The sequence below is a fragment of the Rhododendron vialii genome, chromosome 5a (assembly GCF_030253575.1).
Source record: "Rhododendron vialii isolate Sample 1 chromosome 5a, ASM3025357v1".
Lineage (NCBI taxonomy): Eukaryota > Viridiplantae > Streptophyta > Magnoliopsida > Ericales > Ericaceae > Rhododendron > Rhododendron vialii.
Genome location: NC_080561.1, coordinates 27,548,285 through 27,606,891, shown reverse-complemented (window position 1 = coordinate 27,606,891; position 58,607 = coordinate 27,548,285). Strand labels below are relative to the sequence as shown.

At 42.4% G+C, this 58,607-nt stretch overlaps 5 protein-coding genes across 10 annotated transcripts; 3 read left to right on the top strand and 2 right to left on the bottom strand.

Annotated features, from left to right (window-relative positions):
- Positions 1–4,875: 4,875 nt before the first annotated feature.
- Positions 4,876–9,933, top strand: LOC131326752 (uncharacterized). 2 transcript variants are annotated; one of them, XM_058359619.1, is made up of 8 exons: positions 4,876–5,304; positions 6,220–6,286; positions 7,042–7,081; positions 7,172–7,304; positions 7,411–7,478; positions 8,208–8,288; positions 9,077–9,138; positions 9,229–9,933. In XM_058359619.1, the coding sequence occupies exons 1-8, from the start codon at positions 4,984–4,986 to the stop codon at positions 9,327–9,329; spliced, it is 873 nt and encodes a 290-aa protein (XP_058215602.1). In that variant the 5' UTR covers positions 4,876–4,983; the 3' UTR covers positions 9,330–9,933. The 2 variants fall into 2 exon arrangements, with proteins under 2 accessions (XP_058215602.1, XP_058215604.1); XM_058359621.1 differs by having other exon boundaries at positions 7,407–7,478.
- Positions 9,358–14,946, bottom strand: LOC131326751 (putative disease resistance protein At1g50180). 3 transcript variants are annotated; one of them, XM_058359617.1, is made up of 3 exons: positions 12,047–14,946; positions 11,354–11,810; positions 9,358–9,489 (listed from the first exon to the last, which is right to left on the bottom strand). In XM_058359617.1, exon 1 carries the CDS (start codon positions 14,796–14,798, stop codon positions 13,356–13,358), a length of 1,443 nt encoding a protein of 480 aa, XP_058215600.1. In that variant the 5' UTR covers positions 14,799–14,946; the 3' UTR covers positions 9,358–9,489; positions 11,354–11,810; positions 12,047–13,355. The 3 variants fall into 3 exon arrangements, with proteins under 3 accessions (XP_058215600.1, XP_058215601.1, XP_058215599.1); XM_058359618.1 differs by lacking the exon at positions 9,358–9,489 and adding an exon at positions 10,279–10,990 and having other exon boundaries at positions 11,354–11,791; positions 12,043–14,946; XM_058359616.1 differs by lacking the exon at positions 9,358–9,489 and adding an exon at positions 10,279–10,990.
- Positions 14,947–22,011: 7,065 nt separating this feature from the next.
- On the bottom strand, positions 22,012–22,832 carry LOC131327763 (uncharacterized). The gene is made up of 2 exons (XM_058360897.1): positions 22,758–22,832; positions 22,012–22,659 (listed from the first exon to the last, which is right to left on the bottom strand). The coding sequence occupies exons 1-2, from the start codon at positions 22,830–22,832 to the stop codon at positions 22,012–22,014; spliced, it is 723 nt and encodes a 240-aa protein (XP_058216880.1).
- A 1,199-nt stretch (positions 22,833–24,031) lies between these two features.
- On the top strand, positions 24,032–54,011 carry LOC131326954 (uncharacterized). Of its 3 annotated transcripts, XM_058359876.1 has the most exons (8): positions 24,032–24,116; positions 24,204–24,309; positions 25,040–25,134; positions 26,278–26,405; positions 46,981–47,745; positions 48,297–48,401; positions 49,033–49,145; positions 51,743–54,011. In XM_058359876.1, exons 5-8 carry the CDS (start codon positions 47,551–47,553, stop codon positions 51,774–51,776), a joined length of 447 nt encoding a protein of 148 aa, XP_058215859.1. In that variant the 5' UTR covers positions 24,032–24,116; positions 24,204–24,309; positions 25,040–25,134; positions 26,278–26,405; positions 46,981–47,550; the 3' UTR covers positions 51,777–54,011. The 3 variants fall into 3 exon arrangements, 2 of the variants coding, with proteins under 2 accessions (XP_058215859.1, XP_058215860.1); XM_058359877.1 differs by lacking the exons at positions 24,032–24,116; positions 24,204–24,309; positions 25,040–25,134 and having other exon boundaries at positions 25,152–26,405; XR_009200138.1 differs by lacking the exons at positions 25,040–25,134; positions 26,278–26,405; positions 46,981–47,745; positions 49,033–49,145; positions 51,743–54,011 and having other exon boundaries at positions 24,032–24,107; positions 48,297–48,540.
- A 3-nt stretch (positions 54,012–54,014) lies between these two features.
- On the top strand, positions 54,015–54,993 carry LOC131326953 (uncharacterized). The gene is made up of 2 exons (XM_058359875.1): positions 54,015–54,522; positions 54,653–54,993. The coding sequence occupies exons 1-2, from the start codon at positions 54,231–54,233 to the stop codon at positions 54,982–54,984; spliced, it is 624 nt and encodes a 207-aa protein (XP_058215858.1). The 5' UTR covers positions 54,015–54,230; the 3' UTR covers positions 54,985–54,993.
- Positions 54,994–58,607: the final 3,614 nt, after the last annotated feature.

The window sequence follows — 58,607 nt, the reverse complement described above, 5'->3', positions numbered from 1 at the left end:
ACGAAAAAAATTCAAATATGAACAAAAATAAAAAAGCCTAAAAATCCCATAAACAAGCCTGCATGAAAAAATTGAATATGAACAAAAACTAAAAAGCCTAAAAATCCCACAAACAAACCCACAATTTTTTTTTCGTGCGGGCTTGTTTGTGGGATTTTTTAGGCTTTTTGGTTTTTGTTCATATTTGAATTTTTTTCGTATTTGCTAGTTTTGCGTTCAATTTTTGTGGATTATTGATTTGTCTCAACGAGAGGAATCAAAAGAGTATAAAATTATTACTTTTACCCAAAATATTGAATTTCTCAAAATATTTGGTAAAAGTCTTAATTTTTTACTTTTTTCAATTCCTCTTATCGAGACGAACCAATAATTCACAAAAACTTGACATAAAATTAATAAATATGAATCCTTTTACATAAGGACAAAATCTCAAAGTGTAACGAGCACAAAGTATAGAGATGTTTGTATTTTATATTTTATAAAATAAGAGAGGTAAAGAGTCTGGTGAAGGTAGTATAGGTATTGCAAAAAGTATAGTACAATGACATCACCTTCTCCATCCATTCTCTAATGGGCAGATAACGGCGGGGGGTCCCTTGGTATTGTCAGGTAAAGGAGGGGAGGGCAGTGTCATTTCAGAAACCTCAGGGAAGATTTCTGTTCGTGTTAGAAACCTCAGGGGAGGTCAGTGAAATTTGCCCTTATTCAACGGACAGCTATATAAGTATAACAGCATTTGAGCTTCCTGCATGCACGGTTCGTTTCTTTGGATCTAACGGGCCGCAGGAAGGTACTCCTAATTTCTTGTGAATTTTTTAATCTCGGTACGGATGGATTGTCTTTGTTTGGACCAGAAAGAAAATATAGTCAAGATGCACTTAAGTTTATTCCTGACCCTTAAATCCACCAAAAAAAAATAAAAATAAAATATAACCCTCCACTGAAATTACGAAAATGTCTACCACAACACCCAATGTGCACACACAAATTCACAACACAGTCGCATGGGAGTGCGGGGCAGTCTAACTCGGTAAGGACATGTGGTCCAGCTAAAACAACATTTTCGAGCCTCCGCCAAAATATTTATGCAAAATTTTAGGTTGAGTTTGGACCGTCTAACATTTTCAAAAAAGAAAAGAAAAAAGGACTATCTAACTGATTAAAGAAGGAAGTTGATATATGCGCTCCATTTTTTATTGATGGCGCTCTACTTTGTTCATAAAGTTAACTTCACTTTAAAATTGGAGCACCATCAGTAAAAAATGGAGCGCGAAAATCAGTTTCTATTAAAGAAAGATTGAACTATGTTAATTTACTTTCTTTTTGGTTGATTTATTTTTTATTGTTATTGGGTTTTGTGTGGTTTTTAGTCAAAATACAGGAATTTGAATTTCTTCCGAGGAGAGAAATAAAGTAAAAAATATGAACCGGATTTGAAAAAAGTTCTAAAACAAAAACTCAAAAAATGTCCCATTTGCACTTATTCGTTAGCGAACTTGATATCTATTCTTTACTTTTGATCAATATTTTTAGTTATTCAATTGTTCAAAAAAAAAAAAATCCAAAATATTTGACTTAAAGCTAACAAGAGAAGACAAAACATTCTCAAAATTTTTAAATAGGTTAAACCAAATTACCTCTTATTTTATGATCTCGGATTGGCAATTACTAAATTTTTTATCTACTCGCTTTTTGACATCCTAGATTAAAGTGGTATTTTGAGAATGGGTCCCGAATATTTGGGAAAATTGCTGCAAATTTGCACTTAATTAACCTAAGTGCACCTCCAACCCTGCTCTTTACTTTACCTAGCAAAAAGTACAAATTTTATTTTGCCTATTCACTTTTTCATCAATGGATTTCAACCCTACTCTCTATCTTAACTATCTATTCAAACAAACGAAACCAATGATAATAAAATCTTTATTGTACACTTAACCAATGCCTAGCAAAGACAAATCAATTTCATATATAAACAGTCAAAAAAAATTAAATGCTCCAATTTTCAATTCATTTAAACAGGTGCGAAAATTTTATTTTTTTGACTATTTTATCCTAGAGGGTCATAATTAATTATTGTCTATAAGGCTTTCATAATTAAGTATATGCACTTTACTTTGGGATCCTGTAAAGTAAAAACTTGATTATGAGAGCCCTAGAGACAAAAATTGATTATGACTCTTTAGGATAAATTGATCGTAAAAATAAGATCTTCGCACGGGTTCAAACGGATTGAAAATTGAAGCACTTTAATTTTTTAACCATGTTTTTTGATATATAAACCATCTCAAAAAAATTAAGTACTTCAATTTTTAACCTGTTTGAACCAGTGAGATGCTGTGTTTGGTTTGGTTTTTAAAATTATTTTTGAAAAATTGTAGAGGTAATAAGTGGAGAGAGATAGAGAGAGAAATGTTGAAAGTGGGAAGAATCTAGGGAGAATTTTTTGAAAAATTTATAATTAATTTTTATTTTTAAAACTCTTATAATCAAATTTCTCCTCGAGTCCCAAATAAAAGTCTAGCAGTAGCATTTGTTGAGTTGTACTTGATTCTCTACAAGTGCCGTGCGGGAGTGGCATGAGGCATTTTGCCTCTTGGTTTGCCGTGTGGGTTGGAAACCACAAGTACAAGAGTAGCTCAGTAATTATGCTAACAATAGGCATTTGCCGTGTTAGTAAGAGATGCTCTAAGGGTTTGATCGAGTGTGAATGAGACGAGGGGCAACGCCACTTAGAGTTTGGTGTTCGGTGAACCACTCCCAGTCTCAGAGGGCAGTCCACCCTACAAGACGTGCACAATACAATACCTCATGGTATAAAAGAATGCAAAGACATTAACCCCTTTTATCACCATTGAAAAATGACTTGAACCCACTTTGGTTGTGGTAATTACAAAAAAGTAAAATGGCAAATGTAAAACACCTATAGAAACATACTCCAATTTCCAATTGCCAGCTAGAGGGGCCCATACTATTCAATACACAACACTTAGGTATACGAAAACTAATACACGCACTAGGGCTCTGTTTTTTCTATGCAAAATATTTTTCAGTTTTTGTTGTTTGTTTGGGCAAAAACAGTGTAAAATATTTTTCAACATAAAACGTTTTACCTTATATGATTGAAAATATCTTTCTCTCAAATTACCCGTAAATCATTTTTATCTCTTTAGACTCCGACTTTCTCTCTTACTTTCTTCACCCCTACACTCGTGAAAATAAAACTCTCTACAACCTAGAGCTCCAGGTTATATCCATGACCATAATCTTCTCTTTTTGTAAACAATAAGTCTACACACAGATTTTTTGCACATAGATAACGGTGTGGGAGCTACTACGGGTTCAATACATCCGTTCATTAACTATAAAATATTTTTTCAAGGACCCCTACAAGAAATAAGCTCAATCTGATACCTATAAGTACTCGATCCAATCATCTAACTTTTCATTATCCGAAAATCTTAATGAAAAGTTGAATGATTGGATTGAGCACCTATAGGTATCGGATTGAGCTGATTTTTCGCGAAGGCCCTTGAAAAATGTTCTACATTTAATGAATGATTTGAATCATTTGTGTGTGACTCGTAGTGGACTCCACACCGTGATCTGTGCACAATTTGTGTGCAAAAATCGGTATGTGTAGCAGCGTTGTTTTGTAAATATGTTTTGCCACTTCTTCTTTCTTTCTTTTTTTTTTTTAAATCTTTTCATTAATCATGAGTATATGTATACATACATGTAAAGTGTATAGGCGGGGATCATTGGCTATCCCTTCCTCCCTTATCCTTTCTTTTCAAAATTTTCTTGTTATGTATTGTTAGGAGTTATAAATTTATGGGAAATTTATATAAATGGTCCTCCTAGTTTCATCCGAGTCTCATTTTCATCCTTCAAGTATCAATTACAACTCTTTTGACCTTCAAGTTTGGTTTTCGTACCAAATTAGTCCAATTGATAATTTCTGTATGTCAAACTGGACGGAAAAAATCAGATTGATGGTAGTTTGGACGTTGCAATTCACACCAAGTTGGTCTAATTGATGATGTTTGCCCTCAATCTGATTTTTTTTTTGTTCAGTTTGGCTAACAAACGTTATCAATTGGACAAACTTGATACGAAAACCAAACTTGAGGGTCAAAAGAGTTGTAATTGATACTTGGAGAACGAAACTAAGACTCGGTTAAAATTAAGAGGACCATTTCTATAAATTTCCCTAAATTTATTTGTAAACCAAACACTGAAAAATACTCTCCTTGGGTCGGATGGGTGAGGAGTTTACGCCAGTGATTAATGCCTTGTTTGGATGGAGATTTGAAACTTTTTGGATTTGGTTTTTGGGGTACTGAGTGGAGAGAAAAATTAGGGTAATAATTGGAGATAAAGATAATAAGTGGAGAGAGATAGAGAGAGAAATGAGAATAATGATGGTAAAGAGAGAAATGAGGATAATGATTGAAAATAGGAGTAATGAGTATTTTTGGAGTTGGATATTTTTTTTTAAAAATCTATCCAAACAGGGCATAACTTATGTAGCATAATTTTTTAGTTTTGTCTTTATTCAAAATTTTTTGTTTGCATTTGTTAGTTTTACGGTAATTTTTATATGATATAAGTTCGTTTCGACGACAAGAATCGAAAAAGTAAAAAAATTATAACTTTACACAAGTAATTTTGAGAAATATTAAAAAAAAGCTCAAAAAGTCAATTTTTGGATTTTTTCTTGGATATTTTAAAATATATTTGTATAAAATTCATAATTTTTTACTTTTTAGATTTCTCTCTTCGAGACGAACTCATATCACATAAAAATTTAATGTAAAACTAATAAATAAGAAAAAAAAGTTATATAGACAAAACCAAAAAATGTCAACGGGCGGGGGGACGTTACCATTCATCACACACTCCCATTCAATAGACGCGCCTTATCAGGTCATCACCTTTCACCTCTCCTCAAATCCGCGTCATCACTGAAATCCCGCACCAATGGTGGTTTCCCGCTACTACTACATCCAACCTACCATTCCCATTCCCATCTCCATTGCTGCTGCTGCTGCTACTACTACTACTACCTCCTCCGTCCACCGATCTCCCCCAACTCTTCCTTCACTGAATTTCCCGAATATAGCTCCCGTCTTCGGCACCACAGTTTCCCGAATTCGTGACCGTCCAATCTCAGTCCCAATTCTCTCCCGAAGACCGCTCCTGCCTTCGGTTTCCGGTATCTGGGACGCCTTAACCGGCGGGAATGATGCTCGTCAAGAAGCCCTGGCCGCCGTTCGCCGCGGGATGATGCTTTTCAGAGAGGTACGGTTGCATCTCCAGCCCTTACCCTATTTTTAAATCCAAACTTGGGTCACAACTCCATTTGGGTATGATTTCTCCTATGCTAAACCCTTATTTAGATCCAAATTTATACTGTAGTTTTTTATGTTTCCCTCCACATTTTTCCTTCATTTGGGTTTGAAATGACACATTTGTAAATAATAAAAATGTGAAAAGAAGTGTTGAGGAAAAACAAAGGTTTGGATTTGGGTTCCGAAAAATGGTATAGTAAAAGGAAAATGTTGGGTGGAGGATAATAGGTAAAAAATGTGCAAAAAATGTGCATTGATATCCAAGAAAAGTGTATTGATAGTTGTGAAAGTTTATTAATATCGGTGATATGTGTATTGATATCCGAGTTTGTTTGGAATTATTGGTATATGGTTAGCAGGACCGTAACTTAAAAAGACGTAGGCAAAATGGTATGCCAATGGAGATGGGTTTTCAGTGTTTTTACTCCATTTTTAGTTTGTGACTTTGTGTAGAGAAAAGGGTAAGGATTGGAGATGCCCATTTCCCTTCTTTTCTGGCTCAAAGATATATTGCTCGTTTCAATTTATGACTCTATGTGAGTTGCTACTTCAAATAACAAATGTGAGTGGATCAATGGTTAATTTCTGCGTGTTATTGTGGAATTGCTCAAACTAACAAACAAAATCGCACGAAGAATAAGTCACGTGAGGTTGCTACCTAGTTTAGGCCCTATAATTATGTGGAGTGAGCACTACATCTACCGGAGTTCAAATAGTTGATCTATGCTCGGGCACCCTCATCATTAAAACGATATTCCAAGTCTATTCCCTTCCCTCAAAACCGCTCCCACTCTTATTTGATTTAAAAAAACACAACTCCCCCTAAAGTATAATGATAAGTGTATTTCTTGTTGGCTGAATGAAGGGGGACGTTTCTGGTTCAGTAGCGGAGTTTGATAAGGCAATCGAGCGTGATCCTCGTCAGAAGGCATGTAAGTTCCCACAGTTTTCATGTGCATGCTTTGTAAACAAACAATTTACAATACAAGAACAGGCAACTTATAAGATCTTGGTTTGTAGTTTTACATCGGAAACCAATGCATTATTGCTGATCACTTGCTTTAATTGAAAGTGTGAAGATTCTGGCTGCTTGAATCTTTACAGCTAGGACCTTCTCCATCCCTTGACTCAATTTTCTCAAGTTGAGCAAACTTTTGGGTAAGCTTCATTTGACATGGAGCACTTAAATCGCCAAGCAAACATTTAGGGTTAAAATTTGAGTGAAAGTTTCGTTGGTTGTAGAGGGGTAAGTTCTGAGCGCCACAAAATGGCCTTGAATAAGTTAATGGAAGAAATAGCTTCCCTTCTTTTGGGCACAAAATATAGGTAAAAGTCGTGTTGATAGAAGTTTGGGTCAAGGAGTGGATGATTGGTGGTGTATTTACTCGAATTTTTATATTGGATGACATTTGAGTAAGGAGTGGAGGCATTTGAGTGAAGCGTTGGGTAACCTTGACATATTGCTTTACTTGACCGTAGAATATATGCATATGCACATTTAAATGCTGGTCTAAATGAATTGTTGTTCGCTAACGAACATTATAAATCCCCACAAACATTTCCTCCCGTTTCTGAGGTTATATCTGTACAACTGTCGGGTTTCCACTTCTCAGAAGTTATTAATTGAAGACTCCAATAACATTTGGTTACTTAATGATGTAACTTTTGTGTCATGTTGGCTAATCAGATCTCTGGCAGAGGGGGCTATCACTATATTATCTCGATAGGTATTAGCTTATTAACATATCTCTATTGTTAGTCTTTTAGTTCTATTTAACATCATTGTAGAGGATTTTAAATAGAGTTTTTCTCTTTAGGTTTGAGGAAGGGGCGGAGCAATTTCGGTTGGATGTGGCACAAAATCCAAATGACACTGAGGAGTCAATATGGTGCTTTCTTTGTGAAGCTCAATTATATGGAGTGGATGAAGCAAGGAGGCGGTTTCTTGAGGTAACCTAATCAAGCAGGCAATAACATGTGCCTGGTGCACTTCCATGTTATTCTGTGAAAGGGTCAGTACAACTATTTTTAACTGCTTGCTAGATGATGTAGGTAGGCAGAGATCCGCGACCTGTCATGCGAGAAGCTTATAACATGTTCAAAGATGGTGGTGATCCGGAGAAGGTTTGAATTGATGCTTTGAGCTCTCCAATTAAAACTGTTGAGAAGTTCTTTGAATTGCTCTCTCTCTCTCTCTCTCTCTCTCTCTCTCTCTCTCTCTCTCTCAGTAGCATGCCTAGATGATGGCTGATGCTGCGTCACGATTCTTCTTTATTTTCCTATCACGTGTGTGTGTTGTGCGCGCGCGCACGCGTGCACGTTCCTTTGACATACTCATCCTCTTCGATAACAGTTCCATTAGTTTCTCATTAAGGGAGAGAATCTGGGAAACAGTTTAATTGGAAAGGTACAGTTTTCAGATAGGAATTGAAGGAGTAATTAGTTTGAGATAGTAAATGAAAATGGTGTCAAAATTGCCACCTAATTACAGTGCATAACTGAAAGATATATATTTTTTATTTCTATCTTGCTATTGTTTAGACTGAGGCCCTACCATATGCGCAGTGTGATTGATGTAAAGAGGAGAGATATAATCTGGTTTAGGCCATGGAATTGTTACTCTCTTAGAATATGTGATACGCATCTTGATGTGATACTAAAATAGAAAGAGGGTACACGATTCGTATATTTGAAAACCTTGCTCATGCCTTAGTTCTGATAAAATGGAGTATTCTAAAAGCTTATTTAATCTTTAATGTAAGTCGCCCTAACATTCATACTTATCTCATAAACTATGTCAGTATTCACTTCAATATTGGATGGCTAGGAGAGTAATGTCGTTTTTCTGTGCAGCTTGTTGCTGCATTTTCAAGCAGCCAGGAGAGTGAATACTTCTATGCTTGGTTATATGCTGGCCTCTACTATGAATCACAGGTTTGTTCTCAGTTTCTTGGCATTCAATCAATGTCATTGTAGAATATAATATGATGTTCATTGTAATCAGCTATAATTGGGATAAGGTAGTTGTTTTGTAGTTTGTTCTAAGGACTTAAGATTGACTTAGACAAAAGTAAGAGGTGAAGGGGAAGAAGAAAAACAAGAGAGTGAGGAAAGATGAGAGGGGATTAGAGCTTTCTTCTCTGAACTACGTCATTCTTACCATCTGCACCAACAGAATCACTATTACCCCTTGTTAACACTCAGCAATTGACAGTAACATGTAACTCGGTGTGTGATATTTAAAATTTCCGAATTGAAGGGAGAGATTGTGAATTCGAATTTACATGCACGAGAATGTTTCCCTTAAACCCCTGAGACTTTGTCTTGTTTCCAAGTTTTATTAACGTCTCAAGAATTTTGGATTTTACAAGTGTAACTCACCAAGAGCCGACTGCATTCTCCGTTTGGGCGGTACTTTTTGGCACCGTGCAATAGTTGTATTAGCTTTTTTGCATATCAAAAGCACTTCATTTCCATGTGACTTTTTGTGCCCTACTGAAGATGAGTGATCAGTAATTTGGTCATTTAGTGATCATGTAATGCACTTGGTTGCAAATGAACTTAATGACAGTGATTGGACATTCATAGGTTGAAACCAATGTAATTGCATGCTTTGTTCTAGTTAAGACTGGTCCCTACTCAAAATTGTTTGCCCTTTTAGGTTTAGCTTGAAAAGTATTTTAACAATAGTACTTCTGCTTTATTGTTTCCGATACATGCAGAGCAAAACAGATGCAGCTAAAGTCCACTTGCTTGCTGCCCGTCAGTCCCCATATGGTCAAAGGTTCAAACTTCAAATCAGGACTTCTCCGTGATTCTATTTTCTTTAATGGACTTGTATATTGTATTAATTCCAGTTAACTTTTTTCAACAGGTCTGGTGATTATATGGCTTCTCTTGCCAAGGTTCACTGTCTATGTCGAAATTGGAGCTCCATTTGACAAACAAGCGTCGAGTCTGGTGGGATACTTTTGATGTTGCTTCTTGTCTGTTCATATTTTGATACACAGCAAAGGAAGCTTTCGGTTGTTGAGCTGAATTGGTAAATAGACTGGCTCTCTGCTCCACATGAATAAAAGTAGTGTGAATACCTTGATCATGTCTTGAAAGTTTCCAAGTTTCTTGCCTTCTGTACCTGGATTTTGGACAAAATAGAGACAAATATATGAACAAACGTCAAGGACCTGTGTTAAATTGATAATACTAGTATTGGCTTAAGAATCTAGGAACTCTTTTAGTCTCCTCACTCCTGAGATATTTCTTTTGGTCCACAAACCATTAACGAATGTAATTGTACATTTTGGTCGACAAACCATGCATGGGCAACGTGCTGGTTGTGAGATGACAAGTAGGAAATCCGTACCAAGCCCAAGCCCAAGCCACAGGAGGAAAAGTGGAGTTTGCCTCTTCTTCTTTTTTTTCTTTTCTTTTCTTTTCTAGTTATTTCTGTGACAGGAAGTCGGCTATTTGCTGCTGAAATTGGATCTATGGAATTTAGTCTCTTGAAATTCAACTTATGTGTAAGAGAAATAAGTCGATTAACTGATATTATTGCTAGTTGGAGTAATAGTTTTCTAAACCTATCTGTATAGGTTTTCAACTTTTTCTTACACTGAATTAGGACTAGATAATGAAGGATTGAACAAATGTGACCACTTCTATGAACGACAGAGATAATGAACTGAAACTGTCTAGAAATAAAAGGATATGCCAAAGTATGATCTGTTTAATTTGTACCAATCGTGTTTTACTCTATAGTGTTCTCCACATTTTTCAGGTCTAGGTGTCATGTGTCCGACGCAAATAACTTATTTATTTTCTGAAGATTCCAAGTATATTGTTTCATATGTCTGTTGTCATTCCAGATAAAATTACTACAAATTCACTAGGGATATTATCGAACTTGGGGTCCCTGTATTGCAGGGGTGCTGAGAGTGACGGCTTGGATTGTGCTCTACACCCTTGTAGTGCAGGGGTGCACTATTGGAACCTAGGTCTGGAACTCCCTTTGATTCATGCAAGTTTTTGTCGAAACTTTGATTTTCCAAAAGTGAAAAGAAGAATTCAAAGGCATGAAAGATCACGCTCCACAAAATTAGCTGATGGGTCTCCGGTGCCACACGGCTTTTCTTTGTATTTTGTTATGTTTTGTTGTATTTTATTTGGTTCTTTATTTTCCTATTACTTAGTATAACTAGGGGATATTGTTCAATATAAAAAAGAAAAAAAAAACCACCATAGTATTATGTTGCGCATATGGTTAAGAAGAATAACGATAACTACAAAAACAAGAAGAGGAGCAAAAAATATATAAGGAGTTTACATTACTTAAACAAAATGAAATCTGCCAAAACGGTTGGAATAGGCAATGGTAAAAGATCACGCAATAGAAAATGACGAACAATAAAGCGATTCATGCCTCCCTTGCTGAAGCGAAAACGTGCAAATCCTCAGCACTTTCTTCCTATGCTTTTTTTTATAACTTTGGTGTTCAGGTCAGTTTATACCCACCTCGACTATGCACTTTCTTCCTGTGGTAGCTGTGGACAGTGAAGCTTCCTGTGGTAGCTGTGGACAGTGAAGGAATGGGAGTCCCGAGGCGTATTTCAGTTTCGTCCTTCTGGCCTTTGGGCATCCTATGTACCAAAAAAATTACATGTGTGAATCAGGCATGATATAAAGTGGAAGCTTCTGCTATGTCACGACACACGTAGGGTACCAATCTCCAAACCCATTTTAGTAACCTTCAATGAACGACTATTCAAGTGTAATAACTTTTCCATTTTTCTTGGCATAAAGGTAAAAGACTTTAAATGAGAAGGATAACCCTAATCCTACAACTCCGAAAAGGGAGAGATTAGCTTATAGCTTGAACTCTAAATCACTCCGAGAAGCCCCAAATTCAACAAAAACTCGCACATCACGATGGACAAGAATCCAAACTTTGAACAATTTATGACCAAACTTAAGAAATGCGATGAAGTTGGGATACAACTTACCTGATGACGATTGAGTCGGAATCGATTCTGATGAAGCGTGGACGATTGACAGACTCAAGCTACCGTCTCCGGCAGAACGAGATAGCCGATTAGGGGATGGAAGTTGGGAGCAAGGTCAGGTGTTGGGGTTGGGGCAAGTCTTGCGAGGATGGGGAGCACAGAGGAGACGAAGGGGGGCAAACCCTAGAGAGAGAGGAAGGAGGAAGGAGGAAGGAGTTTACGTTCCAGCGGAGGGAGAGAAGAAGGGGGGAAGGAAGGGATTTTGAGGAGTAAGTCATCTTCGTAGAAGGGCAGCATGGTCCGCTTTGAACATGGGTACCATGTATGGGTAAAAATCGGGGATACCATGGATTGGTGATTTGGATACATGAGACCATTGATGTGGTAAATCGACTTGGTCAACTCCATCTTCTGGTAATTTTTCCTCTCGGTCTAGTCCTTCTGGCCTTTGGCCATCCTTTGTACCAAAAAAAAAACATCCGTGAATTAGGCATGATGTAAAGCAGAAGCAGCTTCTACTACATCGGGATGTAAATTAGAACCTTCAAAGAAGAAAATTTGTTAAATCATGCCGACGTTGAGAAAAGTTAGGAAGCAGAGCAGCAAAACTCAACATAACAATGGACAGAAAGCAAAGGTAGTAGTAATATTGACTGTACAAAATGCACGAAACCGAAATACTACTGTACTTACTTCAACGTCACCAGTAGTTCTACAAATAACCGGAGTCGCAACCTGCAGAGAAGTGTTTCCCATGCTTTCTTGCTCTTCCTTAATTTCCCTGGCGGAATTGGCCAGAGAAAGGTTGCACAAGTGCACCTCGATCATCTCTAACGTGGGTATATCCCCCATTTCGGAAGGGATGCTTTCGAGCCAGTAACATCCAACCAGCGATATTCGCTGAAGCCGGGGAAAATGCATAGCGGAGGCATTCCACCGCCCAACGTCAAGAGATTCGAATTTTAAGCATTTGAGTTGAGGGAAATCCCCACATGTTTCCCAAACTGGTCCTTTGCAGGCATCTTGCAATAGTTTGAGAACCTCAAGCTTGGGTACCGACTTTCCGAGGGTGCACATCTCATCCCAATTCAGAAAGGTCCCAGAGTTAGCTTCTTAAGATTTGCGGAGAACCTAATTCCTCCTAGATTCGCTGACCACCCGCCAGATTTTGAAAAGCATGTATTAAACAACTTCAACTCTTGAAGGTGGTTTAGAAAGTCTATATCGGGAAACTTCAGCTCTTGAAGGTGGTTTACAACATGTTCCTTCGCAATACGTCCCCGAAACCCCAGCTTCCTGAGATTGGGGGTCCCAGCCAAGAAATCGCCACAAGACCATGGATCTACCCATGAGAGAGTTTGTAGGTCATCCATCGAGAATGGATAAGGAGCATAGGGATCTTGCCCTTCAATTTGAAGTGTCCCGTGTCCAGTAATGCGAATATGCCTCAACTTCACCATCTTTCTAATACAATGAGGTAATATCACAGACGATCGTGCATCAATAATAAGGGATTCTAAATGCCGGAGATTAGATATTGAAGTTGGGACGCGTGTTTCTGAGTGCACAAGTAGGGTACCGATTGCTAAGTACCTCAAGCTAACTAGCTTTCCTATGTCATTGGGGTAACTCCTAATAATTCGGAAACTTGCATCAAGAACCTTAAGAAGTTCGTAGCATGATTGACTACCATAAGGGAGTTGCGAACAAGTGCATCGAGAGTTGAAGCTAGCAAAAGTCTGGGTGTTAGGGGAAAAAATGAATATAGAAGACGTCGTCCATACATCTAGTGAATCGTCAATGCTTAGATACTCTGAATTAGAAGAAGAGAAAACCTGATCCCCGTGTGAATAATGGTGGAGAAAACCCTCTTTCTCAGCTTGTTTGATGCAAAAATCGCGCATAGAATCATGGATACCACAGGCTTTGACTCCATCATCATATCTTGTTTGAGAAACTAATATGAGACTTCTACCGATTAAATCTGTCAAGTATTCCTCTGCTACGTCCTCCAAGGTTTTTTCCCGTCTTTCTTATAAATCCCTCGGCCGCCCACAACCCAATCAATTTCCATACAGGCACTTGGAAGTCCTCTGGAAATATTGCAAAATAGAGAAAGCACTGTCTCAAGTGATGAGGTAAGTGGTTGTAACTCAGTGCCAGTGTCTTCGTCCATTGTAGCGGACCGGCAGCCACATGTGAATACAAAGTTTCCCCTACTTGCTTCCATCGTTCTTGACTCTTCTCTTCGTTTGTAAGAATCCCAGCTACCAAAACGATCGCCAGTGGTAGTCCCCGACACTTGTTGGCTATTTTCTTTCCTACCAGCATGAGCTGTGGAGGGCAAGTTTCCTACCTTCCGTTGGATTAGATCCCAACTCTCATCATCGGTTAAAAAATGCAGAGAAAGAGGAGGACAATTGGGTTTGGCAAGCAATGCTACGTGCCCATTCCTACTTGTCAACAAAATTCTAATTCCGCTGTTGTCATTTGGGAAACAAGTTTTGAAATCGAACCAGGCCCTAACATCCCATATGTCATCCATCACAATCAAATATCTTCTTCCCTTCAAGCTTTTGTAAAATTGTTGAGCCAATTCCTCCTCGCTCATTTGATCAATGCCATCCGTATGCTGCATAACTGAACTTAAAAGCCTATGCAACAACTCCCTCTTTCGGTACTCTTGAGAAACAAATAGCCAAGCACAACTATAGAAGTGGTATAACACCAGAGGATCATTGTAAACTTTTCTAGCCAAAGTAGTCTTGCCTAGTCCAGCCATCCCAACTATCGAAACAACCTGTAGCCGCTTTGATCCTCCGGTAAGCTGGTCTTTTATTCTCGTTAACTCTTCCTCAAAGCCTACTATTATTTCATCCGCCAATATCTGGGTATTTGCTATTGATGTAAGTTGGTCTCTTGTGATCTCTACGTCTTCCTTGACGCCCACTGTTATTTCATCCTCCGACGTATGGGTATTTGCTATCGACGACTCTCCAATGGAAGAAGTTCCAACCTCTGTGGCCGCCATTTCGTCAACTCTTTTTCTGTAGATTTCCATCACCTCTTGTTTGATGGCTTCTATTTCTTGTTTAACATGTGCAAGATCTAACACATCCTTCTTCTTCGTATTCATCATCATCGTCTTCAGTTTCGTCATTACATTCTTCTTCTTCTTCTGCTCCTGCTTCTTTGAGGCAGCATTAACTACGAACAAGTCGAGGATGTTTTCTGCCTCATATTCCACATCTCTAATTCTTGACCGTAGATTTTTCACTGCTTCGTGCCCCTTCTCCTGCAAATCCTTGAGGAAGTTACTCAGCATTCGAAGATCCTCATAAAGACAGTTGATTTGATTTTCGACTTCTAGAATCAAATCTCTCCTGCTGTTTATCAGCTCCTTCAAGTTCTTCATCATCAAACTGCCTGCACCTATTTCCGCCATCTCTCTCTCTCTCTCTCTCTCTCTCTCTCTCTCTCTCTGTAACCTTTTCTTGGGAAGAGTACTGTAGAAAGGGGACTACGATTCCCAGATTGTGATTGGAGCTCTGCTCCTTATCTTTAGTGTGAAGTTGAAATGAAAGTAAACTTGAGACAGTAATGTTCAACACTTGGCAGCAATGAAGACAAGTTTTTTCATAGCAGAAAGACTACAGCCACCGCAGGCAAAATGCGGTGGCCGGCCACTGCATGTCATTTGGGGCCCACTCCGGGCCTCGCACGGACGATCCGATCCGTTCAATAATTTTTTTTTAAAAAACCGAGTGGGTTTAAGCGAGAAATCAGCTCGATCCGATATGTGTAGGTGCTCGGATCAAGCTTCTCATCTTTGGAAAATCGAAAAAAATGGAAAGATTGGTTTTCCGATTTTCCAAAGATGAAAAACTTGATCCGAGCACCTACACATATCGGATTGAGCTGATTTCTAGCGTGACCCACTCGATTTTTTTTTTTAAATTATTGAACGGCTCAGATCGTCCGTACGAAGCCCGAAGTGGGCCGTCACGGCGTGCGGTGGCCGGCCACCGCATTTTGCCTTCGGTGGCCGTAGACTTTCTGTTTTCATAGTGGACGCATAGTTTTTCTTTTTTTTGAACATGTAGTGGACCCATAGTTGCAAACTTTTGGAACCTACGGAATGGAAAGGAAAATAAAATAAAATGGAAGAAAAAATTTACTATGTACAAAATTTAAAATTATTATTTTCTTCTCTCTGTTTCAAACAGAGCCTAAAAGTGGAAAGCAAGGAGAAAAGCAACACATTCCGGTGGAACTATATACTGTACAAGTTTCCATGCAAGTTCAACCTCACCTACCATGTTGGAATTTACCCCTTTTGAAATAAGGACCCATTTCAGAATGACCCAGGGCCCCAAAGGTCATTTATTGGGCTGAGATTTTTGGGCGCCAGCGCAGTCGAGTGGTGCTATTTGGACCGATGAATAGTGAAAGGAAACGGTACCGACCGTCACGCGCGGCCGTCTCCGGCCACCGGACGGCCGATCCGAGCCGTCCAAAAATTTTTTTAAAAAAAACCGAGGGGCCTAACGCGGGAATCAACGTTTGGAGTGCAAGCAGATGCTGGGGTTTAGCAATAGTCCTGAAGCAGGGAAGTACTTGGGGTTACCCTATATCATTGGGCGTTCAAAAAAGGATGCTTTGATGTACCTTAAAGATTGCACATTGCGCAAGATCAAAAGTTGGGATGGTAGCTTCACTAACCATGCGGGTAGAGAGGTCTTGGCAAAACATGTACTGTTAGCCTTACCAATCTATGCCATGGCATGTGTGAAACTGCCTATCAGCTTGTGTAAGATGTTAAACTCTGCGATTGCAAAATTTTTCTGGAGTGGGACTGATGAAGCAAGGAAAATTCACTAGATGAGCTGGGATAGAATGACGCAAGTAAAGGGGATGGGAGGACTGGGATTCAGAGACTTAGAAGCTTTCAATCTAGCCATGTTAGCCAAACAGGGGTGGAGACTTATGGTTGGGGAGGATTCACTATTTTTCAAAGTTTTTAAGGCAAAATACTTCCCACAAACTTCTTTCTTGGAGGCTCAACCGAAACAGTCATCATCTTGGGCATGGCAGAGCATTCTAGCAAGTAAAGAGGTTATTGAAAAGGGCTGGCAGTGGAGGATTGGCGCTGGCAATAAGGCAAAAATTTGGGAGGACCCATGGCTCCCCGACGCAAACTACCCCAAAATTCTGACGCCAAAACCGAGCATTAATAATTGGAGTTTTGTTGGCGACTTGGTGGACCAGAGCAGAATGGTATGGAATAAGCAAGTGGTGGAGGAGGTCTTTGTGCAAAGAGATGTTGAGCTGATTCTAAGTGTACCCCTGAGTACTACAGGACTCGCGGATAAGTATATTTGGAAAGGTACCAGTTCCGGACAGTTTACAGTGAAATCAGCGTATGTTATAGCAAAAGATCATGTACAGCTGAGAAGGGCAACACGGTGCAGTGGCCAAATCAGTGGTGTGGAAGAGGATGCCGATATATGGAAAAAGGTATGGCATATGCGGGCATCGGCAAAGATTAAGATGTTCTTATGGCGATGTTTGCATGATATTGTTCCAGTTACTAGGGCCTTAACACAACGTCATCTGCCAGTTGATCCGATCTGTTCTCTTTGTGGAATGGCAGAGGAAACACCTTCTCATATGCTACTTAACTGTGATAGAGCCTCAAAAGTTTGGGTGTTGTCTCCTTTTCGGCTACGACCTGAGGTAATGGTCAATGCGCAGATACGGGACATATGGAAAAGGGTAGGAAATATGACCTTTGGTGGATCGAGACGGGAAGCTTTGGGCTTATTTGCAATTATTGGTTGGCATATTTGGACAGCTAGGAATCAGTGGGTTTTCAAGACTGTTTGGAAGCTGGAAACAAGGATTTTGGAAGAGGCGGTAGCAGAGTTCAATCTATTTCTACAGGCTACGGAGAATGGACATCAGAAGCTACAAAAGGATGAATCGATAAACAGGTGTCTTTGGAAACCACCGGAACCTGGCTTCATGAAGATTAATGTGGATGGGGCCTTCGCCGATAGGACGCGCAAAGGAGGTGTGGGAGTGGTAATTCGTGACCATGAAGGAAGATTGTTGGGTGCTATGGCTGTGCCAATTCCAAACAGATCATCTGCAGAAACTGTGGAGGCCGAGGGATTTCGGATGGCATTGGATTGTTCTATTTGCTTGACTGGAAAATCCTATGTGGTGGAGGGTGATGCACAAGCAGTGATCAATATGTTGCAACGCAAGAGTCAAATTAAAGCATGCCTGGAAGTTATTGTTGAGGATACTTTATCATTTCTTTGTCGTTTTTCGTCTTGTTCTTTTCAATTTGTTCCCCGTAACGGTAATAGGGTGGCTAATGCTATAGCCAAATATGCCCTATCTTTAGATTCCCCGTTAACTTGGCAAGGGAATTTTCTGAGTTGGGTTCATAGGGAAGCTACTTTTGATGCTTCATCTTTGCATTAATAAAACTACCATTATCGATTGGAAAAAAAAATAAAATAAAAAGAGCCGGATTTTCGGATGGCCTAATTTCAATTTCAAACACATTTACCCCCCCCAATTGGAAATAGTACACACTTTTGGGGCTGGGTTTTTTGTCTTTTCACCCTTTCTGTTGCATGTGAACCACAAATGGCCACGTTTTACTCTGTCTCTTCACTCTCTCTCTCTCTCCCTCTCTCACAACATAGAGCTCACAACACAGACACACTTCAATTTCGAACACATTTACCCCCCCAATTGGAAACAGTACACACTTTTGGGGCTGGGTTTTTTGTCTTTTCGCCATTTTTGTTGCATGTGAACCACAAATGGCCACGTTTTACTCTGTCTCTCTCCCTCTCTCTCTCTCCCTCTCTCACAACATAGAGCTCACAACACAAACACACAAGAGAGCTATTAATTGCCCCCCCCCCCCCCCCCCCCCCCCCCCCGTGTCGGGGGGGTCTGACACCGGCCCAGCCGATTTTACCGTTTTACCCATGCTCTCTCTCTCTCTCTCTCTTCCCGCATTCTCTCACTCTTATTTTATTTTTTTATAAAACTGTAAATGCTAATAATTTTTTTTCACCTGTTTTTTTTAAATAAATTATATATTTTTGAAATCTACTCAACGAAACCTATCAAACGAGCCTAATATCGATGGTGAAATAATGTAAAACAGAAAAACTATATTTTTGTGGTAGTTTAAAATGTATAAAGAGTTTGAAAAATTAAGTGTTCCAAATTTCAATCCGTTTGAACCAGTGGAAAAGTTTTAGTTTTCTGATTATTTTATCTTAAATTGTCATAATTAAATTTTGAATATGGCGCTCTCGTTGATTAACCCTAAGAAAATCGTAGAATCAAATATCTCTTAGGGTTAAAAAATGAGAGCCCTAGAGTCAAAATTTAATTATGGAGTAGTGCTATATGTACCGACCTCCCCGGTACCGAAATCGTACCGCCGGCCGCCAGTGGGCCGTCTCCGGCCACCGGACGGCCGATCCGAGCCGTCCAAAAATTTTTAAAAAAAAAAACGAGGGGGCCCACGCGGGAATCAACGGCATCCGAGGTGTGTAAGGTGCTTGATCCGAGCACCCTTTTTTCGTGTATATATGTATATTCGCGTTGATTCCCGCGTGGGCCCCCTCGTTTTTTTTTATTTAAATTTTTGGACGGCTCGGATCGGCTATCCGGTGGCCGGAGACGGCCCACCGGCGGCCGGTGGTACGATTTCGGTACCGGGGAGGTCGGTACCAATATCATTTATGTTAATTATGACCATTTAAAATAAAATGATCAGATTAATAAAATATTTTCACCTATTCAAACGGGGACGCGGGGGCCCTGCTGCCCACCATGGGCAGCAGCCCCAACCCATACTCACACACGGCACCGTTTTATCAAAGGAAAAAAAAACAAACTCTTTCGCTTGCAATCCTATAGAACAGAAACGTGATTATGAGAGCCCTAGAGTTAAAATTTAATTATGTCTCTTTAGAACAATATGATCAGAATAATAAGATCTGCGCGTCAATTCAAACGGATTGAAAATTGAAGCACTTAAATTTTTTAATCATATTTTTTAATATATAAACTGTCAAAAAAATTAAGTACGCCAATTTTTAATTCGTTTAAACAAGTACGAATATCTTATTATTCTGATCATATTATTCTAAAGAGACATAATTAAATTTTAACTCTAGGGCTCTCATAATCACGTTTCTGCTCCATAGGATTGCAAGCGGAAGAGTTTTTTTTTTTTTCCTTAGATAAAACGGTGCCGTGTGTGAGTGTGGGTTGGGGCTGTTGCCCATGGTGGGCAGCAGAGACCCCGCGTCCTTCAAATGGATTGAAATTTGGAACACTTAATTTTGTAATCATATTTTTTAATATATAAACTGTCTGAAAATGTTGAAATCACGTATTTTTTTAAATAAATTTTATGTATTTGAAATCTACTCAACGAAATCTATCAAACAAGTCTAATATTGAACATGAAATATTAAATAATTTTTTTGGGCCCAATATATTATCTTTTTTTTTTTTTTTTTGTCATTCATTTTTTGAAACTTCTAGATTTGAGTTTTCAAATAAATTATGTATGTTGAATTCACTTAAATTTACTTTATATTTCTCTGAACAATCAATAATGCAAACTGAAAGCGAAATTCATTTAATTATAATTAAGTATATAGAACCAATACATGAACATAAATAAATACACAAATTTAGTCAATATTTCCGCCAAATTGTGGTTGTCGTCCCGGCGAATCTATCTGCATCACTTCGTACCACAATTGGAGGCGTGTTTCATAAGGATGAGCCCATCCTTGTGCTTCATTTGATGCATTTGGCCTCCACCATATGATGATGGGTGGTACAGGGTAATGGCGGTATAGGGAAACTTGCACGAAGTGATTGCCATTAACACGGCCAATAGCTATATGTGTGCGCGCTTCTAATGGAACTGGATGGGAGCTCAACGGCAAGTGAGTGAAACAACTCGAAGCAATCATATCGATTGTATGTAGTACAACGTTGTACGTTGATGCGATGACAAGTCCCAATGATATAGAATCCATCCAATGATCCTCTGGTGCCGATGGCTGGAAGCAATGAAGTCTTTGTAGCACCTGGGATACATAATTACGTTCTGGATAAACCTGATCGTACAGGACCCTATTTTGTTCAATCTCTTGGATAAGGTCCTATCGTACTTGAGTCCATTCATCTTCAGAACCATAGAGTTGCGCGGCTATCGCCCTAAAGCCACAATGACCATCGGCTCGAACGTCAACACAGTGGGAAATATAACGCTGATACTGTTGAGGAAATTTCTGAACGAGGTGATCCCTCCTATTGCTCCCTTGTGATGTTGGAATAGGTGAGGCTCGAGATTCTGAAGTGAATACTGTGAAGGAAGGTATACGACCTCTATTCTGCTCATCCCTGCCTGTAGGTCGACCCATGTGTTCTGTGTTGTATGCTGGAGGTCGAACTGTGCAACGAGATGGATCCGCCATATCAAGAAACCTGTCTATCATAGACTCTCGACTGTCGGAATCCATTTCATTTAATCTTTCAATAAGCCGAGCTGCCCTGTCGGATCGTGCTCCTTCATCAATATGCCTCTAGGCGTGCATGGACAATGTACTCCAGTGAGGGTGGATAGAGCTTAGCGGAATTGGTCTGTCCACAGAACGATAAAGTGCAATATCGTGAAAGCATGGCAATCCGTGTGTCCTTTTGATCTTACAAAAGCAAAGGCCGGCTTCGTTTTCAGTGCGTTGTGCCTGCTTATGGATCAAGTTCATTGCCTGTAATGAAATGCGACCTCTGATTTCACTATAAATGCCTTCATGTAGATGTATGTGTCGTGGAATGTTGAGAGATTTTTGGAATGATCCCTGAATATCTCCGAATTGATTGGTCAACATCTTTTCTATTTTCTGAAAAGATGTTTGAAGCGAGGACATGGTATCTTCCAAATATCGTTTGAGCCTCGCATGTGCAGACTCTGCCCTACAATTTAATAATACACTATGTTAAATAAGAAAGTTATATAAAGTATTCTTTAGTGCAGGACAGTAAATGCACAATGACTATAGGAAAATTACCTTTGGCTTGAATTGCTCCCAAGGTGCATAAATTGGTTTATATATGCTGCAACAAATCGCTCTTTGTAAGGACCTAACCATGTGTCCCAAAGGTATTGCATGGCATTAGAGTATTGCTCAAACTTTTCGCACATGGCATTCCACCTCTGTTGCAAAGACATCGGTGTCGATGAATGAATAAGCAACTGCCATGCCTCAGAAAATTCGTCCCACCTCGTACCAAGCATAGGGCTGCACTTCTTTATTACACACTGATTTATGTGCCAAATACAAAGGATGTGTTGTGCGAAGGGAAAACATATTTCAATGGCGCCAAGAAGTGCTAGATCCCTATCTGAAACAACCACCGATGGCAACGCTGCCCCTTTTCCAACTATCCATCTCTTTAAAGTATCCAATGCCCATATCAGTCGTTCTTTTGTCTCATTATTCAAATATGCAAACATAAGAGAGTAAGTTTTCATTGTGGATGTGATACCCACAACTTCCAAAAGTGGAATCCGATACTCATTACTCTTGTATGTCGCATCAATAATCAACACGGATGAAAAAATTGACAGATAGCTCTAGGCTTCTAGGATGAACCCAAAGAATATCTGTGATTTCGTTGGTGTGTTCATTTGTATGATAGTCGTAAATGTAATTTTTCTCCTTTAATTCATTCAAGACGTACCCAATAGGAGATAGACCCCCTAGTTGCTCTTTCTTATATTGTGCCTTCACATTGTAAATACTCCTGATTCCTGTACTAATTGACGAGTCTTGTTGTCTCAGGAAATTAAGAATTTCTCGAGGCGCGGTACTGCTAGACATGTCACGAACTAATTGCTGCTGGATTGGGGTTAACCTTGACGGGTACTCATGTCCCTCAAAACTTTTAGCTGGTTCATGGTTATGAAAACCTTTAACAACCTTCAAACTCCACATGACACAGTCTGGAGGTTGTGGTACACCTCGCAGCTTAAACGGGCAATCACATTTTTTAGTTCCAGTAATCCTTTGCATTGAATGCCCTTCCGGTGGCGGTCTGTACAATCCTCCCCTTTCACATATAAAAATGCATTTCGTCATCTTGTTGCCCTTTATACTAGCAGATTTACTTATAACAATCACAAAACCATTTTCCTTACCAACTCTTCGCACCCAATCTACCATGACAGCTCTAGTTTCAAATATCTATAACAAAAAAAAAGAATACGTATAAACAAAACATTATGCAGCCTACTTTCAAAATAAGTAACAAATATGTATAATAACAACAAATACGTACTAACTAACCTAGTCAGTCGTAAATTTGGCTGTGTAATCTCGCCCAACGTAGGAGCTGCTCTCCCCACACGAAACATCATTCATAACATTGTTTCCAACTGACCAACTATTCGAAAATGAAAAATTGCACTGATCCATAATGTTCTTCTATGAATTACGAAAATGAAATGAAAGTTGAGAAAATTTTAAAGATGTGGTGAATGAGAGTAAGTGTGAATATATAGGTCAAGACATACACAAGTAAATATACAGGCAACTGAATATATAGGCGCTACTGTCGAATTTGCAACGGGCTTAACAACCAATGGTGCAATTAATTTTTTTCCAACTTCAGAAGGACTTGTCAACCGCAATTAATTTTTTTCCAACTTCAGACTGGCCAACTGTTGCAACTTTCAACCAATGGTACGATTAACTTTCAACTGTTGCAACTTCTAACTTTCAACCGTTGCAATTAATTTGTTATTTTTTTATTTAATTAATAATATTTATACTCTGTATCTTTTTTTATTTATTTATTAAAATTATTTTAGTGTTCCGATTTTCAATCCGGTTCAATTGGTGGAAAGATCTTGTTTTTTTTTTCATTTTATCTTAAATGGACATAATGAATTTTTGGCCTTTTAGAATCAAATATCTCTTAGGGCTTATCAACGAGAGTCCTAGAGTCAAAATTTAATTATGGCCATTTAGGATAAAATGATCAGGAAACTAAAATCTTTCCACCGGTTCAAGCGGATTTAAATTTGGAACACTTAATTTTTTAACTATATTTTTTAATATATAAACTGTCTAAAAATGTTAAAAAAATTAAGTGTTACAAATTTCAATCTGTTTAAACCGGTGGAAAGATTTCAGTTTTCTGCTCATTTTATCCTAAATGGTCATAATTAAACTACGTAAAAACGGATTGAAATTTGGAACATATTTTTCAACCTCTTTAGATAGTTTAGACTACGTAAAAAATATAATTTTTTCATTTTATATTATTTTACCATCAATATTAGGCTTGTTTGATAGATTTCGTTGAGTAGATTTCAAATATATAAATTTATTAAAAAAATACGTGAAAAACAAATTATTAGTATTTAAAATTTTATAACAGAAAAATCAAATATAAGAGAGTGCTGGGACGGAGGGAGAGAGAGAGAGAGGGTAAAAGGGGAAAGGAGGGCAGAGTCAGTGGGGGGGGGGGGGGGGGGGGGGGCAATTAGTAGTTTGCACACACAATTGCTCTCCCTCCCTCTCTCTCTCTCTCTCTCTCTCCCTCTCCCTCTCCCTCTCCCCCTCTCCCCCTCTCCTCGCCTGCACAGACAACAGATCAGCGTAGTTGCAGTTGTATTGTTCCGGCGAAGGTAGGAAACGTTAACCCATCTCTCTCTCTGTCTCTCTTCTTCTTCTTCTTCTTCTTCTATGATTTGTACGATTTAATCCGAGATATGGGTTTCCAGCACGTGGGATTTGTGGGGCTTTTCTGGTCTGGGGCTGATCGTGAACAATGAGTGATCAGACGGCGACGGCATTGAGGATGGCGACGGCGCAACTCTTGCATCAGAGGTAATTTCTTCTGGGTTTTGTAGACTCGATTTTTGGTGATTTCGATTGTGCCTGTGTATGGATATGTATGGATGTGTATGTATATACCTGTGTAGAGCCCTAATTTTGATTTGGGTTTCCAAACAAATTGTGGGTTTGTGGTGCCGGTGAAGAGGATTTGTATCCCTGTAAATAAAAGAAGAGAAAGAGAAGCAATTTTGAACAAAATTCTAAATTTCAGTTAGTACGTTGGAGTAGTGCAATGCAATTGGGCGGCAACGGTGTCGTTCTTTTCCAACAACCCCACCTTCGCAGAACGCGTTGGGGTTGATATTGGTCATAACGAAAAATTATTGCACTAAAGTTGTTTGATGAATTGCTTCAATTGGCATTGTGTATGATCCAAACATGTTTGACGTATCACTTATTTTCGTTTTCTATCTCTTTGACGGTAAATCCACATTGACGATCTCATTGCAATTAGAAACTGATGAAAGGCAAAAGAGAACCTAACATTAGATACTATGGGTGGTGAACTCCAATTTGTTTTGGGCCCACAATCAAATCCCTACTTGACTGTGTAATTCCAGTTAAGTGCCTAATGTGTTTATTATCATGCTTTCTGTTACTTTCTTGAAGTCGGTGTTCCTTTACTTAACAATTGTCCAAAGAAAATATAAAATTGTGCATAATTCTTATGTTTAGCTTTGGTCACATTGGATGTCATTTGTTGACCTACTGTTTTTGGTAGATATTCCACATATTCGTCCATCAAAATTGGAAGCCAGGAATAAAAAGAGACTGAAGGCAGAAATTCTTGGAGAGGAAACCCAAATGTGTTTGAAGGTAATATTCAGAGATCATAAAGTGGTACTTACATTTCCAATTGTTTACCAGCATGTACAATAAAAATTTGCACCCATTTTTCTTTCTTTCTTTCTTTCCTTCCTTCCTGTTATTGTGTTTAAAGTAGTGAATTCCGTGATTAGCTTAATGCCTTTCGGCTATATTACATTAGACTCTACTGGCTACCCGAAAAACTATTAGACTAGATCAAAAAAGTGGATTGATCATCAGCCGTAGGCCATAGCTACAGTATAAAAAGTAGCAGTTAAAGTTTGTTCTTCAACCGGTGCTTTTTCAGTCCCACCTTCATGTTGATTCGAGGCATTTTCCTACTTCCAGGAAAAAAATGAAATGGTTGGTCATAGATCAGGTCTTTTTGTTCCCAATTTGGTAGGATACCAAAAGGTTAGTGAGTTAGTGTTCCAAATATTTATGTTCCTTCATTAGTTTGATGTTGTGGCATGTGATCTTCCTTTTCCATGACCTATGTGAAAGAAATAATCTTGACCTATCTGAAGTTGTGACATTTGATCTTATGTGTATTGTACTGTTTTATTTCTGGAGGAGAAAAAAAACCTTATATGTTGGTGAATTCATTCCGTAGTTTGTCATTGGAATTGTTGTGAATGTTCGATACTGAAGACATCTTTGGTGATGGGAAGATAAGGTAGATGTGTCTTTCCCAGCACTTAAAAATCCTAGCCACTATTAAAAATCTATGTCTAGAAAAGAAGAAGCTGATGGGGACTAAGTAGGAAGAAGCTGAAAGGCAGGTATTGGAGCGAAAGGAAAATGCGGGCAGTTATTGGTCGTTTTATCGTGCCTAACTTTGTAGGTCATCAATTTTGAGGACAATGTTGTCATTGAGAAGATAATGTCAGCTTTGGTTAATCATTTATCAACTGCCACTTACAACCCCCACCCGTCCCTTTTAACAGGCATTTGCGGCGTCTGGTACTTTTTAAAAGCCATATTCGAAACGTCAGCAGCTTGTGGGATCTGAGAAAAAAAACCGTTTATCCAAAGGTCTTCATATGTCTCCCTTAGGCCTTAACTATTGCCTCTTAACCCTACTGAGAAAAATAATTTCAACCAATAGAGTTCTATATCTCACTTGATATCAAACTGATGTTCCCCCGGTAGCCAGAGAAGAAGTGGTTGTTTGGCTCTTAACATTGTTGTTGAGCGGAAAATCAAGGTGGTGTTCCTGCGGTTGAAATAAGTGGACTCGCCTTGGGCCAATGCTTGGCATTCCATGGCTTGAAGTGCCGGTACTTTCTTAACACCACAATAATCTTGTACTAATGATGCTTTTTATTCAACGCACTATGTATTTACATTGCTTGTCCTTTGTGGGCACGCGACCCGGAGATTTTTGTTTAAAAAAATCGGGCGCGGCCCTTTTTCGGAAAAGCGCGGCGAAACGCTTCGATTCAGAGTCGTCACTCGGGTTTTAGCGGTGAATGCACCTAAGGAACCGAACTCGAAAACGTTTGCCACGTTGGTTTGATTTTGAGAAAGGCTTGTAGACTGGACCGTCATCTCCTTCGATATCTGAGGTTCGGGAGCCAGGTTACGAGAGGGGAAGGGTTTTATGGCACCCCTCTCGCCCAATCCGGAGATCGGTCTCTACTCAGGCATTTCTTTGTAAAACGTTTGCATTTTTCTCTCATTTGATCATTTTTTAGCCAATTAGGGCGGGGGAACAGTTAATGGGGGTTAAAACTGTAACAAGCTGTGATTATGTGACAAAATGTTTATGGATGATTTGCTTGCAATGATAAATATAGATTGAGAACAAGCACTGAGCAACCCGAACAAATTGGAGTACGCTGCTCTGCAGGGTCGTGAACAGGCTCCGTATCAGCGTGCACTGATCGAACCAGTGCACGCAGATAGGACCTGCGCACGCCACAACCCAACTGGCGTACTCCACTCACTTGGTTCCCCAGTCTTTGTTTGCAATCCTCTGGGCTCTGGAAAGGGACCAGCGCACACCCAGGACAAACCATACAGTTAATAGAGCAGAATATACATAGTTACAGACAGATGAAATGGCTTCAAGCCACGAAAGACAACGGAATACCCCAAAAACAGTGTGGGGACAGAAAAGAGGCCCAAAACAAAGCTAGGATGCAAGGGCTAGTCACTGGCTCCTAGATACAACTGCCGTACGCTAGTCATATGACCCCGTACGCCAGTTATGTCTATTACCCAGTGCTTGGCTTTGCATCACCTGGGCTCTGGAGCATGACCAGAAGGATCCCAGAGGCCTTCCAAACAGATAAGGAGCAAGCATTAATTACTACGACTAAGCAACTTTAAACATACAGAAAGTAGTAAACTGGTTATTTAGCATGGTAAGGTGATTGAAAGAAAGACATGATAACATAAAGGGCGATCCATGATCCCCACGCCAGTAGTGCTCGTACTGCCATAACTGGCGTACGGCATAGGATTACTGGCGCGCGCCACGTCTTGCCTCACACGACCGTTGTATTTTACCAGTTTAAGGCCAGGACTAGTATCACTTACTAGCCTGGACCTTACTGGTCCCCCTCAGGAGTTGAAAACAGAAAGGAACACAAAGGTGGTATACCTTTTTGTGTTGAGGTTTGAAGGTGGTATTGAGCTTGAGGCTTGGAGGTGAAGGCTTAGATGGTGACTGTATATCAGTAGGGTGTATGGAAGTGGGTTGCTTTCCTTTCTCTTTCAATGGGGGAAGAGAGATAGGGAGCAAGAAGGGAGGAGAAAGAAGGCTTCTTCTTCTTAATGTATCTAACCCTTGCAAATGAATGCAAGGGGGGTATTTATAGGGGAGAGAGAGACTTAGATCAGTCTGGTGCTAAGGCCCTGTTTGGCTGGTTGCTTGAGGAAGGGAGCCTCCCATGCATTAAATGCATGGGATTTGCCTTGATGGGGGGTGTAGGAGAGAAGGGGGACGGGCCTGGACGATATAATCATCAGGGGCTACTGTGGCCGACGTCAGGGTGGCACAAAAGTCTCGTCCATGTGGCTGAATAAAGTTGATTTGACTGGATTTGACTGGCGTGCGCCACATATGGACCGGCGTGCGCCAGTTATAACTGTGTCAACGGTCGATGACTGACACATGGCAGTTAACTGGCGTACGTCACCAAAGTACTGGCGTAAGCCAGTTGGGTTTTGCTGGGGCTGTTTGGCTTTGGTTTGAAGGGTTTGACATGGGTTTGAAAGAGGCTCGGGATGCTAAAAGCTCAAAGACACCATCATCCTCAGACTGTTCTCGATTATAATCATCATTGGGGAAATAATAGATTGACAAGTAATGTTATCTGGACAGTCCAGAATGGGGTGTCTACAGAAGCCCCCCTTTGACGGCACTTGAAGCACCATTGTTTGGAGACAAGTAACGTCAAAGGTTTTCTAGACACCCTCTTCAAGGCTATTCAGAATACGGGAGTTTTGAAGAACCTGTTTGATTTGAAGTTAGACAGATAGATCGCCTTTGATTTGAAAATGGACGAGCGGATCGTCGTTGATTTGAAATTGGACGAGTGGATCGTCGTTGATTTGAAATTGGACGAGTGGATCGTCGTTGATTTGAAACTGGACGAGTGGATCGTCGTTGATTTGAAATTGGACGGATAGATCTGCTTGGGGATGGGCCCAGATGAGCTAATGTGAAACCGGGCCGCCTTGGGCTTTGATGTGGAAGCAAACTTGAACCTTCATAAGAGAGTTGGGCCTGAGGCCCAAGATATAGTGGCGTACTGCATACGGACACTGGCGCACGCCAGAACCTTTTGGTCGAACCGGCCCAGATCCAGCCCAGACCCGGCCGAGCACACCCCTACGTCATACAAACTTCTGTATGAGACGGGAAACCGCCATTCTTCAGTTTTTCAAACTCCGAACTCCCAAAACTTTCTCAAAACTCTTCAATCTTCTACTCAATCTCTCATCTCCACCATTATCCACTCAGCCCACTCCATCTATGGCCGAATTCGGTGAAGGTGGAGGCAATGGCAGTGATAGAGGTGACGGTGATGAGGTTCGACCGAGGGGCGAGCCTGAGGGCCCTCAAATCGACGATCAGTCGCTGAGTGAGGCCCCATCGGCGATTGGTGCAGAGGTTCCTGGTGGTTTGAGCGGTGGCGATGGCGATGGCCATGCAGCAAAGGGTGGTGATGGCGATGGGCGGCGTACGCCAGAGATGGTGGGGCGTACGCTAGGGGGTATCGAACCGAGGGGCCTACTGGTGCGTCGGTTGGATGCTAGAAGCGGCGTAGAAGGCTTGATCGTGACAGGCCTGGGCTCGACCGGGGTCAGCGGTGATGGCCATGGTAGTGGTGATGATGGTGGTGGCCGGCCGGAGACACCGGTGAGAGACCCGGCGAGGGGCAAAGGTCCCGTGGTTAAAGAGGGGGTGTCCGAGGAGGTGCCCATGGAGGAGGTGGAGTTTCGGCCAGTAGTGGGGTCTTCGGTGCATGTTCCTATCACGCGGGGGGACTTTGCCGAGTTTGTGTCGGAGGAGGAGCTTTGTCGTTTGCTCCGAGAGAACCCAGGGGTGGTGGCTGCAGTGTTGGCAGCGTGAGAGGATAGGCTCCGGCAGGTTGAGAGGGCCCAGGAGGAGGAGCGCTTGAGAGAGGAGGCCGAGAGGCCCAGGGCCGAGGAGGAGACCTTTGTGAGCGAGACTGAGGCAGCCGAGGAGGCTCAGGGGGAGGTGTGGTCTTTTGAGCGGGCAGTGACGCTCGCAGAGTCCATTCGGCTGGCCCCCCGTGCTAGGTTCGACGTGGCCACATACGTTTTGCCCGAGCCACACTTGTTCATCCCGTCTGGGGTTGAGAGCCTTGCACCTTTGCGGGAGAGCTACGACTCAGAGCTTATACTGAGAGATCCACAGAGGCACCTGTCCGTGGACTGGGCGCAGGTATACTTCTTAACCTACTTCAATATTTATGCCTTGTCATTTGTAACGATACGTAGCTTGAATTGTGTAGTATAGCTTGTAACATATGTAGGCCAAAACTCTGAATTGTAGCTTGACTGAGAGGGTAGAATTTGAACAGCATGCCGAGACCTTGAAACTTGACTTGAATGATAGAACACTCGACGTAACTGAAACGACTTGTAGAATGCCCATGACTTCGACAAAACCGTTAGGGTCAAACTTGAATTAATCATAAGCGGCCTCGACTAATAAGATTGTCCTTTGAACTTGAACTTGACTATGTAGATTGCCGTGGCATGTTGAACGCCCGCATGGCGTGTCCCGTAGTTTGAATCGACCATATTGATAAATAGAACGCTTGTGAAATCGACTGAGAGGTGTGCCTCGAAAGAAATAAGGCCTCGTGGCTCGGAACTTGACTGAGAAATACCTTTGAATTGATTCGACTGATAGCAGAACTGGATAGAGTAATACGCGTGCTCGGTAGCTTTGTTCGACCTTTATGATGCCTGTTTCGACCGTAGAGTTACTTTTTGAAATTCTGAATTCGACTGACTGTTTGAATTGCAATTATTGATGAGACCCTTTTGTTGCCTGTCTTTGTATGCAGAGGGGAGCAGCCAGCACTCGGGGCCATGGAGGTCCAGTGAGCTCACTTGAGTTGTACCGAGGTTTGCCCGAGCGAGTCAGGGCCTTAGTTGACGCTGCAGGGTTCCGGCCGTTCATTCTCACACTGACGGCCGTGAAGAGCGATCACGCTCTGCTTACTGCGCTGGCTGAGAGGTGGTGGGATTCCTCGAATACTTTCCACCTGCCAATCGGGGAGATGACGGTGACTCCGTCTGACTTTGCAGCGCTCACTGGCTTGGGGGTAGGAGGAGAGGCTATCCCGTTTGATTCAGAGATTTACAGGGATCCCAGGGCTCTGGAGTGGTTCTTAGGGCAGGCACCAGCAGGCGAGGCAGAGACCGTCCATTATGACCAGTTCAAGCGGTATTTGCACGGGAGGGAGCCGGACTCGGAGTTGGAGGCGGAGCAGATGGCGAGGGCCTATTTGTTGTACTTGTTCGGGGCTACCTTGTACCCGAACAAGCGATCCACGGTGCACCTGTCCTACTTGCCGGCCCTCTATGACTTGAGCACAGCTTTGAGGTTTGACTGGGGAGGAGCTCTGGGTACGTGCTACGATTTCATGGGGGAGTTCTCTCGCGGGAAGAAGGCGACTGCCGGCTACTAGAGAGTGTGGGAGGTAACAAACATAGCTTGTAATTCATTTCCTGCTTTTCCACTTCTTGCACTTGTCTTTGATTTGCATATGAATTGTATTCTGATGCTTTGATTGTCTGGTACTCAGGTACCTTGACGAGCTGTCTGGTACTCAGGTAAGCAACATGTCAAATTGATTATTCTACCCTTAGAATTGCTTTAATGCCGTCGCTGACGCCTTTGAATCTGTGCAATTGTCTTGCAGGTAGAGTGGAACCCATGGAGCAACGCAGAGCCTGAGCCTAAGTACCTAGCACGGAGCAGGGTGGTGACAGCGAGCCGGGTGTTGTTGGAGTCTGCCTTCGGGTGGCGGTGGTACCTGGGTGACCGGGTGACACGGCAGTCACTGGGCTCTCTTGAGTTCCAGGTTCCTGGGCCACTTCCACCTCACGCTTCTCACACAGACAAGTACACTTTGGCTGAGTTGCGGCGCTTTACTGTTCCGGCCGGCCTTGCTGCTTTTCTGAGGCCCGAGCGCGACTATGGTGTCTACAGGAGGCAGTGCTTGGCGGGGCCACTTGGAGTGCTGGAGCATGTTGCTGTGCAGGGCGAGGCACTGGAGGCTGGCGAGGAGAGACGGAGCCGGGAGAGCAGGGCAGCTCGGCCGAGAGAGAGGAGCGACTATGCCACAGCGACTGGGCTGCCTCGGCTTTCCTAGACCTTAGCAGTGTGGGATGCAGAAGGAGAGGAGGCCATAGTTCGGTTTGAGCCTGCCCGGGCAGAGATAGCAGAGATCACAGGACCGGTATGATACTCTTTACCCCTTGTAGTTTCCGTACTTTACTTTCAGCACGTATATTTGGCATATATTTGGCTTGTATTCTGATTTGGCCCAAAATTGTGTCACAGGCCCCGATGGAGTGGGTGCGGGAGGCAGTTCGCTTGATGAAAGCTATGGAGAAGGAGTTCCACAAGATAGCCGGCGGCGCCTCTTTGCAGTTGCACAACCCTCCGCCAGCTCCAGCTCCCACTGTGCAGCCTGAGGTATAACTTTCCATTCTGCTTTTGGATGGGGTCGCTCCCAAAATTTCCTGCACTTTACATTTCAACATATGCAATATGCACAATGTATGCTAAATGACTCAAATGACCATGCAGGGACACGCTAGGGCGGCTCCTAGGAGGAAGAGTGTGCGGCCTCCTCCAACAAAGAAGGTAGCACCGAGCTCCTCTCGGCCAGAGGCGAGGGTACAGCGGGGAGTGCAGATCACTCCGGCTAGCGAGGAGCTCCAGTTCCGCCGAGAGCTGAGGAAGAGGCCTGCAGAGAAGAGGCTTGCCGAGGGCCCTTCACAGAAGAAGAGGAGAGCGGAGGAAGAAGAAGAAGAGGAAGAAGAGGAGCAGACGTCCCTCAGCAGCGGCTCTGACTCGGCGAGCGATCCCAGGTTCCGGATGGACCCTCGAGAGTTGAAGGAGAGCGAGGAGGACGTTGACAACGAGGACCTTTTTGACGACTGAGGGCTACTACTGAGCCTTAGTTTATCTTGCCGGTACTTTGATACTTTTGAGCAAATACTTGGGTACTTTGGATAGGGCCTGCGTGCCCTTTGACTTTTTGGGCGAGTGTGCCCTGATACTTTTAGTTCTGCCCGGGCCGTTGTGCCGTTTTGATGCTTGATACATTTCTATCGTTATGTTTTGGCATAGTAGTATAAAATTTCTGCATTTTATGTCTGTTGTTTTCCCTTTTGCTTTGATGAGATTTGGTTAAGGAAAATAACAAACCATTCGCTAATATCTAACATGCATTGACAAATGCGCTGATCGACAAAAGACACTTGCATATGCACACGATTGACTTAGCTCGAAGGAAAGATGGATAGAAAAGTCCTAGGATACGACACATATCCCAGACACGCGGAGGATACAGGAAATTCGGGCGCCGGTAGGCCAAACTTTGAAATTCTCCCCGGGGAAAGAAACCGACCCTTTTAAAAGGTGAAATAGGTATATAATGACTTGCACGAACCATCAAAATTGGTAGAATTGCCCCGATGCGAGGGAAAAAAACCAAGGAAAAGCTAAAAAATGCCACAAAAATGGACATAAGACGCAGAAGATGACTCGATATGGTCCCGGACTGAAACCGACACCCCCATATAGTCACATAAGGCCTATGTAACATGTATGGTATGACAAAACTTGGCAAGAGCCCCTGAAACGAGATTTGACCTCCCGTATTCTTGATTTTGGCTTGAAACGGGCCACCGAGAGTCCGGAATCTTCATCGGGCATGGCTTTTGGAATCCGACGCCTTGCCATAGTCTTAAATGACATTGGTGACTTGTAGGAACCAACAAACGGCCAAGGCCAGCCCCGGAATTGAAAACAACCATGCGGAGGCAGTAGCTGCTGCAAACTGGTTTCTGGTGCACCTTACTGGCGTACGCCAGGAAGTAGGCCCCGTACGCCAGTAGGTGGGGGACACGCATATGCCAGTAATGAATTGGCGTACGCCAGGTTTCTGAGTGCCATATCCACTTGACTGACCAACTGTCCTTTTTCAGGGGCCACTTTGTTTTTACCCCTACACGGTTTGCACACGGCTTCTGATCCTTCAGAGGGCAGTGTCCTTTGCAGGGGCATGGTTTGGAAGCTAGCATGGTGTTTGAATGATTCATTAGTAATGGGATGGAAAGGCCAAGGCCTATAAAGCAGGGGCATTGCATTTGTGGTATTCACGGCTTGCTCTGCTCCCTCTTTTCCTCAGTATATTTCAACATTCTCCATGGACAACCCCCTCCCAACTTTGCTTAGGCCTTGGTTGGCGCAATTTCTAAGCGTCGACTGGCTCAATTTCCAATATCACGGCCTGGCTTCGTTTCGTTTTCTTCGACATGTACCGCTCCGCCCAGCGCTCCTACGGGCTGCCCTCAGATTCTGGGACCCTGACGTCCATGTCTTCCGCTTTGGCGATGACGAAATGTGCCCGACCGTTGAGGAATTCCAGGCGTATCTCCGGACCTACTCGTCCCCTACGCTTATAGTTCCGCCTTACCAAACGAGCATGCCCAAGCTGCTAGCCAGCTCGCTCAACATCTCCCGGGGTTTGGCGAACGCTATCCTTGAGGGCGGCCAAATGAACATCCTGCGCCTGATTGAGATGTACAGTCCAGACGGCGACTTGGATAGCGACGAAGCTCAAGCACGCCGCCGCTTCGCCTTGGTAATTTGCCTGCTTGCCGCCTATCTGCTTGTGCCAGCCCACGGACAGGTCAACCCTTCACTTGTGAGCGTTGCTGCCCAGATGGGGGCACGAAGGAACGTGATCCCTTTGGTCCTGGCTGAGACACTCTTGGGTTTGGATCTGGTATACACGGGCCAGTCGGCCGTTTCCAGCGGGAGCCCACTTTTGCTTCAGGTAACCTCACTCAGCTCACCTTTTTCTGGCTTTTCACACGTTCTCGTTTAACCTCGACACTCGGCTTAGGCTGCTTCCTAGCTCCTTACTTGTCTTTTCGCTCAGGCTTTATCTGACTTCTTACTTGTCTTTTCGCTCATGCAGCTGTGGCTGTCGGACAAATTGAATCTATTGCACCCTCCGGTGGCGGGCTGGAATCTCTTTTCGAAGAGGATTCATCAAAGGGAGATGCGATATCCTGATATGGACATAGAAGGCTGGTACGAGTTCATGCAGCAAATGCATCCCGACGAGATTGCCTGGAGGTGCCCCTGGCTGGACCTCCCGGACATGGCTATTCACTCCGATGGTTCGACAGGGTGGTGATTGCAGGACTGTCGAGCTTCACTTTCTACATTCCCGGCCGCGTCCTTCGACAGCTGGGTGCCTCTCAGGAGAATCACCGCATCAGCATTGGGGATTTCCATGTCCCAAATTTCAACGCTCAAACACTCAACGGTTACCAGAGGCACTGGGGCCTTAGAGCCCTTCAGGCTGAGATGCCAGAATTTACCACAGGGCTGAGGGTCGCTATAGGCAATGGCTGAGAGCGGATGTGAACGCAAGGGAAAATATTAACTGACTCCGGGCCACTCTGCTATGCTTAGAATAAACTGCGAGCCGTTAGGCTTCTTAAGCATTTTGTTCTGTTTTTCATGCTTTTAACTGTTTTTAAGGCTTCTATGCTCAGCTTATGTATTAGAAATAGTATTTTGCAATAAATTTGAAAGACGATGGGTTTCCCCTTTTCTGATTCTCTTCAATGCAGCCTTTGACTTGTGCTCGACCTTCCCCAAACTGCGGCGTGAATGCAAAAATGCCAACCCTGGATCGAAATTTTTGATGGAATGTGACTGAATCTCAAAGTGAGATTGCCTACGTATCCCTTTTCAAGGAATCAGGTCAGAACGTAGTTCAGGCAAGGGTTCACTCGAGTATTTTACCTCTCCTTTTACGCTATAACTTTTGCCTAGAACCGCCTTTTCAGGTTTTAGGTCTAGCGAGCTTTTGACTTTTGCCTATTTATTTTTGCCTAGAACCGCCTCCTTAGGTTTTCGGTCTAGCAGGCTGCTCTAACTTTTGCTTGGAATCGCCCACCCTTGTGGTTTTCGACCCAACGAGCATCTCTCAGGGATAGTAGCGTTTGAGTTGATCCAGGTTGACCAGGGTGTTGAATTCGTTGCCGTCGAGGTCAATGAGCTTAGCAGCGCCCCCGGATAGGATGGTCTTGATAATGTAAGGCCCGGATCGCTTCGGCCTGAATTTCCCGCGGGGATCAAACACTGGGGCGCGGATTTCCTTTGTAACCATGTCTCCTTCGACTAAGCCCCTGGACTTCACCTTTTTGTTGAACGCACGAGCGATTCGACGCTGATACCCCTGAACATGATACAAGGCTCGGAGCCTCCTCTCATCAAACAACATCAGCTCGACAAACCTCCCGCTCAACCACTCAGATTCTTCGAGGCCACTTTCAACCATGATTCTCAGTGACGGTACCTCAAGCTCGATGGGAAGTACTGCCTCCATCCCATAGACTAAGGAGAAAGGAGTTGCACCAGTTGAAGTGCGGATAGACGTTCAATACCCCCAAAGGGCGAGAGGCAGTTGCTCATGCCAATCCCTTGCAGACTCGGCAGTTTTCTTGATGATCATCTCGACATTCTTGTTTGCAGCTTCGACCGCTCCGTTTGTTTGTGGGCGATAGGTCGTCGAGTGATGGATCTCGATACCGAATTCCTCAAAGAGTTCCAGAACCCTTCCTTTGAAATGACTCCCATTATCCGACACAAACGCCTGAGGGACCCTGTATCGATAGATGATGTTCTTTCGAATAAACTGAGCAACCTGAACCGTCGTCAGCGTTTTGTAGGATTCGGCTTCGACCCATTTGGTGAAGTAGTCTATCACCACCAGTATGAACTTATGGCCGTTCGAAGCAGACGGTCTGATCATCCCAATAACATCGATGCCCCAAACGGAGAACGGCCACGGTGAAGTCATGCCGTATAGTTTAGACGGAGGAACTTGTTGTAGGTTCGCGTGGATTTGACATTTGTAACAGCGCCGTACGTAGTCGATGCATTGCGATTCCATTGTAGACCAGTAATAACCCTGCCTGAGGATCTTTCTAGCGAGCATGATGCCGCTCATGTGAGGCCCGTAGACTCCCTCGTGAACCTCTTCCATTATCCTTGTTGCTTCGACGTCGCTGACACAGAGCTTGTGTATCCTGCAGTGAGACCTTCGATACAACTTCCCTCCACAGATGATGTATTGAGAAGATAACCTTTGTAAAGCAATCCGATCCTTCTTCGTGGCCTCGGCAGGAAACTCTCCGCGTTCCAGAAAGTTCCAAATGCCATGGTACCATGGTAGGCCATCATCGACATCATCAATGGCGTTGATATACTCATAATCAGGCAAATCCCTCTATTCAATCACAATCGGCCGCAACTTAACGCCTATTGGAAGTTCGATCATCGAAGCCAAAGTCGCCAAAGCATCGGCGAACTGATTCTTCAAGTGTGGGACATGGGTGAAAGTCACCTTATTGAAGCGAGGAATCAGTTCTTCCAAATCTTGGTGATAAGGCTTCAGCTTTTCCTCACGAACCCTCCAATCTCCATTGGCTTGGGAAACCACCAAGTTTGAATCCCCAATCACTTCGAGTTTCTGGCACCTAAAGCAATAGCAGCTTCCATTCCGACGATGCAGGCCTCGTACTCGGCTTGATTGTTGGTGACATCGAAATTCAGCTTGAAGGCGAGCAGAATGTGAGCGCCGACGGGTGTGATCAGCAGCACTCCGATCCCAAATCCCTTCTGGTTAGCAGCCCCATCAAAATAGAGCGTCCATACTTCTTCAACCACTGTCAACACCTCCTCGTCGGGGAAAGTGAAATCCACATCTTCCGGGCCATCAATCGGGTGATCGGCCAGAAATTCGGCCACGGCACGCCCCTTTACAGACTTCCTTGTGATGTGTTGGAGTTCGAACTCAGCCAGCAGAAGCAACCAACGTGCTAGCTTATGGGTGAGCGCAGGCTTCTCGAATAGATACTTGATAGGATCCATCCGAGAAATCAGTCTCACCGAATAGGCTAGCATGTAGTGTCTAAGCTTTCTGGTAGCCCAAACTAGCGCCCAACACGTCTTTTCCAGTGGGGTATAGCGTTCCTCGGATCCGACCATCTTCTTGCTCAGATAGTATACAGCTCTCTCGACCCCGTTGCTTCCTTCCTGTGCTAGAAGACATCCCATGGCGGTTGGGGAGACGGACAGATAAAGAATCAAAGGTCGGCCCGGCGTAGGCGGCATCAGTACAGACGGGTTCTGCAAATACCTCTGAATAGACTCGAAAGTGGCCTGGCATTTCCCTGTCCATTCAAATGGGACCCCCTTTTTGAGCAAATGAAATAACGGCTCACAGGTTAGAGTTAGCTTGGAGATGAACCTGCTGATGAACTGGATCTTCCCTAGAAAACTTCGCACACCTTTCTCAGACTTCTGTGGCTCCATTTCGAGAATCGCTTTGATTTTGGAGGGGTCCACCTCAATTCCCCATGCAGTGATCAGAAATCCCAACATCTTGCCTGACGTGACCCCAAATGTGCACTTTTGTGGGTTCAGACGCACGTTATACTTGCGAAGCCTTTCAAAAAACTGCCTGAGTGAGGGAAGATAGTCCTTTTCCTCCTTTGCCTTCACAATCATGTCATCAACGTAGATCTCAATGGTCTTATGGATAAAATCGTGAAACAAGGTCGTCTGGGCCCTTTGGAAGGTACATCCGGCATTCTTCAATTCAAACGGCATCTTCACATAGCAATAAGTGCCCCATTCCATGACAAACGTCGTCTTCTCCTAGTCCTCGGGCGCCACAGAGATCTGGTTGTATCCGGAGAATCCGTCGACAAAAGAGAGCAAGGCATGCCCCGCCGTGTTGTCCACAAGCACATCGATGTGTGGTAAGGGAAAACTATCTTTGGGGCTTGCCTTGTTTAAGTCCCTGAAGTCGACGCAGACTCGGATCTTTCCATCCTTCTTGGGGACAGGCACGATGTTGGCGACCCATTTGGGGTATTCTGCAACCCTTATGAACCCTGCGTCTATCTGCTTTGTAACCTCCTCCTTGATTTTCTGAACCCAATCCGGCCTCATCCTACGGAATTTCTGTTTGACGGGGACAGCCCCGGGCTCCAGCGGGATTCGATGCTGCACTATCTCAGGGTCGATGCCGGGCATATCCTTGTGAGACCATGCGAAAACCTAGGGAAATTCTTTGAGAAGCTCGATTGTTCCGGCGTGATTTTCTGGGGACAGGTTTGCACCGATTTGCATCATGCGGGGGTCATCCTCGTCTTTCAAATTTACAAAAATTACTTCTTCTTTTAGAGGCTGAGCACGCCTTTCGTCTTCCTTTTCGATGAGGGAACGCAACTCAGGCGGGATGTCCCCGTCGAAGTCTGTTCCTTCATCATCCGGGTCGACACAGTTTATATAGAAGCTAGCAAAGTAGTCAGAAGTAGGATCATGCATTTCATAAAACCCAACAGGGTTGCCAAGTACAACAGACTCGAACTCAAAGTAAAGGCTACGACGTGGAGGGCCAAGAGGCATAAACTCCGACTCTGAGCTAGACTTAGACTTGACAGACTCTGTGTCAGATTCAGACTCATCGTCAATGCATGTTAGACGCGGAGTGAAAATGCAGTTATTGATACTTCCCTGCGCCTTCACGATGAGAGAGGTAGGATCCTCGAGAGCACCTGGTGAGTCGGGCCCGAGCATTATCACTTCAGCTTCTTCGCCCTCGCCAACCAAACCCACTTGGGAGAACAGCATCTCCAGACCCCTTTGATCAAAAGCCTTCAGCCAGTCAAACTCCTCCTTGGTCCGACCCAACCGTTCCTCGAATTCCCCTTTGGCAAGTTTTTCTTCGACTGTTTCCTTTTTGCCATTGGACCAAGTGTCTGCAGCAAAGATTTCGAATCTCGGCAGCCAAGTGGAAGTCTCTGGATCCCAAAACGGCTCTATCTGTCCCGAATAAGTGGAGCCTCCTCCTTCTCGAACAAAGTAGCTATCGGGGTTACCAAAAGGGTTCGAGGTTTTCCCATGTCTTTCCTCTTTTTGGCGTCTTTGGCCGGTGGAGTGTAACCCAAGCCAAAGCGGCCTTCGGTGGAAGGAAAGACAGGAAACTCAGCGATCCCTTGTTGGTTGACGCCGAGTCCTAGGCCAGGCATGAACGACATTTTCCTCATCATTTCGAGGACGGTTGAGCTTATGGTGAAATCGTCATCCATGGCGATGGCGAGGACTGAGCCAGATGTGTCGAAAGAGAATCCTCCAAAGTCTGAGTCCTCCTCCCGGTGCATGATTCCCAAGACAGGCGTTCCGTCATCTGTGAGTGGGCGGATCCCAGAGTCCCCGCAGATTGTCAAAGTCCCGGTAGGAAGCCCCAGCATGACCTTCTGGTGCAGGGTTGAAGGTACTGCCATGATGTCGGCCCTATGAAGCCACGGCCTGCCCAGCAGCAGGTTAAAAGTAGCAGGGACATCGACCACGTGGAATTCTACGTCCATCTCGAAGCCCTCAGCATCCAGTTTCAGTATCAGAGTTCCCTCCACCATGCGGCGAGTGCTGTCGTACGCCTTGACGGCCAGATTGGAGGGCGTTAAATCACTCTTTGAGAGCCCCAAACGGTAAGCAACCCTCATTGGGCAAACATTGATGGCAGAGCCATTGTCGATTTGTACGGTTGGCACCCAATGTCCCCGGCACTTGACGGTGATGTGCAGCGGGCGATTGTGAGCGGTTCTTTCGATGGGCAGATCCCTCTCGGTGAATGTGACGGAATGCTTAGAGAGGAGTGGCAGCACGAGAGCAATCATGGCCTTGGGAGTGATGTCAATTGGTACTGTGAGCCGGGCCAACGCGGAGGATAGCTTTTCACGATGCTCCTTTGATGACGATATCAAACCCCAGATAGAGACGGTGGCCAGAATCCGTTCAAGCTGTTTCAAAATGGCGTCTTCTTTTGGAACCCCATTCGGAAAGAGCGGATCATTCCTCTGAGCAGCGGGAGCGGTGGTTTTCTGGGCCGGCGGATTGGAAGAGCTTCCAGCTTGGAGGTTGGATGGCTGAAACACTCGGCCACTCCTGGTGACGTTGGCCATATCCCACCAAGAAGACGAGTCAATAGAATCCCACAGATCGACCGGTACCTCTTCTTGCTTGCGCTTTCCCTTGTCTGCTAACGCCACCGTTGCGGATGAGTCTGGCCCCAGAGCTGTGTCCCATTCCAAACCCTCCATCACTAGTCCTTCCCAAAAGGTAGGGTCCTGAGCAGCCTCTTCCTCAAAGGGCGCCCCCGGGTTAGTGACGAACGAAACGTCCCAAAATCCTCCGTCGACGAGAGCAGTGTTGACGGTCCATACTTCGCTCCCCATGTTTAGATCGACGATATTGTCGACGTCCCAAATATCAGTAGGCGGTGGAGTCTTAATGGTTTCTTCTGCATCCCAAAGATCGGCCGGAGGCGCATCCAGGACAATGATCGAGCAGTCGTCTCCGGGGGCCGAAATGATAGGGCGAGGCTGCTCCACGGAGACGATGTCGAGAGTAGGGTCAACCTCATGGGCGCAGCGGCCGACCATCCCGGTAATCGTATCCACCAAAGGTAGCACGACGCCGAGCGGGCGACGGATATTGGGCACAATCTCCCCTTCTTGAAAGTGGTCCCAATACTCCTCACTGATGTCGTCCTGGTTCAAATCGGCCTCGAGACCCTGACCCATTTGCCATTCATCGGGTTGCGGATCCCACACATATTCCTCGGCTTCTACCTCAACTTGGTTCAGTTCGGGCTGGTAAAAGAGCGCGAACAAAAAGAGACCATCCAGAGGGTCAGCCTGTGCCGCGTTCCACTCGCCTTCCCACTGGTCTAGCCATATCTGATTGGCTTGAGGGTGTGCGGGAAACCCCATGTTGTACTGTTCGACCCAGTCATTGCAAAGCTCTTCCCATTCCTTGGCTTTGTCCTCCATGGCCCAACCGGCTGCCATCATGTTAATGCTTGGTTCGGAAGGAAAGGGTACGACTGGTTTTGGGTTGCTGGTTGAGGTAATATGGTCGGTGGAGTTGAATGTGGTGGAGCTGAGGTTTATCTGGTTTACTTGAGGGTTGGGGTCGTGTGTAGGCAAGGAATTGGAGATGACGTTGGGCTTGGTAGGCGGAGTTGGAAGGGTGCCATTGTCCACCAAGTCTTGTATCGCATGACGGAGGCGATAACAAGAGTCAGTGTAATGGCCGGGCGTTTGGTGATACGCACAGAAAGCGTTGGGGTTATGGCTAGGGGGTGGATTTTGAGGAAGTGGAGTTGGGGCTAGAGGCCTAAGGTGCCCGGTTTTGATTAACTTCTCCAATACCGAGGAAAGTGGTGCCTCGAAATTGGCGAAGTTACAGGGTTGGTTGCGGTTTCGGGGTCTTTGAGGGGTTTGAACTTGGTTGATGTCGGCAATGTGGTTGGAGCTTTGGGCAGAGGGGTTGTTAGCAGAGTTTGCGTTGGCATAGCTGTTGCCACCGAACAAAGCAGTGCTGTTTCCGGTGTATGCACGGGGTTTCGATTTTGAGGCCGAGGTGGAGGAGGAATTGTCGCTCCTGGGCAGAACACCAGTTTTGAGGGCTTCTTCGATGGCCAAACCAGAGTCGTAGAAGGTCTCAAAGTTTGCCCCTTGAACCAAGACGAGATTTTTGGCAAAGTCCGGCTGCAGGTTACGGGAGATGATACGGATCTGGTCCTTCTCGCTCGGGCGATCGGGCATGAGAGCGGCCTTGGCCCTCCATCGCTGGATAAAGTCTGCAAAGGACTCCTTTGCGTTCATCTTAGTGGATTCCAACTCCCGGGTGGTCATTTTGAGCTGGGCGTTGTAACTGTACTGAGCATTGATGGCCGTGCCGATGTCTTCCCATGTCCGTCTCTTGGAAATATCGAGTGATAAGAACCACTGGAAGGCGGGACCGGCAAGGGTTTATGGAAACAACTGAGCCATGGCATCCTCCCCAACACCGTGTAGTTTCATTGCGCCATGGTAGGCCAACAGATGAGTTTTCGGATCTCCGGTTCCATCAAACTTCACAAAGTCGGGCATTTTGAACCGATCGGGCAACCTGGCATTCGGGAACGGGCAAAGGCGATCCATGTCTAGCACTTCTGCCCCTTTTCTTTCGGACTTAGCAACTGTCTCTTCCAACTTGGCCATTTTGGCGACCAAAGCTGCCATTTCTGGGCTTGGAGCAGGATTCTCGATCAGTGGTTCCTCTTCGGCAGCGACTTCCCGTTCTCGCCTTTCGCCACCTTCCCCTCCTGCTAAAAGGGGAAGTCGTTCTTCGATTAGGGTTCAGAGATTGGCCATGGAGGCGTCGGCCTGGTCGGCCTTTTGCTGCATGATGGCTAGGTTATGCTGTAGATCGGCCAACACAGTAGCGAGATTCGGAGGTGGGACATCTGCCATGGCTAGAACTTCTGTTTTAACAAGCTTTGGAGATGCTGGCAGGGACGGAGTAGATGGAGGGGACTCGTGTGGAGTAGTCGGCGGTGAATCCTCCCGTGACACAGTGCAGGCAAGAGTTTCCGTTGCGGTCGACTGAAAGACAAACCCCCAATTCAAATCCTCAAACGGACTCGACGGACGGTCCCAAGTAGGTTTGGCTCTTGATTTCGGAGCCCTGCTCTGAGATCGGCATGACTAGACAGCAAAGTATAAGAGCTCAGTGGCAGCCTGCAATCATTTTATTTGAAAGAAACGACAAGAATGGAAAGAAAATCATGCCAACGTCGTCGGTGTCCTCCTAGATTCTAGAACTAGAGGGAGTCTGCTTTACGACACTCGGACAGTTGCCATAGAATCCTCGGATTTTCTTTTCGACGGTGTATCCTTGATTGAATCGAACGTTACTAAGAGATGCCAAAACAGCCTAAGCCTTTGGCACTCACCCTTCTCGGAGTTTCAAAGTTTGGTTTCGGAACAACTCGGTGTAGATGGCATGATACCGTAACCTAAGTGGCGTAAGCAGCACTGTGCCGGAGCTTGAGCGATGTAAGTGATTAGCACTTTTAACCTGGGTGGTGTAAGCATCACGTCATTCTCTCCGTTGTTCCTAGTTTTTCGGCTTGAAACCTCGATGGGGTATTGGGCAAAGACTTAGAAAGTGTTGATTTCCCGAAGTCTCATTGATTAAGGACTTGAAAATTTTTGGTAACGTGCAACATCGAGATGCACGACTCGTCATCGGGCCAAGGCAACGTCAAAGGGGCGCGAGACAAACTCGACGAAAGACAACCTAAAAGCCGCCCTAGAATGCTCTTACGCAAAATGGTCATGAATGTATATACAGACATGCAATAAGGAAAGCGGTAACACATAGACAGGATATGGGGGTTAGATGCAAATAATCCTACCCTGCGGGTTCCTGTCTTAGGTTGAAAGGTTCTAGTGCTTTGTAAGCGCTGTAGAGGCCGGTTTTGGCTTAAAGGGGTTCCTCTGACTAGAGCCGCGATATACCTCCCACTGCAACGCGTAGAGCAAAGCAATGGTCGAACAGTAGTACGATTCATCATCGTCCAAGGTTGTTGGGCGTTCGAGGACCCCAGGCTCCAATAAATTGTGCCGGTTACCTAAAACACCTCAACGGGGCTGACCAAACATCGATCGCGAAAGAAGAATGCCGAAGAATGATTTGACGAGAGAGAAATGCAACGCTTTTGAAATAAATGCTCTTTGAAGTTTGGCTCACTTTTGTTAACTAATACTTGGAGAAAACCACATGAGCGAACAATAGTAAAAGCCCCAGTTCGGATTAGTCGGATGCTGAGATCCTGTTATTTTACCATTCCGTTCTTCAGCAGCGCGAAGCGTACTGTTTTGACAAGCTTTTGAAATTTGTTCAATCGTGTGTTAATTGCCAAATACCAATTAACGCGATGAGTTCCCCAACGGAGTCGCCACTGTGGGCACGTGACCCGGAGATTTTCGTTTACAAAATTCGGGCGCGGCCCTTTTTCGGAAAAGCGCGGCGAAACGCTTCGATTCAGAGTCGCCACTCGGGTTTTAGTGGTGAATGCACCCAAGGAACCGAACTCGAAAACGTTTGCCACGTTGGTTTGATTTTGAGAAAGGCTTATAGACTGGACCGTCGTCACCTTCAATATCTGAGGTTCGGGAGCCAGGTTACGAGAGGGGAAGGGTTTTATGGCACCCCTCTCGCCCAATCCGGAGATCGGTCTCTACTCGGGCATTTTTTTATAAAACGTTTGCATTTTTCTCTCATTTGATCATTTTTTAGCCAGTTAGGGCGGGGGAACAGTTAATGGGGGTTAAAACTGTAACAAGCTGTGATTATGTGACAAAATGTTTATGGATGATTTGCTTGCAATGATAAATATAGATTGAGAACAAGCACTGAGCAACCCGAACAAATTGGAGTACGCTGCTCTGCAGGGTCGTGAACAGGCTCCGTATCAGCGTGCACTGATCGAACCAGTGCACGCAGATAGGACCTGCGCACGCCACAACCCAACTGGCGTACTCCACTCACTTGGTTCCCCAGTCTTTGTTTGCAATCCTCTGGGCTCTGGAAAGGGACCAGCGCACACCCAGGACAAACCATACAGTTAATAGAGCAGAATATACATAGTTACAGACAGATGAAATGGCTTCAAGCCACGAAAGACAACGGAATACCCCAAAAACAGTGTGGGGACAGAAAAGAGGCCCAAAACAAAGCTAGGATGCAAGGGCTAGTCACTGGCTCCTAGATACAACTGCCGTACGCTAGTCATATGACCCCGTACGCCAGTTATGTCTATTACCCAGTGCTTGGCTTTGCATCACCTGGGCTCTGGAGCATGACCAGAAGGATCCCAGAGGCCTTCCAAACAGATAAGGAGTAAGCATTAATTACTACGACTAAGCAACTTTAAACATACAGAAAGTAGTAAACTGGTTATTTAGCATGCTAAGGTGATTGAAAGAAAGACATGATAGCATAAAGGGCGATCCATGATCCCCACGCCAGTAGTGCTCGTACTGCCATAACTGGCGTACGGCATAGGATTACTGGCGCGCGCCACGTCTTGCCTCACACGACCGTTGTATTTTACCAGTTTAAGGCCAGGACTAGTATCACTTACTAGCCTGGACCTTACTGGTCCCCCTCAGGAGTTGAAAACAGAAAGGAACACAAAGGTGGTATACCTTTTTGTGTTGAGGTTTGAAGGTGGTATTGAGCTTGAGGCTTGGAGGTGAAGGTTTAGATGGTGACTGTATATCAGTAGGGTGTATGGAAGTGGGTTGCTTTCCTTTCTCTTTCAATGGGGGAAGAGAGATAGGGAGCAAGAAGGGAGGAGAAAGAAGGCTTCTTCTTCTTAATGTATCTAACCCCTTGCAAATGAATGCAAGGGGGGTATTTATAGGGGAGAGAGAAATTGAGATCAGTCTGGTGCTAAGGCCCTGTTTGGCTGGTTGCTTAAGGAAGGGAGCCTCCCATGCATTAAATGCATGGGACTTGCCTTGATGGGGGGTGTAGGAGAGAAGGGGGACGGGCCTGGACGATATAATCATCAGGGGCTACTGTGGCCGACGTTAGGGTGGCACAAAAGTCTCGTCCATGTGGTTGAATAAAGTTGATTTGACTGGATTTGACTGGCGTGCGCCACATATGGACCGGCGTGCGCCAGTTATAACTGTGTCAACGGTCGATGACTGACACGTGGCAGTTAACTGGCGTACGTCACCAAAGTACTGGCGTAAGCTAGTTGGGTTTTGCTGGGGCCGTTTGGCTCTGGTTTGAAGGGTTTGACATGGGTTTGAAAGAGGCTCGGGATGCTAAAAGCTCAAACACACCATCATCCTCAGACTGTTCTCGACTATAATCATCATTGGGGAAATAATAGATCGACAAGTAATGTTATCTGGACAGTCCAGAATGGGGTGTCTACATCCTTCAAATGAGTACTTGATTTGGTGTTGTTGACACCCCCTCCCAAAGTGAGGGTTTGTCATATATTGAATTAGAAAATAGTGGAATGAAATGAAAGAAGATGAGAAAAACTACCTCTGTATTGTTTGAAGGCCTACTCTTGCATTAATGGTGGGTTTACTATTAATTTGGGTCTATATGTAGAAGTTTAAGGATATTCCATTTTATATTTATTTATATAGTTGCTTACTTCTTGCCTTTCTATATAGCGCAGAATGAACAAGTGAAATGATACGGACACGACACTGACACGTGGACACAATCCGGGAAAATTACTCACAAAATAGAGATGAGCTATTTGATTTCATGCACATGTCCACTCATGTTAAGAAGGTAAAATCCATTCCAATAATACATCTCTCTCTCTTGGAAGAAAATACATACAATTTTTGTGATTGTCATGAGAAACGTTGAGAAAACTAAGGATACTACGGATTTGAGTGTCAAATACGTGTCTAGAGAGTGTTGGTTTTTAAAAAGCGTTTGACACTAGGTCATGGACTCTGATGAAGAATCCGTGCTATATAGGCTACATTGGATCACTTTGAGTGTACTTTCTTCCAATGGGTGCAATCACAAAAATTCATTTAACAAAGTATTCTCTTAAAGATTAAAGATAACAATCTTTAAAATGCTCAATCAAGAACAAGGACTTACTATGTCTACTAACTTTGTTGGTCGATCAATTTCAGTCATCTGTTTTTGCTGGGAATTTATCATATAACTTCCCAAAGGAGGGGATTCTAATTATTAAGGTTTAAATCTCACATAATGTCACCATGTCATTGGTAATGGTTGTGTTTCTTAGCCTGAATGCTGTCTTTTCTAACTGTATTGCTTCTGATGTTTTTTTATGGACCATTCTAGGGCAAGTAGTTGGGTTAAAGCATACAATGGATACTCTGTTTTCCTTGTTGATGAAGCTGAACCAACTAGAATTGGGTGATGTTAGTCTACTCACAATTGATGTTAAAGTAATTCTGAATTCTCAGTGAAGTTGGTCCATAGCTTCATTCTTAGACAAGCTATTGGTGCAACTGTAACAAGTCCTTGGTTTCCTTGTAAACATATCAAGTTTCTTTTTTTTTTTTTGGATAGATAAACAGATGATGTTCCTTGTTAAGGTAGTTGGAAATGATTGATCATGCGAGATTGTGTATTCATTTATAGGTGCAAAAAATAGATTGCCACATTCAGCATTTGTTGCGATTTTTTAGGTTCTAATACCATGTAAAAACATAAACTGGATTTTACTTAAGCTTTGGAATGATATGAATAGGGATTAGCCCTCAAATTATCAATCTCTAGATCATAGAAACATTAGTTGCATACTTGCCGACTCATTTGCAATCTGAATTTGAAGAATTCCACGTGCAAGGCACGTGCACTCTTACCAGTGGAGAGAAAAGTACAAAGATGATTTTTTTTTTATTGGCTCCCCCTTTCTTATCACTCATTTTCTCGCAATTCAAAGTGGCTCTTAGGACTATTAAGTTGATTAATTTGGTTATTGGGATGTATTCAGGCAAAATCAGAGCTGAAAAGATCAGCTGTTGCCGACAATGAATCTGGAAAGAGCAAGCTTAGCGAGGTTCGAACTATCTCCGGGATGTTTATCGCTAAGGGGAAGGTTTGTGCTTCTTCTACTGTGTTGTAATTTTCGATTGCAACTATTGCAATATACACAAGTATGCAATTTAATGTGTTTGTGATTGAACTTATGCTATTCAATATCGTGGTATGACTGGTGACTCGTGTCATTTCGAGCTTGTTTAAAGTTTTAGCTTGGCAATCTTACCTTGTCCCGAGATATGAACTTATAATGAGGAGCATCGGTTCATAATACCATATTGCTTTTGTACATATGCATTGCAGATTTATGAAGGGATTTATCGCATGAAAGGAAATCGTATAGCAAAAAGAATGAAGACAATCCAAATCCAGACACCGCCTTAGAGAATTAAACACACTTAGCCGAGAAGATTTGGTGTGTGAAGTTTATTGCAGCTCATTACAATCATTTTTCAAATTTTTTTATTTATTGATGATTGTCTCATTGGAAACATGCAAGTAGTAAATTGTGGGTTTAGAGAGAGAGAGAGAGAGGGGCTTGAAATAGTTCTGCAAGTTGTGTTGAAGGAAGCTGTGGATTTGATATCTGATAGTAACATGTGATTTTCTTGATTATGCCGTGTCAAATTTGTTGCTTTTGTTTTGTTTTTTGTTCTTGGAGTTTAATGGAATTGGGTTTTTGAGTGCAGGAAAACATACCCATTGAGGAAGTTTTTGAGAATCTAAGATGTTGCAAAGAACGTTTATTCAGTCTGCTCAGCAAAGGCTTGAGCTTTATAGCTATAACAAACTCGAGGAGAAGGTATCTATTCTTATCTACCACCCTCCTTTTGTATTTCCAATCTGTTGGCTTTTTTGGACTGTAATTCTGATACAAAGTTTACTATCTCCTCAGCATTTGAGGAGAGTAAATTCTTGAAGTTCTTAGGCTTTATGTGGAACCCTCGGTCATGGGTAATGGAAACTGCTGCTATCATGGTGATTGCCCTTGCCAACGATGGAGTTAGAACTGGCATTTAAATTTGGATTACAATATTCATTGAAATCATGATCTGCGATCGCATACTATCGCGTACTGAGTGTATCCAAAAGCCTTATATAAAAAGAGGCAGTTTTTTCGGATGTCTTAAATTCAATTTGGACCAATTTACCCTTTAATTTGGCCCATTTAACGGATTGCCCAGGGTATGGGGGTAGTTGCGTCATTTTGTTCCCGTCTGCGTCCGTCTACAGTTGTTCGCGTTAGCTGCTTCCTTTATTGTTGCGTGTTGTGATCGTCTCCATTGACAGCGCCTCCCTCTCTGTTCTCTCTCTGTTCACTCTCTCTACCCCTCCGATCCACGACCGCTGCATCGCACCACCACACAGATTCTCTACTCCATCAACTGCATCACCATCAGGTATTTGTCTTTGTTCCTCTCTCTTCTCCGGTTTTATCCTTTCTTTTTTTTTTTTTCGCTTCTCCTCGGGCTTCTTCCCTCCCCTTGTGCCTTTTGTTTCTTTCCTCCCCCTGTGCTTTTCATTTCTTCATTTGGTTTCCGTGGAACATCTGGAGAGAGAGGGGGGGGGGGGGGGGTTCTGCGGCGATTTCTTCGATCTCGTGCGACCGGTTGCATTTCTGGTGTTGGCTGAGAGGTGACTGCCCAGATTAGGTGTTGTTGTTGGGATTTTGTTTTGTGCTGCTCTTTTTAGTGCTGTGTGGTTTTTCTGCCCCAGAGTAGCAACCTGGGGTTTTTTTTCACAGAGTTTGATTTCCGGATTCAGAATTTTTGGGTTAGGGTTTGATCACAGACTTTGATTTTTAGTTAGGATTTTGATTTTGGGTTTTAATTTTTGGTTAGGATTATTACTGTATATATGGAGTAATTCTTTGTGAATCAAATTTCTGGGTTACGGTTTTGTCGCTAGAGAGAGACATGGGCTGATTTGAAAAATTGATGGAAAGTTGAGGGTTATTAGGTGTGAATATTCTCCTCATCAAGTGCATTCTTTGTGATAGAAAAAAAGGTTGATTGCAATAATAATTTGATTAGCCTTGGCTAGGCAAATTCTATTTGCTGTGTTTGGTTCGCAATTTTGGATTGAAAATTTTGAGTTAAAATGTAAAAACATGTGATTGGATGAATTATTTCAAAAATATGTGGGACCCTTTACCGAGACTGACAGAAAAGGAAAAAAGAAAAACTGATGGATAAAAGGCAAGTTGGACAAAAGTAAAAAGAAAAACTGATGGATAAAAGGCAAGTTGGACAAAAGTCTCCCGTTTCTCTCCCTCTCTCTCTCTTCAATTACTCCCTCTCTCCAGAACCAGTATTGCTATGTGCACCGATTGGAGCGTAGAGAATTCGTACCGATCGGCCACATCGGGCCTTCTTCGGTCACCGGACGGCCGATCTGAACCGTCAAAAAATTCTATAAAAATAAACCGAGTGGGCTTACTTTAGAATCAATGCCATCCAAGGTGTGTAGGGTGTTTGATCTGAGCACCCATTTTTCGTGTATATACACATATATACATATATACACAAAAAATGAGTGCTTCGATCAAGCATCCTATACACCTCAGATGTCGTTGATTCTTGCATAAGACCACTCGGTTTTTTTTTTTTGAATTTTTGGACGGCTCCGATCAACTGTCCGGTGCCGGAGAAGACCCAGCGGTACACATATCATTTTCGACCACGACTCATCTCTCTCTCTCGAAAATTCTTCCCAAACCTGCAATAGTCAGAATTTAAAGTCAAAAGCAGTCTTTGCCGGCCTTGGAAGTTACTTTTTGGCCCCACATATGTAAATGGCATTCAAAAACAACTTTTTGAAACAAAAACTCTAAATGGCCTTCCGAACATAGTGATTGTTCTTCTTTTTTAAGTATTTTTTTGTATGTGTGTCAAATTGTCAAGACTTGCTATTATTGTGAAAGAGTGGGAAATTATTTTTAGTAATTGAGCAAGTTAGTAAAACCAAGCAAAGTATGTTTAAAAGGGGCACCTCAATGCTTTACAAACTAGGAGGGAGAGCATCTAGAAAATAGCCGTCCTGGAAAGAACTAAACACAACGAAGCAGAAAGCATTAAAGAGTGGCATATTAGTTGTTTCATTAGTAAAATTTTCATGTATTGTGTTGAATGAAAAATCAGTGTCATTTTAAAGATTTATCTCATTTTTTCGATCTTCTAATTTAGTTTATAGAGGGTATGTATTGTATGAAGCATGATTTTGTGAGGCAACAAGTTGTTAGACACCAATCTATTTAATATTTTTATCAAATTAAGTTAATTCCAAGATTTGCTTGTATACCATTGTTCTGCTGTTAGCTTTGAATGAGTGGCCAACTTCCGTGGTGATTCCATCACCTTATTTTTTAATTCTCCCAATTTTTGCTTGCCTACTCTATAGACATATGTGCAGATATAGCAGGCCCAAAGCATGAGCATTGGTTATCTTTAGCACCTCTTCCCTTTGAACTCGTTGTTTCTGCTGGACAAAAAGCCAAGGAGTCTTGGAAGAATGGCAAGTCCTCACTTTGCAATCAATTTCAGGGATTTTTTCTGCCTTTTTGCTTTTTCCTTATGGTGTGGTTTGCGTCTCTATGTTTGCCTTACCTAGGTTTTCTTTCTTTGTGAACTCCAAGCATAAGAAACACGAGACTTGGTAGCGTACAAATCTGCTCTGAACTCCAAGCACAAGATCCACAATTATTGTAAACACCTCATAGCACACTACGAGAACAAAACCAGTAGGATTAAGCAATAAAGAAAAAAACCAGTAGAACACCACCTTGTAGTTTATTTTCTTTTCTTTTTTTAGGTGCTTCTTTTACCTTTTAACTTTGACCTATTGTTACAGCGAAGTTTTATCTCTTCTCATACTGTTAAGTGTTATATAATTATATATATATATACACACACACACACACACACGGTCTGTCCAGTTTGGAAGGTGACAAACCACACCAAACCAATTTTTCCAGTTTGGTTTTTACCAAACCGATTACCTCTAGAAATCAACCAATCCACTGGTTTGGTTTAGTTGGTTTTTATTCTCACCCTTAGGCCTCATACCATGTTACACGGTCTTGGATAGAACTCAACTCCAAAAGCTAGCTCTTGAATGAGGGTGCCCTCACGCTTATATACTTCATATTATTTTGATACCCAGGCGATGAGGGACGTCGCTTCAAAGAAACAAATGTGCAGTTATACAAAAACAATTTTCAGCCTGGTTTTGCCATATTCAAAGGTCATAAGTTACCGCCTCATTAGTCTTCATAGTGGCTTTACTTTTGGGTTCTTATTACTTGTCTCTTTGAATAGGTATGTTAAAACTATTTTATTTCTCTGTTAAACTACAATCTATCTTTTCCAAAGCCAAATATTGCAGCTTTAGCTTTTGTTTGGTTCTGTTTTTGACAGGTTACAAATATAAATCTTGCAGCTGTTAGCAATTTGGTCATTTCATATAAAGCTCAAAGTGAATTATGTCTGTATAGAAAGTATACTTGTTTAGTTCCATTCAATCTTTTTGCCAGAATTACAGGTTATGTACTAAACTCATCATTTGATTTCCATTTTGTTGCAAATCCCAAATCATCGGCCAATCCTAAATTTATGGAGGCGTTTGGTAATAATGACGTTCTAATTGTTGTTATGATAGAGATTGCAGATGCAATAAATGTATTAATATTATTTATCACCTATATCCTGGCTCAGAATTGGTTTGTTCTCTTTTTAAGTCATTGGCTTTTTTGTTCTCTTTTAGCCTTTCCCGCTAGAGGCAGTTTAAATGGGTGTAACTGACTTGGTAGTTTTGGTAATGCCATTGTTATTCCATCTTGCTGGTATCATTGATAGAATGCACAATATCAAAGGCCGTGTATTTGAATATGCAGTGCCTTTGTTTGTCCTCTTGATGGTGTCTGGAGAGAGTTTGCATCTCCTCGTTTTTGTTAAAGAAAATAAACAATTGATTGTGTTACTAATTTCAGCTTTCATTTTCTTGGTTGTAGAACTAAGTCCGGACAAGTCAGAAAATGTTCTTTTCAACCAGGTCTTTGTTGCTTGCTTCTCTCTATTCGTTTGCTGTGATGATATTTTATCTGACCCTAAGGACGGGTTGCTTTAACATATATTGGTGGATATAATCTCTTCTTATTGAAATAAAATATGTAATCGTGTCCTACCACATGTTATTACTAGATTTGGAAAGTAAAGTGTTTATGTTCAATACACCTGCAATTTCCAGTTTTCAGCTGCAAGGGCTTGCATGCGTGTGACCTGTTGTTGCTTAGTTTGTAGCTTACATCTTAGAGTTGGCTTATCTTGGCATCATGCCAATGTGCTTAGCCTTCTTGTTTACTCCCCCTTGTATGATTTGGGATATTTCAAATTGCTAAAATTGAAGCTGTTTCCATAAGCATGCTGTTTCAGTTTTTTGTTATGTAATGCACTGCTGATTGCTTTACCAGCTAGATTTCTGCTCCTTGTCTCGTACTCTTTTGTTGAATCTTTAACTGATAAACTGCACTTTGGAGCTATAATAATCAATTTTGCTTATGTACATAGAATGTTGTTGCTTCAATTGCAAGTGACCCCAATGCGTGGACTTAACATTTTCTTGGTTTGTTTTACTCAAAAGCATTATGCATATGATTGGTCTTGCCTGCCAAATTTGCCCACAGAACTTGGTATTTGTAACCTTATTAATCATTGACCTGCAAAAAAATTCCTCATGGTGCCAAAACAACCTGACATCAAAAATTATAAAATTAACAAATTAAAATCAATATGTTGTCATATTTGGCTTCCATTTCTTTTCTTTTGCGCAGTCAATCTACGTTTACTTAACTTTGCTATCATGCATTTCTAATTTTGGTTGTTTAGCTGAAATGGTGCTTCGTGCTCCATTTGTGCGCTGGGCTTGCATAAAAAATTCATTGCTGACCTCTCCAAGAGTAGCCCTCTTTTACTTACAAACCGCTGCAGGCAACAAAGTTTCTTGTGCACTTGCAATTCGTGGTCCAACAAATCGCATTACCTACACAGCTTTTGGTGCTTTTCTTGATGAATACTATGAGATCCTACCTTTGGGTGGTGTTGTTCAGTGGAGATTTAGCTCTATCTTTTCACAATGGTTGGATGGTCTTCTGTACCATTCATTCCTCTTGTGCAACGAAGAAGGTCTAGCCTACTTTGTTTACTTGTATACCATTCTTACTGATATTTACTATATTTTCCATTTACTTGGTCCCTTTTCTGCCAATGCGTTGCCAATTATTATATCCAATGTTCTCATAGCATATTACTCCAGGTGTCGCTAATGCATGGCACTTAAACTATGTTGTCCCAGTTGGTTCTGCTCAAGTGTGTGTTTGCCTTTGTTTTACCCACACATTCCTTTTCACAGAATCCATTGTTTTCGTAATTAAAAATTCTCATTTTGGTTTCAGAAACTACCAAAAGGCCTTCGTGCTTACTTTCCTTGCTAATGGTGCAAGCACATGGATTGTGCTTAGGCATGAATTTAGAGCCTGGCCAGTTGAGGTTATTGACTTTAAATTTCGCAAACGGTGGGGATACTATGATTCCTACGTTTACATCGTTAGCACCAAAAACATTAATTTTCCCCACAAAATAAAATAATATAACCTCTTTAACGGGCACATAATATTCGTGCTTTGCACTTGGCCGAACCTAGTTCATGTAATAAGTAGTAGTTAAAAAGACCCAGTAAAAGTAAAATAGGCATGCAATAGTATTGTCTAGCAAATTGCAGGGAAAGTATAGCTGTTCCATAACTCAGAACATGCAACTTCCTATCTGTCACGGAACAAATTGAACTGTTGAACGTGGGAGTCGTTTCGAAAAGGCAGAGGTGCGGAGACGGTGCAGGGGGCAACGTGGTTTTGTTTCCTATTGGGTTGGTTCAGTCGTTTGAATTCTTTTTGAGGGGTATTTTTGGAAGGGAAAAATGTGGGGAACACTTTGGGCTTCACGTTTTATAAGTAGGTAGATAGATAGACAGTAGATAAAGCCCATTTGGAGAGAGAGTCCAAACCACTTCATCCCTTCTATCCCTCTGAGGTTGGAAAGAAGCTGGGAGTGAAAGCTGAATCTACTGAAACAAGTTGGATCATGGCTAGGCCAATTCCATTCACCTAAGGATGATAGAGCTCAATTTTTGCAAAGAGAATAAATTCTTTACACCGTCGGTGTAAACATTTGTTTCCTCCAAATCAATTACATTGCGTCACGTTGCAAAACCGTGATCCCAATCAATATAGTAATCGCATTTTTAAAAATTTCAGAGATGTTTCTTTGTTCTCATTTTCAAGTCAGCAGCTAAATACAAGTAATGTCAATTATAAACTTGGGATTTCGAAAATGCTTCCCCACCCAAACCCCACCCTCCTTTTTTTGTGTTTTTAAAATTGAAGATTTGACTACTGAAAGAAATCAAAAATGCTAATGGTACAGAAATTTGTGCACAGATTGTGTACAGATTTTTTTGTGGGACCCATTACGGATCCCATACAAATGATCCGAACCGTTCATTAAATGTAAAACATTTTTTGAAGGATTCTTGTAAAAAATCAACTCAATCCAATACATATAGGTGCTTGATTTAATTATCTAACTTTTCATTACCCAAAAATCTGAATGAAAATTTAGATGATTGGATCGAGTACTTATAGGTATTAGATTGAGCTAATTTTCTATGGAGACTCTTGAAAAAATATTTTACATTTAATAAACGGTTCGGATCATTTGTGTGGGACCCGTGGTGGGCCCCACCACAAAATCTGTGCACAGATTTCTGTACCAGTAGCAGGGCTCGAAAGAAATCGGTTCAATGTTCATGGACTTATCAAAATTTATTCAACTTCACGCACAAACAAAACACGTAGATTGCTTTTCCCACCCCCCGCCTGACACCACACCCCCCCGACCCCACACCCGTTTCCCGAATTACCCCAACCCCACCCTTTAATCCATTTCTTTATTTAATTGCTTTTATCTTATTTATTTAATTTCTTTCTTTATCTATTAAATTACTTATTTAATTTTAATTTGGTTAATTCAAATTATATTTTCAACTAAATTATGTTTATTTATGAAAATTGGAACGTGTTCGGTTCAAAACGAATAAATACACCTTTTCTATATTAAAAAATATAGTTCAAAAATTAAGTGCTCCAATTTTCAATTCAGTTGAACAGGGGCGAAGATCGTATTTTTTTGATCATTTTATTCTAAATAATCATAATGAATTTTTTGCTCTAAGACCTTTCAACGAGCACTCTAAGACTCATTATTTAGTTTCAAGACTCTCTTAGAGTGTCCATTGAAAGGCCTTGGAGCCAAAAAGATCATTTATAATAAAATAATCAAAAAATAAAATCTTTTTACCGATTCAAACAGATTGACAATTGAAATACTTAATTTTTAACTATATTTTTTAATATATAAACTGTGTAAAAAAATAAGTCTTTCAATTTTTAATTTGTATGAACCGGTGCAAAAATATTATTTTTCTGATCATTTCATTCTAAATGGTCATAATAAATTTTTGGCTCTTAAGCCTTTCAACGAGTACCCTAAGACTCTTTATTTAGTTTCGAGTTCTCTTAGGATGCCCATAAAAAGGCCTACGAGCCAAAAATTCATTATGACCATTTAAAATAAAATGATCAGAAAAATAATATCTTTGCACCGGTTCAAATAGATTGAAAATTGAAACACTTAATTTTTTAACTATATTTTTTAATATATAAACTATGTAAAATAATAAGTGTTCCAATTTTTATTCCGTTTGAACTAGTGCGAAGATGTTATTTTTCTGATCATTTCATCTTAAATGGTTGTAATAAATTTTTGACTCTAAGGCCTTTCAACAAACACCTTAAGACTCTTTATTTAGTTTCAAGGCTCTATTAGGATACACATTAAAAGGCCTTAGAGCTAAAAATCTATTATGACCATTAATATAAAATAATCAAAAAAATAGAATCTTTACACCGGTTCAAACATATTGAAAATTGAAACACTTAATTTTTTAACTATATTTTTAATATATAAACGATGTAACAAAAATAAGTGTTCCAATTTTCAATTCATTTTAATCAGTGCGAACATCTTATTTTTCTTATCATTTTATCCTAAGTGGTTGTAATGAATTTTTAGCTTTAAGACTTTTCAATAAGTACACTAAGAGAGAGTTGAAACTAAATAAGGAGCTTTAGGGTGCTCGTTGAAAGGCCTTAAAGTCAAAAATTTATTATAACCACTGAGGATAAAATGATAAAAAAAAAAAAGATCTTTGTATCGATTCAACCAGATTGAAAATTTGAACACTTAAATAATATTAAATAAATAAAGGGAAAAAAAATAAAAAGATTACTAAGTAAATAAAAGAAAAAATGGGGTTGATTCAGAGGGAGGAGAAAAGGAAAATATTGGCACAGAAATATGATTGGGTAGGTTGAGGGGTATATTCGGAAGAGGAGGGTGGGGTCGGGAGGGGTGCGTGTCAATGGGGGGCGGACATGAACTTCCCTTTTGTTATGTTATCCCACTTAGGCCCCGTTTGGATGCATCATATAGAAGGGGGATTATTTTTCACCCCTCTGTAAGACCTTGGCCCCACACTTTGCCCCCGTTTGGGAGCCATATACTGCAGGGGTTTTCCAGAACACCGTTCTTGGTTAAGACCGGAGAAAGAGGCATTGGCGGTCTTATCTTCGGCTGGGGTTTGAGGTCCCTAGGCTTGTCAATGGACCGGATCCGATCCGGATTCGATCCGAAAAATCCGATCCGGATCCGGATCCGAATCCGATAACATCGATCCGATAATCCGGATCCGGTAATTCAATACGGATCCGGATCGGATCGGATTAAATCCGTTATCAATCCGAATCCGAACTTTATTTTTTTTTAAAATTTTAATTTTTTAAAAAAAAATAGTAAATTTTTTATTTTGAAAAAAAAATGTTTAAGAAGTTGTATTTTTATTTTTATTTTTTATTTTAAATTTTTAAAATTTTTTTTCTGAAAATAATTTTTTTTTGAAAAAAAAAATTGTATTTTTTTGAAAAAAATATTTTTTTTGGCTAAAATTTTTGAAGTAAAAAAAGTTTCCGGATCGGATTCGGATTTTCGGATCGGATCCGGATTTTCGGATCCGAATTTTCACTATCGGATTTGAGTCTTATCGGATCCGGATCGGATTGTGTCTTATCGGATTCGGATCCGGATCCGGATCTGTC

Coding starts and splice junctions, on each gene's coding strand:
- LOC131326752 (XM_058359619.1), top strand. CDS start 4,984: ATGGTGGTTTCCCGCTACTACTACATCCAACCTACCATTCCCATTCCC. Junction 7,479..8,207: donor ATGGTGGTGATCCGGAGAAG/GTTTGAATTGAT, acceptor TTTTCTGTGCAG/CTTGTTGCTGCATTTTCAAG. Junction 8,289..9,076: donor GCCTCTACTATGAATCACAG/GTTTGTTCTCAG, acceptor CGATACATGCAG/AGCAAAACAGATGCAGCTAA.
- LOC131326751 (XM_058359617.1), bottom strand. CDS start 14,798: ATGGCGGAAATAGGTGCAGGCAGTTTGATGATGAAGAACTTGAAGGAG.
- LOC131327763 (XM_058360897.1), bottom strand. CDS start 22,832: ATGATGTTTCGTGTGGGGAGAGCAGCTCCTACGTTGGGCGAGATTACA. Junction 22,660..22,757: donor ATTTACGACTGACTAGGTTA/GTTAGTACGTAT, acceptor TTTTTGTTATAG/ATATTTGAAACTAGAGCTGT.
- LOC131326954 (XM_058359876.1), top strand. CDS start 47,551: ATGTCATTGGTAATGGTTGTGTTTCTTAGCCTGAATGCTGTCTTTTCT. Junction 47,746..48,296: donor TACTCACAATTGATGTTAAA/GTAATTCTGAAT, acceptor GGATGTATTCAG/GCAAAATCAGAGCTGAAAAG. Junction 49,146..51,742: donor ATAACAAACTCGAGGAGAAG/GTATCTATTCTT, acceptor CCTACTCTATAG/ACATATGTGCAGATATAGCA.
- LOC131326953 (XM_058359875.1), top strand. CDS start 54,231: ATGGTGCTTCGTGCTCCATTTGTGCGCTGGGCTTGCATAAAAAATTCA. Junction 54,523..54,652: donor CCTCTTGTGCAACGAAGAAG/GTCTAGCCTACT, acceptor ATATTACTCCAG/GTGTCGCTAATGCATGGCAC.